Source organism: Manacus candei, unplaced genomic scaffold, assembly GCF_025592945.1.
Source record: "Manacus candei isolate 608988 ecotype Guabito, Panama unplaced genomic scaffold, ASM2559294v1 h1tg000159l, whole genome shotgun sequence".
Lineage (NCBI taxonomy): Eukaryota > Metazoa > Chordata > Aves > Passeriformes > Pipridae > Manacus > Manacus candei.
Window position 1 is genome coordinate 517,377 of NW_026138207.1, and position 72,089 is coordinate 589,465.

General features: G+C 38.5%; 1 protein-coding gene across 1 annotated transcript; it reads left to right on the forward strand.

Moving 5' to 3' along the window:
- Positions 1 to 36,223: 36,223 nt before the first annotated feature.
- Positions 36,224 to 54,666, forward strand: MXRA5 (matrix remodeling associated 5). The gene is made up of 7 exons (XM_051772795.1): positions 36,224 to 36,333; positions 37,892 to 38,107; positions 40,461 to 40,590; positions 40,914 to 41,304; positions 43,899 to 48,857; positions 49,519 to 50,419; positions 51,971 to 54,666. Exons 2-7 carry the CDS (start codon positions 37,920 to 37,922, stop codon positions 53,880 to 53,882), a joined length of 8,481 nt encoding a protein of 2,826 aa, XP_051628755.1. The 5' UTR covers positions 36,224 to 36,333; positions 37,892 to 37,919; the 3' UTR covers positions 53,883 to 54,666.
- Positions 54,667 to 72,089: the final 17,423 nt, after the last annotated feature.

Here is a 72,089-nt window from a genome sequence, read left to right on the forward strand (position 1 = left end):
AGGTAATTTTGAAAGACTCCTTCTCCTTTCCAACTAAAGGATATTGGTTATTGAAGACATTTACTTTCTTAACCTTCTGAGGTATAAAAGGAATTATGCTTTTTTACAGTTTGTTCCTTTAGCATGACAGAGATTTAAGATATAGGTGGTATATTACCTTCAGAGATTTTTGGAAGGTGGAACCTTTAAAAGCTTTTCAAAGACAGATTTTTCTCTCAATTGCAACACTGTAATGTCAAAAAGATGTCTCCCAAAGTCCACTTTTATTTAGTGCTACTTTTCTACACTATAAAAAGAACTATCCACAGGATAGGCTTCACATTTCTCATAAAATATTTTGTAACACAACTTTTTCTGATGAGCCCTGAATTTTTCTGGCAATTTACCTACGTTACTGACATATAGTTGCTTTTATTGGCTCGATACATTTTTTCATAAATAGCAACCACATACAGGATTCTAATATCAAGTCAAAATTACTATTATGAACTTTTCTGCTCTTTTTGCCTCTCTAAACTGTATTTTATAAATCTGGGATATTTTTCTTCTTTAACTGCCTGTAATCTTTCCAGAGGTCTAAGCTTCCATATGTTGGTAACCATAGAAATAATTTTTCTATGGTACTTTCTAAAATTTGTTTAAGATGGAAAAAAACTAAATGTGACAAACTTATACCCTTAAAGAATTCAATCCCTTCATCTTTCAAAACCAATTGCATTTGAAAACAAAAAGGTATGTTTTGAGGAAAATCCATAAGTGCTGAAACTAGTAACAGAACATACCCATAGCAGGGCAGAAAAGTTTGGTTGTATAATTGAAGTCCATAAACACAAGATAAATGAGTGGTAGGATTTTCTAAATTGCTATTAGGAAAAATTAGGAAATATTAGTGGCCACAGTACCCAGCCTGTCTGAGTTAAAGAAGTGTTTGGACAACGCTCTCAGGAACAGGGTGTGATTCCTGGGGCGTCCTGCACAGGGCCAGGAGTTGGATTCGATGATCCTGATGGGTCCCTTCCAACTCAGCATATTCTATGATTCTATGATAAAAACCTTTAAAAGCCTAAGGCTCTGAAAGCAGCATAATTGCTGTCACGTCTAAACTTGGCACCTTATTTCTCCAGGGATGAATTAGTTGCTGGTATGAACTGGTTCAGATTTGAATTGTCAAAGTTTGACATTTCATACTTCCAAAGGAGTCCTCTGCCTTAACAGGAGCAAAGGAACACAATGGAAGAGGGCCTTTGTGTAGAAAGTTTGCCTATGTTATTTGTTTCTTTTGTTTCTTCTGTTTATTGCAGACCCCATAATTCAAACATATTTTGCTGTCCAGGGTCCACTGCACTCACTCACCACTGATGTGGCCAAAGAAAGGTGAAGTTGGGAACAAATTAATCCTCTTTCCAGTGCCAAGGAAAACATGGAAAAATTCAATAATATGTGGGTATGTGCAATAGCCTTGCTTCCAAAACCACTGCTACTACTTTTCTTTAATCCCTTTCCTTAGGGATTCAGCCTCTTTCTAGATGTAGATTCTCTGTGCGATCTGACCAAGATATTTGTGGCCTAAAATTTACACATGAAAATTATTTCTATGTGAACAACACTACTTTAAACCATAGCACTCAAAGCAGCTTCCAGGGACAAAGTCACTGTTCAAAGTGTGGAATACAGTTTCAGGTGGAAAATAACTCTAAAATAAAACACTAATCCTTTTCTTTTTCCACATATTTCATATTTTTCTTACTTCAGATCAATGTTGTCATAAAGAAAAGGTTGTCTTTGAAAAGCATACACTGGTATGTGTAATTAGGAAAATGTTTTGACATATTTCAAAAATATGTTTCCAATGGCCAGCTCTCACATCCTGTTGCTGATTTTGTTTTGGTTTTATTGTAGCCAGCTTGCTTTCTCTGGAAATGTTTGAAAGCTGTACATCTCCAGATATCTGATCTGAAACCTGATAACTGGTTACTAACAGTTTATTGGTAAATACTACACTGAAATTGCAGATTTTAAAATTGTCAAATTGTTAATTTTTAATATGGGAAGATTAAGCAATTACAAATAAGTCACTGGGCTGTGCCTTTTCACATTATCTTGATATATTTAGAGCAAAGAGGAATGTAACTGGTGAAACCCACAAAGTCATGTTTAATAAACTTTAATAAGCAAGTGCTCTTTCATAACTTCGCAGTATATTTTTAACAAAATAGCTCTCACTTTCAATGGGAGGTAATACAAACTCATGTAAATCTTCTGCCAATGCATCACTTGTAAAAGAACTAAATCTGAGCAAGATACTTTCTAGAAAGCAGAGATGGCGAATACCACAACTGCCCCAAAAGATATTTCTTCTTAAACATATTCAGATGACAGACAGTTTAGAAGTACTAATTCAGCTCAGTATGGAAAGACTTATTGTGGTAAATCACAAATCACAGCAGTAGTGCAGAAACATTGTAAATGAGGCTATGGACAGACAGAGGAATTAGGATACCAAATTTTCCTCTTTCTTTGCTTTTTTTCTAAAACTGCAGCAGAATTTTATACATGTAAAGAGTTTTCTATGATTCACGCTGTTTCTTTCATGCAGGAAAAACTAATGGGTATCTCTGGTTGAAAAGTCTCATCAGAACAACTTCTGTATGAGCAACAACTTGTGACACATAGACACTACATATTCCCTGAGACAGTATGATGAAGGGATCAGCGACGGAAGAGAAATCTTGTCTCACCATGATAAGATGTATGTGTGAAGAATAAAATCCCATTCTTCAAGATTAATTATTATACTCCTAGAGATGTGTTTCACAAAATTCCTTCTTCCAATAGTGAATAGCATAAGTTGCCAATGAACAATTCTGCCACCCATCTGTATGAACAGTAGTATACTAAAAAGACTATTATTTTTCCTCTAAAAAAAAAATATGCCCTATGCTTGTAGTTTCAGTTGGCACTGAATACTTCCTGGAGCATGTCATATCCAGGTTATGCCTGAAAATTATTTTCTAAATCAGTAAAAAGTATTAGACTGGAAAAATTTCATTTTACTTAACTGGCTAGCACTGACTTAATTCTTACTCACTAGGAGTCCAATTTTTCTTGACGCAACATCTATTTCCAGTAAAGAGATCATCAAAATTGCTGTTGCCAGGAAATGAGGACTGAATTGCACAGTATTGCATGACTTGTTCTTCAGTTTACTTCACAAGGTTTAGTGCAGTGTATCCTGCATTTTGTCTATGTTAGCTGTATATAATTGTAAGTTCTGAATTTATTTAAGACTCACTGGACCAAATTCACTGTTTTACACTGTTTGAACTACATCAGTGAAGCAAACCTGCCATAAAGCTACTCATTCAACCAAGTACTTCAGACTTGTCTGTGACCATTTCATGCTACGCATACAGAATAATCAAAACCAGTAAAAGGATACAGGTAAATCTAGATAAGAATCTGCCTTCATTTAGGGCCAGTTGTAAGGGCAAAGCAATCTTATTATGTTTGACAAGTCATTAAGAATGGCATATGAAAAGGCAAAAGGAAGAAACTGGTTCTAACACAGTAAATTCTTCTGGATGAGAATTTTTGTAAAGCGACACCCACTAGCAAAGATTGTTCAAACAGAACCAGTACTTCTGTCCACATTGGCCTCTGTGTTTTCAGACTGGTTAAACTGATGCCTATCTGATTTGGAATAACACAAGTGGATGCAACTAGACTACTTACAATTAAGTCATTTTTCTTTCAGGCAGAACACATGAAACAGTACAGTGTATGAAGGTAGAATATTATGAAAGTGTGGATCATTCTAGCTTCCTTCACACTCCTCCTGCAAGTTAAATTTCAACAGGCCAGTAGCACTATGCAGAGAGACTAGACTATATCTTTTTTAAATGATTCTGTGATATTTTCTCATAGAAAATGTCAAAGGATTTGCATAGTGTAAAGAAAAAGACTGTTGGAGTCAAAGACAACACTTTGCTCACTGAAGAAAGGTTTTCCCTTAGCGAAGCTTGTATTTCTTCCTACAGTACAACTATTACAGATAATAGCAGAGAATATAATTCAAAATGAAACTTATTCTAACCTCGTGACGGAACCTTCAAGTTTAATGGAGGTACAAATGAAGTCTGTATTTTATAAATAAAGTTTTAACACCAAACTAATATCAGAAATCTTAAGGGAAGCCAGAACAATCATCTCTGTGTGCCATCTTTTTCTTGTACCCATATGGAAAGGAAATTCAGGGCATTGTCATCCTAGTAAAATTCATAGTGAAGTAAAAAGCACTTGTTTTGGTGATTTGCTTTTTGAAAGATTTGCTTGGAAAGTTTTTATTATTTACAGACAGAGTGAAGATTCCCGTACATGGAAAATTTTTTACTTACTTTTGAGACTTGCGACTTTTCCTCTCTATTGTCAATTTGGGTATTAATTCTCCTCAAACCAATGTTCTCCTAGTTAGTCTACAAAAGTAGCTGGATTTTTGGTAAGAAAGTCTGAAGCTACATCACACAAATTACTTTGGGTGGATACTTTGTTCAACACATCTGATCGGGCAATAACTCTAATAAATGTTGTTCAGATGCTTATTGAACTATTCATAATCAAGCTCATGTTTTCCACTCTCTGTATCTCAGCATCTGAGGCATTGTTCATATTGCCTGAAATGCTGAAATGTAGCTTCAATACTGCACCCAGCTCTTACTTAGCCCAAGAGTTTTGTTATTCACAGGAAATGTATCCTAATATTTCAACCCTGAAAGTAATGGGGAACCAAAAACGTATCCAAAGAACAGCTCTTTGAAGTAGAACAAAACAAATGGTAATATCAAACTACATTTAAGAACAAAGGCGTTAATTTTAAACAAAAGTGATCTCTTTGTCCTTTCTGTCGTCTTTACAGTACAGGTAAAATACGAGATGTGACTCTCTTGAAATTCTACTGATGTAGTCTCTCTGACTTCCCAACAGATCTATCAACAGCTAGCTCAGCCCCTTTGGGGATTTTCTGACATACTTCATACAAATGAATGTGTGGCAACAGCATGAAAGAGAGAGTGTGAATTCCGGAGATGCTGTAAAACCACTGACGTACTTGGGTAGTTTGAAAGCGCCCAGAGAGACTGATGTGTTCTAAAACTACAAGATTTAATTTAATTAATTAGGATTTCCCCCTGAAACTAGTTATCAAAATCTATTTTCTTTATAGGTAGTAAATTGATGGCATTAATGAGATAGAGTATTTAATCGGTTTTATCAACAAACCTGAGAAGAAAACCTCGCCTAGTGTCATAATTAAACCAGAGAGACTGTTCCTGAAAACAGAGCAAGGCACTTGTAGTCACTGGAGATACAGTAAATCATGAGTTGTATTTGACATTAAAGAATTATTTTTACCAAGTAAACTCCTCGTACATAAATTGTGTTCAGAAAAGTTATTTTTAATCCCAAAGATTCTTGCAAATAATCTTTAGAGTTTTCTGTTCCCTGCTGTACAAAATTCCATAGAGTTCAATTCTAAGTGGCTGCCAATATCTTTTCTACCCAGATAATTTCAAATTGATTTTAATGTACATTTTTTTAATTATTGTTTTTACAGTTACAGGACACTATTATATAGTAGACAAAAGGAGATGGGACAGTGGTGAAGGAACACAAAATAAATATGAAGCTGTTAGCAGTGATTGTATGAGTTTAATAATCATCCCTAAAGACAGCTGTAACCAACACATCTTCTTAGCAGAACTGTGCACACAAAAGTAAGTACCACTTCTTTTCCATTTGCAGAGGACCTTATTATTCCAGTTTAACTGTACCAAAAAATGTTATCTAAAACTAGACTATTTAAATTCTTAGCAGCAGAGAACATCACATCTAATTAAAATACTTGCTTTATTCTTTTCTCTTCTTAACAAGTATGACGTTAATATCACCAGTTAAATCAAAGGACAACATTAAAAATTCAGACAATCTATACATAAGGCCATACATTGAACTAATGAGAACAAATCACACTGCTCAACACTAAGTAGCTGATTAGTGTCTTTTCAGGACTAGTATTTTAAAAGTCAAATGTGATTCTTAGATCAGCTCTTCGATTTAAAACCATTCATCTTTCATCACACTGAAGATATTCTCCCTCTGACTATGAACCGTGAGCCTTATAAAGGCTAATCCCATATAGTGGTTTGACCTTAAGGGTTCGAAGTTTTTCTATTTCTGTCTCTCAGTAATTGTGCAAAATGTACTTAATTGGCAGATAATTTATATTAACCACTACTGAGACTATTGCATTTATGTTTTCATTAAACAAGAGCAAACTATTCTAGAACAAGGCATCTTGTAAGTAACGGAATAATGTCACTGTCAGAAGAATTTTGTTTTGGGAGTTGAATGATAAATAGATTCTCTTATGGGATTCTTTACAATCATATCTAAGTAACCACACAGGTGAAAACTATCAAGCAATCCAAGTAATAAATTAAACAATATTTCTGATTAGCTATTATCAGGGTATGTTGAAGTGACCTAGGATATAAAAACTTCAGTTCTGCTTGGTTTACTTCTACTTGCTTTCAACGTCAGTAGTTCTTTGAATCAACAGGGAATACTTATTTATGGTTCACTAATATGAAGGCACTACTCTTTCGTCACTCAATATTAACCAGCATATTCCAGACTTCTCAATACTATAGAAAGGAAGCATTCACAATAACATGTGAATAAAAATGCAGAATATTTAGCAGAGCATAAAAATGAGTGTCCAGGGTTAAGATGATTTTTTGAAAGCAGAATTAAGCTCCTAAATGACTTTCTGAGTTCTTACTTTCTTGGTCACATTAGAAGTAAAGAGAAGATGTTGATTTCTGATTATGAAAGGTTTATGTTATAATTTTTATTGGTAAGGGGGTCAGTTCATAACTGTCATAATGATGATGATTATAAACTTCAGATTAACAGTGTGCTAAGTATATTAAGAACTGTAGAAGTGCTGCCAGGGTACAAAAAGCAAGACAACAGGCAACTGATAGTGAACTATTAATGTAAGCACATTATTAAAATCTTCATGTCTATAAAATATATTTAAAAGACTAAATCTATAAAAAGTAATATATTGCCAACGTATGAGTTGACTGATACACATCTGTGGTGATTTGGGAATTTACTCATCTTTTTTATATTCTTCGTCTGTTATTCTTGTGTTTTTCTTATACTTAACCAGTTTGAATGTGATGGAAAGCTGCAACACAGTACAAGGCTGTGTTTCTATGTCTCCCTTTTCTTGCAATATTATTGATACTGTACTTTTGATACAGTATATTGCACAGTATATTGATACTGTGACTTTATGATACTGAGTAAAATTTAGCTCTTCTACAGATTCACATAATCATACAGGTCAGAAGGACCTAAGGAAGATCTTCTAACACCATAAATAATTGCTGCAAGTTTACACTGGGAGTTTTTCTTTTGATCCATCTAAATGACTATGTTTCATCAAGTTTACACAAGATGGAATGAGCCAGGAAGTATTTTGCTTTTGGAAAACCTCAGGCATTATGTTTTGGTTTCACAAGTACAAAAGCACCCCTTGTTTTGGTTTTGGGCTTGAATTGTCAGTACAAAGGAAGCAATGAAAGAGAAGAGTGGCAATTATTGCAGCAAAATTATAAAATAAATTTGTCTTGCTAGAGGCTGAGAATTTGTTTAAATATAAAAGTTAAACTATCATTTATTTTTAATGTTCCTTACCAAGAGAGCCTTTTTGAGTTCTCCAGTCTTTTAATAAAAGACATTTTGTGGTATTTTTATGGACAATAACTTCCATAGAAGTTTCAGAAATAATGGGTTTGACATTTGAACAAACTCTGCCCAGGTTCAAACTCAAAATACTTGTTGGGGGGTCCACCACTTCCTTGGGAAGATTATTCCAATGGTTGCTTGTTCTCTTTGAGAAAAATTTTCCTTTTCTGTCTAATCAGAATATCCCCAGGAGTAACTTCTTGTCATTACTTCTCATATTTTCCATATAAAAGAGAACCTCCACCTTCTTCATTGCTACCTATTAAATACTTATGGTAATAGGGTCTCCCCCAAGCCTTCTTTTCTCAGGGCTGAACAAACCCAGTTCCCTCAGCCTTTCCTTACATGGCAGTCTTCCCAGTCCTTTGATCATTTTGTGGCCCTTCTCCAGACCCTCATCAGCCTGTCCACAGTATTCCAGGTGTGTCCTGACAAATGCTGAGTAGAGTGGGATAATGGTTCCTTTATCTATGCTGGTGAAGCACTTCTTGATGCAACCCAGAATCCTGCTTGCTTTCTTTGCCACAGCATCACACTCTTCACTCATAAAGAGCTTATTGTCTATGAGGAAGCCCAGGTTCCTTTCCACAGATCTGTTTCCCAGTCAGTAGATCCCAGCCTGTGCTGCACTCCTGGATTATGTTTTCCCAGGTGCAAAACATTGAACTTGTCCTTGTTGAACTTCGTAAGGTTATTGTTAGACCACTCCTCCAGCCTATCCAGGTCTTCCTGAGGGGTGGCTCTCCCTTCCAAAGTGTTCACTTCCCCACTCAGTTTGGTATCATCAGCAAACTTTGTCAGGGTACATTTTGTCCCATCTTCCAGATCACTTATGAGAACAATAACCAGCACTGGACCTAGTATCAATCCCTGGGAAACCCTACTTGTGACCCATTGCCAGTTTGAAAAGCAACAGTTTGCCACCACCCTCCATGTGCTGTCCCTCAGACAGTTCCTCAATCACCGCACAGATCACTTGTCTAGATCATAAGACAAAGAAAAATATCTGGTTTGTGCTGCCTAACCCAATGAAATTATCTTTTGGTAATTTATTCTGACAGAGTTTCAATAAATTCCTTTCTGGTTGGAATTAATGACAAACACAGCTGTGTCTTCTGGTCCTCAAATACGAACTTGAGAAAAGGTAACACATTTTTTTAAGAAACAATCTAATGGCAAAAATCAAAGGGCTGAAAACACTTCCACATTGTAATTTGTAATAATTCTGGAAAAATAGTTTTTCAAATGTCAAGTATATGAAAATGGTTGTAACTAAAATCTGTCAGAGAAGAGTTTTTATGTATTTAAAGGTAGGAACATGTTCAAGGCATTTTTGAAAATGTGACTCTCAATATTTGGAAACAGAATCTTGAAAGAATCTCTTTTCCATTTTGTTGGCCTTGGTAATCACTTTCAAAAAGAAAAAAAATATTCCACCTATAAACTTGAAGTTAATCAGCCATCACCTGCTGGGCATCATAAATGAAAGCATTTTCATAATGAGAAAACAGATCAAAACATGTTTCACATCTGGCGAGTGCAAATACAAGGAAAACAGTCATTAGAGTTAACAATCTTCTGGGTAAGAAATTTGTTGATGAGGGTAAGTAAGCTTGAAAGTTCACTATTTCAAAACTGAATTGGGCAAAAGAAGTGAGAAGAGAGTGGAAAGCTGCAGTGTCTTCTTCCTCTGGGAGTGCCAGGACGTATGGAGCTGACTCCTGACCAGGGCTGAGCTGGCAACTGGCACAGCACAGAAGACAACCTCCTTTCTTCTCCTAGCCTGCTTAGCAGCCAAACTGAACTACTAAGAAGGCAGAACCAGCCTGAGGAAGGTATTCTGGCTCAGGGGCAGGAAAACACATCCCACATACCCCATTCCCATTCTTCTGTCTCTCATTCACGTCTCTTCCCCATGTCCCTTTATCAGTCTCAACATACTCCCCTTGCAGGAAGGAAGGTAAGGCCAGCTACTGTCTGAGCATTTCCTCCTTTTGGAAGAGACTTCTGTACCTACACAAAGTTACTGGCATGCCTCTTTCCAATGCCACAGTAACAGCCATGGGTCTTTGGTGACTTCTGAAGAAGCCACATTCATGAATAATGGTTTCTCCTCAGCAAAGTGACTGAACTGTAGGATTTCCTGGTTCCTCACCCAACAGACTGAATGCTAGGTTTCTTTCTTAACTTATATTTCCATATGTACATATACTAATTTACATCTGTCTGTGGGTTGAGCCTGGGTGCTTTCAGTTGCTGGTTAAAGATCTAAAGTGCACACTTCTTTCTTTGCAACCCTGCTCCATACTCTGAAGTTAATTCAGAACTGACTGAAAGGAAGTCACTGTCCTGCCAGTGCTATTTCAGTTTTAAGGGTGTTCAAGATTTAAATCCAGACCTGGATCCAAACTTCATAAATAGCTTCCATCCTTTTAATTGGCTAGATCATAACCTTGGATTCAAAAAACCTCAACACTTTCAAATTATTCCAAAGAGATTTTATTGAAACATCACAAAACTAGTTCTTGCTATAGTTTGGCAAAGACAATAAAGTGAAAATTCAGCCAGTGAATAATTTGTTGTGGGATAGAGAAAGCAGGATGCTGGCAGACAACTCCTTCAGAAATCTTGACATGTAAAATAGAATTCCTCTTGCAACAGGTGTGTAGGGTGGAAAATAGGTCAGATGAGTTTTTCTTCTCTGTGTGCAATCACTGCTGACAGGCATATGTCCCCCAGAAGACTTAGGGAGCCAGATATTGCTCCACTATTGATCTGAGTCTCAGGACTGCTCGAAATTAGCTATTGCCTCAACCACTTTTAGGTCATGGTTCACTTTTAGGTATTGTTCCAGGCTTTTATGGATATGACTGCACTGAAAACACCAATAAAAGATGGGAATTATAAACTAGTGGTTTCTGGGGAAAGTATTGCATGGAATATATGATGACCTTATCTTTTTTTCCCCCTTCTGTCTCAAGGTTTTATGTCCTTTCTTCATCATGCTGATCCCTAGGTTTGTAAAAACATCCATACAATTTTCCAACATTTTTCTTTTTGTTTTAAATTCATATGTCCACTGAAAAAACAATAGCTAACAGCTGAATATTCCAGTTAATGAATTCTTATTCGGTTTCCCATTTTCCATTTTGCACATTATTTCAAAGTATTATGGTGAAGTAACAGTTATACTTAGCTCAGTTTTACTACTCCTGTGTGTAGTTCCAATCCAACACCTGACCTGTCAGCAGAGCAATTAGGAAAATCTAAAAATAAGATGAGGATCTGAAAGGGAAAAAAAAAGTAGAAGATCCATATATAGTTATCTACTTTATTGTAGGGTTCTTACTGAACATCTTTCTTTTTACTGTAATTCTACTTTGATATCCATTATTAGTACGTAAACTAAACACATCCCAAGGAAAAAAAAAAACATAAAAACAAGGTACAAATCAAACAGCTGATAAGTGATACCATCTAGGATTATTTTGTCTTATACAAGCTTGTCACTCTTGGCTATAAGAATTAGCTGCAGACACTAGCTCATGAACATAATTTGAAATGTCTAAAGCTAGGTGAAATTTAAATTCCACTTCCAAATTTGACCGAGAGTCTAACATATCTCTTCTTCAATGCACAAGCTAAAAATGATCCATGGGGATACATTTAGAGCTACTCAATGGGGAAAATAGTTCAAGTAAGGGTCAGAAACATCCCCAGCTGCTGTGACTTCAAACAGCGAGTTTGTCTTTTGAGGTGAGGTGTCTGACAGTATAAGGACAAAGCAGGGGAAGGAAGCAGCTTCTTCTTGGTACACTGACTTGGTGCAGCTTCAGAAATTTGTGGGTGGTGCTAAACAAGAAGGAGTAGTTGAGCCCCCAAACACAGAGCTTCAGTCCAAGAATATTGATGAACTTGAGGCCTGGGCCAACTGAAAACCCAACAAGGAGAAGCAGCAAGTTCTGCACCTGGGACAGAAAGTGCCCATTTGTCAGCCCAGACCATGGGAGGAAATACATAGGGATTTTAATGAATGCAAGGTTGAAAGTGGGACAACTGTGAACTCTCACCATAAATAAGGAAAACGTAAACATTGGGAGGTCATGCCCAGAAGACCATGGAAACTTATGATTGCCTTTTACTCAGTCCAGTAAAGCTATTCTTGGCATAATCGGTGAGATTTTGGGCTCTCTGCAGTTCATCAGGGGTGTAAAGAAACTGGACAGGGTCAAGCAAAGGGTTATCAAGATGACCATGCATGGGGTACTACAAATATGAAGAAAATTTCATCCTCTGAGATCCTGGGGACTCCGACAAAGAACACCATGGTGGACTTGATTTACTGTTGGCATTTGTCCTGTTCCTTAGGAGATGGGTATTTGTCCTAGAGGGATCCCTTCCAACCAACGTGTCTCTAATGATATGATAATGACACTTTATTTGCCCATCATGCAGGTGACCTGGACCATAGATCTTTGATGACCTCAGGGCATTTCAGGACATAGCTCCTGGGTTGTTTTTAAGCAAGGGCTGTTAGCTGCTCTCCAAACATCCCACTGGATCTTGGTCAACATTCAAGGAGCACAGAGACAAAAAGAGGAGGGAAAAGAGAGAGTGACAGAGCAAGAAGACATCAAAGCCAAACCCCTGTCCTGTGTTTTCACTTCCTAGAATCATTGAATGGAAAGCAAACTGAATGTGGAAGAGGATTCTAAACCAGCTGATACTGTCCCATTGCAGCTTGGACTGTTCTTCAAAGTGAGCAGGATTAATCACTGCCTGACAATTTCATGACTAAACTCCAATGTAAGCATAATTTTAGGAGTATGAAAATATCCTGAAGTTGCTATTCAGTGAGGGATTGGGGGTGAAAAATCTTAAAGGCTGAAGATACATATATCATCAGTGGAAAGAGTGGAATACCGGTGTGAAAGAGGAAGATGTAATTTTTACATTTGTATTTGTAAAGATAGCGGAGATCAAAAAGTGGGAGAGGTTGTGACAGATGAGAAAGACAAAGAATAATGAACAAAGAGAGCTGGAGAGAAAAAAAGTAAAAATGGATTACTAAAACTGAGGAAAAAGTGAGATTATAAAAAGACTAAAACTTCAGTGTCACTGGCAGCGAAAGTAGAACAGTGTCAGAAAGAAAAACAGAAAAGCAGAGAGATTTCCCTAGATCTGGACAGAATCTTTAAATGAAAAATCAGTGTTCTTTGTAGAAAGAGAGGGGAGCACAAGATACATTCTATAATGGAGTTTAAAAGGCAGTGAGGCTTGAGGGACCTCAGATATCAACTTGTTAAGAAGCACTGATTGACTGAAGAATGGCAGAATAAAAACTGGTGAGACCTAAACTAAAGTTCTGTAATTCTACATGGTAATGAGATTTTTTTTTCCAAAGGTGTACAGCAACACAAGAACAGAAGCAAAGGCAGAAAATGTTTGAAGATGAGCCAGCAATGGAGATTAGTGAAACAGACAGTGAAAAAGAAGAGATGGACAGGCAGACCTGAAGGCATGCCAAAACAGAGGGGAAAAAAAACCCAAAAAAAACCAAAAAAAAAAACCCCAAACTGTCTTGACAACAAGATCAGTAGGAGAAAGAACAAGGAGCAGAAGACAAACAGAGGCATTTAAATCCTGGAAAGTACTCAGACACTGCCTGAACATTATTCCAGACCAGTGACCTCAAGGTGGGTTCATTCCCCTGCTGAAGACCCAGTAGGTCTTCAACTTTGCCAGGACAGAGATTCACTTTACTCTAATTGAGGTACTGTGGTGAAAATGAAGTGGTGCACAGACAGAAGATAGTCCTCCAAAACTATCTGTTTCTCTGATCTAAATTGATGAAAGAGGTACAGGATTGAAATAGCGACCTATAACCTGTCTAAAGATCAGACACTGATGCAAATACAATATACTGCAAGCATTCCCAAGACACATATTAATTATCCAGCTCTGGAACTGCAAGTCTAGTTCTAACCCCAGAACTCTCCATTACCATAAAACCTAAGTATAGGGCTAAGTATCCCAGTAATTTGCCTATGCTGCCTCTATCCATGACAACTCTTTAGAGCAACTTCAACAGTGCCTCTACTTTAAAAATATAATAACATGATAACCAATAGTTTTAGAGGGAAGATGGTCAATATTCTGTCTCTAATCCCATGACACATACTGTAAAAGTATGATATAAAAATTAATGAAAAGAGAAGAAAGTTACAGAAGTGTTGAAAGATATATTGTTTGGTATTATATTAATTATAACTTAATCACTGGCTATAAAATCAAAACTCTGGAGCTGGACAAAACTCCCAACTCTCTCTCCAAGTGCAGAGCCAGCATTCCAGTCCTAAGCCTTGCACATGCTTGGGGTTGGAATCTCACCACATTCAACCCAAAAGCAGAATCCAGTCACTTTACCGAAAATCTTAATTTTGAGTGAAATATATGTGTGTTTTTAAATAATAAGTTTTAACTGTTCACAACCACAAATTCCCAGATGGTAAGCAGTTGCAAATAGAAAAGGGAAAGCTTGCAAGGCACGGAAAAAATGCTCTTTGGCGGAGCTAAAAATTTGTAGAAACTGGCTTGCCTTTGCTATACTTCTTCCAAGTTGTAAAAAGAAGCCAATGGATGGCTGCTTGCCATTTGTCATAACTAGTTTCAAATATGTCTCCTCATTACCTTTTCTCATACACTTTCCCTATTCCTCTTTTTCTTCTCACTTTCAGTAAAAATCTCTATTTCTTCTAAAAAACTGTTATTGTAGGAAGATTTTCCAGGTTTTAGTATGTCACTGGACTAATACAAGATTGGACCTAGTTCTGTGGTCTCTCATAGCTTTGCAACACGTGCTGAAGTAAACAGGACAGAGTTTGGCCCTTCAATTCATGTGGTCTTAGTGCTCTGAATTGTGGGTGTTAAAGATACTGTGACTGTTAGATTATCGGAAACCAGCTCTCTGGCATTAGTCTTAAAAATATATTTGTTTTTGTCTTCCAAGGTTTTGACACAGCAAACTTAGAAGGCTTTGATAAATATTATATTTATACTTATAAATTAATTAACCTATTCAGGTGCCTAAGTAGGGTAGTCTAGAGGCATCCAAGATACTATAAAGTATTCTTTGCCTGGCCTCCACATGCATTTCCAAAAAGACACGGGTCTCTTATGGTTCCTATGTCATATCTGCTCGGCCCTTCTGGGTATCTGAGGTACCCTAAGGTCAGACAAATTAACTGTGCCTTGATCACATCTCCATTGACTTTTTTTGTATTGATCAGGCATCAATGATATTTACTTTCCAGTTGAAAAGCTACTGCTATAACTATAACCAGTAAGAATAAAATAATGTCTTCCACTGACATGTTTTTAATTCATATTACAATATTACGGTTAGTAGCTGTCTCTTTGAGATTTTTTTTATAATTCTAATGTGCATCCTTTTCCCCCCTCTTTATTATTCTATGAAATATGTTTTCTGAACTCTTAAATGGTACAGTTCTCTTGTTTTCATGAGAGCCAAATTGGCTAAACCTAGGCATAAATAGTGTCTGGGCTGATCACCTAGAATCCAAAAATGCAGAGCCACAAAGGTGAAAATCAAAGCTACTATATGCAAAAGACTTCACAAAATTATGTACAGGAATTTTTCAGTAAGTACATTATTTCATGGAAACACTTTAAGTTCGCTCCAGCTCGTACAGTAAATGGATTGAATTCTGTATATACCCTTGTACAAACAGGATAAAGCTCCCTTTTCTCACCCTCTAGGCAAAGGATATTGGATCTTAAGGCCATAATATCTCTGTGCATAGAAAAATTATTACAAGACCTGGTTCTGGGCCAGACATACATATATTTTAAGGAAACCATTCATTTGAAGAGAAGAGAATGAATGATATCCCTCTCAGATTGAAGTTGACGTTCTGAGGTTTTTTGTTTTTGTTATTCTTCTAATGAATAGCAACTGTTCAAATGTGTTTAGAAGGTAGAATGCTGAATAAGCTCCAGTGCATGGGATTATTGGGCAAGGATTTGGGGACAAGGTCAAAAGGGAACTATAAATAAATATTTATATAACAGCTCCCATTGTTGTCAGTAAGGGACGATGGCTCAGCAATTCTAAAAATCAGCAAAGTTTTATTTAGGTGTCTGGATATGAGTTGGGGGTCAAATATGAGAGACAGCAGACAGACCAGATATAAACTACACTATGTAGTTGGAAAAAGTAATACAACTGAGTTAATCTGAATTCTTACCTAGGTTATTGATTCCTGAAAACAATATTTCTGATTGCATGACTGCTTTTTTCAATATATCCTTCATTTTAGAAAGGAAAAAAACCCCACATTGTTGTACAGATATTAGAGGTACATGTGTTTCCAAGACTTCCTTTTTTTTTTCTGAAAATCCATTTTAAAAATATTGATGCAGCAGAATTTAGACCTTTTATCTGATATCAGTGTTGGTCTTCTAAAGAGTAGGTTACAGCAACCTAACTTTGAATCAGAATATGATCTGTTGATGCTGAAAAGACTTTACTATATCTGAGAAAATAATGCAGACTAGGTAAAGGTAGCTTATTAAATCTTATTGCATTATCATCAGTGCACTCTCTACAGGTTTAATCCAAATTTCTCATGCAGCCATCTTTGCTGCTACTGTCTTCTGTGTATGTGCACTAGTACCCTCTACTGGTCTTAAATTTACTCTGGTGCTCAGCTAGTCTGAGGAGGCAGAGACAAACCACTAATAGACATCTGAATGATGAATACTTCTTTTCTGTGTTCTATTTTGATCAAAAGATTGTGATGTCTGTTCCAGTTAAAGGCGTGACATTACTTGGTAATGTGACATGGTTTTTATCTGTCCTACAGTTCATTAAAATAGTGCACAAAAGCATGAATAGTGGAATCAACAATAAACCAGCAATGCTGGAAAAGACATAATATATTGCACAGCTAATCATAGAGAAAATATGGCACATATAACAGCTCTTTGTTCTCTACATTCTTGCTGTCATCTGTCGTGCTGTTTTCAAGAATGTCAGATGTGAAGTGATTGGCAACATCTTTCCTTGAGGGAAGCAAAATGTCTATAGTTCATAAAATTCTATAGCAGCCTATGGGAAATACTAAATGCCCTGGAAACATGTAAATTCAATTCGAGTTTAATTTCAGTTGAAGAAAAAAGTAATACTAGCAAAAGGATTCCAAAAAGAAAACAGGGGCAAAGGGAGTGCTGTGAACAAGAAAGCACTGAATTTCTCAGAAGGTAGACAAGCAATTGGCTGTATAAGGAATCTCATCTGCCACTTGGAACAATTTGGTAAACTTATAGCAAATCATGTAATCATTGGATTCCACCAAAAAAGTTCATGTCTCTATACATTAAATGAAAATTTTGATCTTAAATTCCCTATACATATATTCCCAAAAGGTTGCTAGCTAAAGTAAGTGTGAATGAACTTAATTGTAATGATTTCCTAACATTAACAAATAAATAAAGCTATTTTAAACTACAGTTTCCAGATAATGGAAAAGGGAGAGATAATTCTTATCCTGAGACTTTGAAAATTCCATGCCAATATTTCGGTTTTAGCCACAGAACAAGATGCTGGACTTCAGTAATAAATATAATATGATACTGTGCACAGATCCTACAGTTCCCCATGCCTGAGAGACTCAAAAAATAATACATTCTGCTTTAGCAATGGCACATAGTAATGAACTTTTGAAGTAAGAGCTTTTCAGTGCCAATGGCAGAGGATTCTTAGAATTTGTAAGTAGAGCTGCATCACCAGGTACTGTTGCTACCAGGTTCAGCTGAACCTAGTAAAGTTTGAGCACTAAAATGCTGCTGTAGGTGGAGGGAGAGCTAGGCTGGATATCATTTTGTTTGGAGTTGGTTTTTTTAATCTTATTTGTTTGGTGTTTATAGACTGTTACTTTGCATGAGAGAAATACATCCAGAAACTTTTCTGGTTTGGGTTATTTTTACTGAGCAAATGTTCTATATAATACTAAAGCCCTTAAAGAGATTTTTTCTATTATGCTTAAGCTTGGTTACCCATGGACTTTCTCTCTCTTTGTTTTCATACTTGGCCTTGTTACAAAGGATCATAAATTCTATGCACACCAAGGAAACCTTTGAACAGTAACAATAAATTAAAAGACCAGAAAACTTATTCTGAATGTTTTCTTTTTCAATTGTAAAATGAGAAGAATGACCTTTCAAAAAAAAAAAAAAAGACTTTAGTTTTCTCTTGAAAAATGCTAAATGATTTCTAGCATCTTTTCTTATCCAACTAAATGTAAATGATCTTAAACGATTTCTTCAACCTAGTTCTCTAAGTAAGGCCTAAATAATCCCCATCTGCATGACCATCTGACTGTGGCTTGCCTTTTCCTTTTCTTTCCCTCTCCTCCTATCCAGTAACCTATTAAATTCTTGAGTTATTTTAAGAATATGTTAGAGAGATGAATGATCCAAGATATACTTCTTTCTTTTATTTGCCATGAAAATAATATGGCAAGAAGATTAGAGTTACCTGTCCGTGCTGCCCTTCAGAGAAAAGGGGAGGAACTGTAAAGAGGTAGTGGCTGGTAGGCCTGTCAGAAACGTGCACCTCTGAACTACTGACTTGGCACACTACCTCTTGCTCAGCTAGACAGCAATAAAATATGCTTAAGGGTTATAGTACTAAGCTGAAAGTATTGTGGGGTGGGATGTTATTGTGATCACACGAGGAAGCAAAGTATTATGTTTTAAGCAATAGAAGTGGGGAGAAGGGCTGAGAAGAGGAGGTTGGTTTGCTTAGTTCTGTTTCTCAGGGAGTCATTGGAGGATGCTTTTAGTTGTTTGTTGCTTTGTTTTATTTTGTTTTAATTAGCCTGACTAGATCACATTTATTTTCAAGAATGAATTAAAGATTAGGAATAATTCTTTTTCTGTTTTATTTCCAGATTTTCCTTAGACCAGTGAGTAAAGTATGTTATAAGGAACAACCATTTCATGTAAGAGGAAGAAATACTCTTTTTCCACTTCTTTCTGAATAGAGATAACCAGATACAGAAATCATAGAATCATAGAATGGTTTTGGCTGGAAGGGGCTGTAAAGATCTTCTAGTTCCAACTTCCCCTGCCATGGGTAGGGACACCTTCCCCTACACCAGTTGCTCAGAGCCCCATCCAACCTGGCCTTGAGCATTTCCAGGCACAGGGCATCCACAGCTTTTCTGGGCAACCTGTTTCAGTGCCCAACCATCCACACAGAAAAGAATTTTTTCCTAATATCTAATTCAATCCTACCCTTTTGGTTTAAAGCCATTACCTGTCATCCTATCACTATATGACCTCGTGAAAAGTCCCTCTCCAGCCTTCTTGTAAGCCCCCTTTAGGGGCTTCTCTTCTCCAGGTTGGACAATCCCAACTCTCTCAGCCTGTCTTCATAGGAGAGGTGAACCCCTGACAATCTTCAGCCTGGAATAAAAGGGACACTCTTCCAGAAGTAAGGAACAGAGAAAATAAAGCTGGAGATCAATCCACAGCACAAATCTAAGCCAAATACATTTAAATGATTATTTAAAAAAATAGGTTTGTTGAATTAGTCTTTAAAGTTTTTGATGATAGATAGCCCATTCCACATTCTGAAGAAATCTATCATACTATATATATAACTTTATTCAGGAGAGAAGAACCGACTCTTCCTCATTGCCTTTGTATGGTTTAGAAACAAAAACTAATCTTAATTAGATCAAGAGTGCAAAATGAAAATCAAATTCCAACTGTGAATGCTGGGAAAAAACTTGAGATACAGATCATACTGGGATGATTCATTTGACAAGTTATCTAATTTAAGTAAATATTGCTAGGTTGCGAAAGTAATTTTATAGAAAATGCAGAGTTGGTAGTTACAGTCGCCCTAGGGAAAATATAAATGAGTGATATTGTCTTCATACTCCTACTTAGTCTATCCTTTGTGAAAATATTTACACTGCCTGCTTTGAAGTCTTGGTTCACATGATGTATTTTTACTACGCTTTGCTGAAAATCACAGATTTTACACAATATGTGGAATATATACGCATTTACATATGTATGTCAATATATTTTTACACAGAAAGAGGAAAAAGAAGGAATGTATGTTATGAAAGCCAAGATAATCAGTTTTTCTGGCTTATGGAATGGAAACAGTAGAACACATTTTATACTGATCTCTGAAAAAAATGTCTTCTTCCAGTTATTAATGTCTCAGCAGACTGTTTTCTGTGAATGAATGTCTAAACCAAGCAGCACCATAAGAAACTTAAACAGCTACTATAAACTGTCATGTGTAAAAATAGTTGAGATTATACATGGGTGGAAGATTTGACGACTACTATATCACAGTTCATGCCCATCTTAAAGCATCTGTTTTGCAGTGATTTTTTCTCATATCAGAAGTTTATATCTTATTTACTGCCCATCACTTTACCCTGTCTCTCATGAGAGCCATTTCAGGTTTCAGGTGCTGATCTGAATTAGTGAAAGCAAACATACAGTAGTTAAGATTTTGATACAGTAGTACAGTGTTCAATGCAACTATGGAGATTTCTTTGCCACTGGCAATATACAGGCCAAGACTTCCTGTTAATTAACTATAAAGAGGAAAATCCAGAGGATGACAGTTCTAGAACACATTTCACCTTAGAAACCATTATTTTGAAAACAACAAAACAAAAACTTCTAAAATACTGAGTCACTGTTGCTTTTAGCAGTTAAATTCCAGAAACCGCAGAAACTGCCCATATATATAAAAATGTAACAGAACTGTGAGTGACAGACAGCACTGTTGTGATCTCTGAGACAGAGACCATTTATTCATACTGATATTTAGACTTTATCCTGTCCCTTTTCAATCACTATCTGGAAATGTCACTTTTCTTTATAAATTTTAGACTGAGTCATCCAGTCTATTTCAGCAACTGTATTAGAAACAAAGACCCTTTCAACCTGGTGGTTGTAATAAAATCACAGAATCAATAAATTTGTAAGTGAACAGCATGCAACATAAATAAAACAAATAGAATGTTATTAGGCTTATTTGTTCTATGCCATTTCTGGCTAGTCAAAAATGAGCTTTATTGAGTTACCAAAATATGGCAAAAAAAGCTGTGTCACAGTTTCTATTATAGACCTTATTTTCAGGAGTTTACTGCAAATTTATAATAAAGTTATCATTCTGTTTACAAGTTACACTGCATTTATTTTTTTCTTAAATATAATAGTCCTCAGGGCAAGTGGCAGGATTACTCTAAGAAACTGTAAATAAAGTGTGAAAAAATTCCAAGTTGGTACGCATTTTGATCATTTTAATTGGCACAAAATCTCCTACAGGACATGAACATTAATTTTATTTAATTAAATAATAATATTTTTCTACAATCAGTATGCTGAAGTATCTCAAACTGCTCTGTTGTGTGGGGCTTATGGTCCATTTTCTTCTGTCTGGGTCAAAAAGCTATCTCTGCAGCATGTCCCAAAGGGAATTAAGGTCACAGCTTAGAAAGAAGCATAAATAAAAATAAAAAAAAAAAGGGGGGGAAGCAGCACTTGTAAATCTGCCTCTTATGCCCATAAAATAGATCAAAGTTGAGTGTCCCTCTCCAGCAAAGTAGTCCTGTTGGAGTAGATCCTCACAGCACAAAAGTGATTTATGTCATGAAGCCACAAGTCTGCTTCCCTGGGGGACATGTGCCCAGACCGCCCAGTCTTCAATGTGGTTGTATAAATTTGGAAAACAACTGTGTTAGCACAGTGCTGGGCATGAGCTAACGTGCACAGACTTTTAATTCCAGGTTGTTCCATCTGCCTGTCCCAGGGCATGGGCGAAACAGATGCATAACTGTCTCCAGCTGCTCATGTACACATCCCATACGTAAATTACAGTGAAGAAGGGGAAAAGGAGGAGAACACACTCTTCATGGCAAAATTTGGCTGTAACCAATTTGCTTTGATTGGCAGACCCCCATTTTAAAACAGCTACCTAGCGAGGTCATCAGTTTGGCCAACAAAAATTTGCACACCAACTAAGACTAGAAGCCTCAACGGAGCCCCTGTTGCCACAGACCCAAGTCCCAGAGAGGTGATGCCATCAAAATCTGCTTCTTATTAAAAACCACACAGTATTATTACATGTTGCCTGTTTCTAACATTCTTAGGCAAATAGAGTAATATATTTAAAACATCCCCATCTTTCTGGTCTTCTAAAAAATGATATCCTAGAATAGATAAGGTTTAATGTTTGATACAGATGCACCCATTTTGGACTTTCAGTCTTATTCCTCCTTCTAGGAGGACATTTGGCAGAAAAGTCATGACTGTGATCAAAATAATTGAGAATTAAAAAAAATGGATTCTTTCTCATTTTTATTTTATTTTCACATTTTTATTTTGACAGCATCTGGCTTTGCAGATAACCACTGTTCTGTGGTGCTTCGTGTCAACTAGAAAAGACACATCACTGGTCAAACTGAAAAGTAGGGTAAGCTTCAAAATGTACACATGAAGAAGGGATGGTTGGTGTAGGATAGGACAGGACAGAGCAGGGTAGGGTAGTGAGAGCAAGGTAAGTCATACTGTGTTCTTTAATGGTAGTTATATTAGAAGTCCATTTCCAACATTATTGTGATATACATTCCACCTTCCATTGCTTTAAAAACTAAATTGCTTGGTTATTTCCTTCGTATGAAATGCATTTTCATTGAAAAAATAATTGGCAATTTCATAGCTATGAATCTGGCATACTAAAGTGACTGATAATTGTGCCACTAACTTAAGCAGATACCAGACCAGGTCCTTATTTACATGTCCTTTCTTATGGACTCACTGCATTTAAATTATAACTGTCTGCAAGTGCCATCTATACAGTCTTTCTGAGTTCATTTTGTGATGCTGTGTCACACTATTGCTTACAAATTGGTGCAAAACTTATACTGCAAGACTAACAACATCAGGAGACAGTAGTAATGTGTACTAATAAAATCCAGACTGTATTCTAGGGAACTGCTTTTCCTTTGTGAGATTAGTCTTTCTTCATAAGAAAACTAAAAAAAAAAAAAAAAAAAAAAAAACATAAAATGGTCTAACCACAATGCAGTCCTCAAGAAAGTTATAACACATGGAGTTCATATCCTTTGGAAGAAAGCAATGTGTAATTCCACAACCCTCTGCATCCCATCTAGATAATGTAACTCTCTGTCTGATGATCAAGGAATAATACAATAAATCACTAAGACGGTTGGTTGCTTTGTAAGTAGTTAATTTCTGGTGTATTGCATCTAGATAGTTGGATGAAAAATATATTCTATTTAAATTGGATTTTAAGCCATTCCCCAAACTATTCCATTATATTCCTTTATTCCTTTCCTTTATATCCTGAGACAACTGGGTTTTTCTTTATTTTCCATGCAGTTCTGTGTAGCTTTTAAGGCCAGCTAAGATCTAAAACATGTCATAAAGAAAGGTAAGTAATTTGTTTAAAACAAAATGGAATATCTAATGCATATAATGTAAATTCTTACCACGACTAGTATTTAAATGCAACAGAACACCAGAGCTTTGTCTACAGGGTTAAATGAAAAGAAGTTTTAAGATTAAGGACAACTATGCCAAGACCTGGCACCCATCCATTTCAAAACACGTTTAGGTGATGCTCCACTGGAGCAGGGGCTCAGAGCACCCAGACCGTGCACGGGAAAAGGAGACTTTGGAAATCTGCTGATGCAATGCATTACTGTGTGGCCCACTGTTCCCAGACCCAGTGTACTTGCAACACAAGAAAAAAACTTTGATCCACTGCTTTAAGGTGCCAAGCGTGCATGGGACACAGAAGAGGTTGTTCACACTTCTGGTCATCACTATATTGGAGAGCAATCTAAGCTAGGTGCTTGCATGTAAATATCACAGGGAAGGTGAGTCTAGATTGGAAAAGAAATTACAAATTTCTTTTGTTTTACATCATAGACCAAGTGCTGTCAAAAGTGGGTACCGTGGAAGAGAGAACACAAACTTCCAGTGTGATATATGTCATTCAACAGAAAACCACGGGAAAGTAACTACTTGATGTATTCCAAGATGATTCAGTTCTTCCATAAGTTTCAGCAATGTTCAATAAATACACAGTGACATCCTTCAAGTTCACAATTCATGATACTCAGCTTATATTTGGCTTCCATTAAATTTATGGTCTCTTCATCTTTCCCATGCTGCCATTCACTGGAAAAAGAGCATTAAATGTTTTTAAAAAATCACGTCTGCACCCCTGTCATTTGTCTGTTCCTGTGTATGTGTTCGAAAGCAGCTTCCTCCCTTCCCCTAGACTTCTCCATTGCCTAGTTTCCTCTCAGACAACATACATTTCCTAAAAACATGAATCTCTACCTAACTAGAGAGAAAAAGAGACTGGATCCATCTGATCACTCATATTATATACATCTGTACTAAATGCTAAATTTAATCCCTCAGTGCATTACACATATGAGCACACTGCAGCATTAAGCAATAGAAAAGATCCACAGAGAGATCATTGAACAGATATTTCACAAATCTGGGTTTGTTGACAAGCTTAGTCTTGCCAATTAAATCTGAACCATATTCCTTTTATTTTTTTTTTTTTTTTAAAAAAGATGAAAAACAAGACAAAACCAGAAGGGAGTTATTCTGTCATAACAACCACAAATCCCTATTAAAGTGAGGTGATTCTGGCTGTATTGAAGCCATAATTAATTTTTTGTTGACTTTAATGGGGACAAGATTTCACCAGCAAATGTTCAGAAATCTGTAAAAGTTAAAAAAAAAGTCGTGACACTCAAGCTTCTTACATTTTGAGTAATAAGTAAGACCAAGGCATGATGCTAATCAGGTTTGACTTCTACAATGCAGTGGTAATGGAAAGAAGTTTTAAGATTAAGGAATCCACAGTGGAGATTATTCAAACTAAAATATTTTATGATGCTCTTAATTACTTAGGGTTAGGTTTTGATTTTTACTCTTTTCTCAGGACTGTCAGTTGCACAGGATGAGGACCTGGAAGTAGGGAATGAGTGATCTTTTCCATATCCCAAAAATATTTTAAGTGTTCTAAACATGGCAATCTGACTTTTCAGTTCTGTTTTATAATTCACTGAATAGCATTAAACTTGTTCTCCTAAACTGAAAGTTTTAGTCTTATTTCTGAATAAAGAGTCAAGCAACAGGGACCCTACAGAGAAGTTTCACCTAGCGCTGCTACAATATGAAAACACTGGTTTTATAACTGCTGAACCATATCTGTTGATATGCCAAAGAAATGGACTTATAAGTCCAAGAAAAAATACTGATTTTTTTCATAGCTTTTCCAGTACCAAACTAGAGTAGCCAAAAGCTTTATATTACAGGTGGACTTCCATAGGCCTGGGGAGCTTTGGAGCCTTAACAGCTCTGAGAATCCCCAGAATCAAAAAACCTGACATACTGTAAAGTGAGCTGCAAGAAGCCAAGAAGGTTGGGGAGATCAGGCCTCTCAAGGCTTCCAGGTTCTTGGCTCAGAAATATTCCTCCAGGCAATCTGCTGATGATCTTGTAGCTTGGAGGAGAGGCTCTGCTAAGGAGCCAGGGAGGAAGATTTTAATCCGTCAGACATGTCTACATTCCTGCAAACAGTTTCAGCAAATCAACATTTTCCAGAGAAGCAATATTCCCCTAAAAATTTCCAGGCAGTCTGAATGCTGTTTTCATGCTACAGTGCGAAACCATATGGACACTCAGTGTCCTGCCCCTGTACAAATCTTTGTCCTGTTCTCCTGTCCTCTTTTCCCAATTTGGTGAGTTTAAAATCAGAATGTACTCAGGTTTTATACTCTGTTCATTCTGTGTTTGACTCTTCACTGTCTCTTTTACCAATCTTTTTAGATTAGAATTTGCCTGAACAAATTCTATAGACTTGGATATCTGCAGCGAAGGACACTCCACAACCTTTCTGAAAAACCTCTTCCAGCGCTTCATCATACTGTCCAGGTTCTTTTAGAAATTCCATACACAGAGGCTGTAATGTTTAATATCAAATTTACTTACTTGAAAACAGTTGGTGTTACATGAGATTTCTGATTCAGCAGAGTGATACAAAAATGTACTGAAGACCATACAGTTCAAGCACAACACTGGTGTGATTTCCCTTACCAGTCTCATGCTTACTGCCATGACACCAGGCATCCCCAGCTGCTGTGAAGGAATAAGTGGGTTGAAGCCAGCTCAAATCCATTTCTCTCTTCAGAGTTCTTTTGTTTGTCTAGTTTTATATGTTTGGCTGAGCTATGGATTCACTGCCCCCATGCTGGCCTGCCTAACTCAGGAAGTCATTCACGCTCTTTTAAGGAACTCAGGGAGCTTGATCCACTCCACTGTTGATAGCTGCTTATCTAAACCAAAGGTCACCCTCCAGTCCTCTTTTGTCATGAGATAAAATCAGCTTCTTTGCAACAGCTGAGGTCAATCTCAGCCTGCATTATTCACTGAGCTTCACAGTCACATCATCCTTCCCATCTTCTCTGAGCCTTCTCTCATTTTAAGAGTTTATTGGTCAGCCACACTCAGTAAGATGACTTAAAAGCATTTTTCTATTATTGTTTCAGTAGCTAGAGGTTATAAAATACCAGAAAGCTCCTTCTTTGCTCCAGGTGCAACTTAGTATGTGCCAGGAGGAAGCAATTCAGCAGGCCAAGTGGGCTTTACCATCTTACTTAACTACCCCTATAAAGAGGAAAGATTGTGATTAAAACAGGCCTGTCCTCATTCTCTGTAGGGCTAATTTTGCACCCTTGGCAAACGGCCAGTTCGGTGCCCCTGGGTTGTTTAGACACTGGAATACATAAAAGAACTTGGGCAGAGTTTTTGACAAAATTTTCACATTTCTCAAGTGTTGGGAAGTTATTCTTCATGCGGTCTTCAAACAAGCTGACACAAGAGAAGCCTGCTGGGGTTAGCTCAGTTTATGTGTAATGAGCCCAAAACAACAGAAGCCAATATTTCACTCTATAACAGGAATCAGCAGCTTATCTTGTTAACTGTTCACAGTGTAGCTGCTATGCCTGAGGAAGCTGGATACTCCTCCCTTTCTTTGCATGAAAACATGTTCACTTGAGCATTGTGAGGCTGCAATTTATCCTTAGTGTAAGCCTACTATGAACTACTCTCTTACTATCTAGGAAAAAACTCAAGTGACCACTTACAGGTTTTATGGTATTTTTAGCTCAAGATGATTCTATCATTTCACAACACCGTGTGATGATTTCCATTTGCTAGTCAAAGGTATTATAAGTCTTAACAATATCTGAAAGCAGGGATAAAACTCTCAAGACATATCTGTAAGTTCAAAAAGCCACATTGAAATTAAACTAGTAAAAAGTGTTCCTTGACTGATATCTTAAACGACAAATTGTATTCCGGAAGCATTTTCTATAACAAGATTCTGAACTCTGAAATCGGGGTTTAGGTTTATAAAGGAAACAATTACAAAAGCAAGGCCAAGTCCCTGCATCTGGATTCAATGGAAGCACCATAAAGCTCAGATGTTCTAAATGTAAGTCTGTACCAATCAATGTTGAAAACTTCTGTAGTGTAAATATAGTGAAGGTATATTTTCTTTTTCCTTGAGGAAAATATAAGAAAGTGGTAGTTATAAGCAAGAAATATTTCTAAATGTACCTACCTTTTCAGTAGGAAAAAATGCATTTATCTTCTATTTTTCAGAACATATTTCCAAATAGAGCAATGTAGTACTTTCAATTCAACTCTACATCTGTGCTGATAGATTTACTTCCCTCCTAGATATGGCCTCTAAGTGTCATTTGGGCTATATTATAGGAGAAAGCCTAGATCTTGCTGTCTACTTATCAGAGCAAAAGCTCTGATTTCTAATACTTTTGTCCACTGGATTTTGTTTAGCCATTCATATCACGCAGATCTGTCTAATGCTGCACTACTACAAACATCACAAAACTGAATAAGATATGGTAAAACATAATCTAAACCTGCACTTATCTGCCCTGACATGCTGAGCATTAGGAAAACATCTTTTCTCTTTGATCACATGTTCTTATGCTACTTACACAGCTCACATACAAAACAATTACAACTGTTCATTTTGTAAAACTATACACGAGTAAAGAAAAAAAGCTGTTCATTGATAAAATCATTTAAATTCTAAAACAGAAAATTGCTTTTGGTGCCTCCAGTTCAGTTCCTACAGAGGGCATTAAATAGACAACTTGATATAGGAATATGGCCTATAGGAATCTTTAAAAGATGGAGCAGGACACATCTCATGATTTCTCAGTCATTTCTCCAGGGTTTCTGCTCATTAGAGTGTTGTTAATTACTTAGCACCAACCATACAAAGCCTACTTCTTAGTCCTAAAATACATTGTGTCAATTCACCTGGGCATCCAGTTCAGGATTTAAGGCTTGCCTTTCAACTAAGTAAAATCCAACAACTCTGAAGTGTTTCTCTGTTAGTTTTTGACACAGATATACTCAGTGTGAGAATACTAAAAGGGGTAGGAGAAACACTTGTTTAAATCAAGGGAGTGTTTCCAAAAGTAGGGATGGATAAAAAATGGGAGCTGGAAAATGGTTTCTAACTTTATATGCTGGAATAGCTGTCCGATGAAAGAGGGGAATATCTCTGATTATTGTTCCGAAGGACCTCATTAAGTTTCTGGAAAAGATTGTACATCATGATAGCCTGTGTTATTAGGAGGCTAAGTTCATTGACCAAAGAGTCATATGTGCTTCTAAGCGAGGTAACAAGAAGTGACTGCAGATTGCAGTGTGTTTCAAGTGTGCATCAAGAAAATTGTCAGCAAGTGTTGGTGTTTAAAGGGAAGCCCACTGTAGAGCCAAGTACTTGGGTCTAAGTTGCAGCAGTAGAAGGGACTTGCACAGCTGAACACAGTTTCGCAGCATTATTAGAAGGGCAGAATTTGTTCTTCAACTTGAAATGTTGTTCTTCTATATAAACTGAACAATGCTGGCTGAAAAGGTTAAAACTGAGGAAGTGGAGGAACTTTTCATAATTTTCAATGTCAAATAATATAGTGCAAACCACAGTCACCCCAGCAAAGTGAAGGACACTTATGTGGAGAATGTTTAGTGCCCACTGCTACAGATGCTTCTTGCATTCTTTCTTCTTTTTTTTTTTAATACTTCAATAAAGTTGACCTCTTGGCTAAGGAAGGAAAGCAAATGAAGTAAAGTTCTTATCACTTCTTTTATTTCAGCTAGGTTTTTTTTTTTTAAGAAAGAAAAAATTTTCTTTCCTTGTTTAATTCTTTAGCTGACAACATAAAGAAGATAATCTGGCTCTGTTATACTTCATTTCATAGATTTGGAAGTGGCATAGAAAACGCCTGTCAACTGTTTCCATGTTATTACTCCCAGGTTTTTAACAGTCTGATAGAAGTATGCTATGCAGTTGAAAGAAAAACTTCCTCTTCACAACATTTCACTGGGAGACTAGAAATAAAATGAGAGGAAAAAAGATATAACAATGTACAGTCAGAGGAAACTAAACATACTTCTTCTAGTGGTATCTGTCATTATAGATTGCAGCAGATTCCTTCATTCATCCTTTTAATCACAGTACCTCTTTATACCTTCATCTATTGATACTTTAAGAGGCTACACCATTTACTGTCCTTTTGCTTTGTCATTTACAACACAAAGGTAAAGCAACACTGCATCTCTCAAGGTAACAAGAGAAATGAACTTGCCCCACAGGTTTTCATCCAAGTCACTCCTCAGTTAAACCAGGTACAAATGGGCTACACTGGTTTGAGGGAAATCAAAGAGCCCTGTGTAGCTGCGGCAGTGTATACAACACTTGTCTGTCCTGTGCTCAAAAGTCTCCGGATACAAGTCAATCCGGAGGTACGTGATGGGCAGAAGTGTTAGCGCAGCGCTGTGCTCAAGCAAACAAACTCTGCAAAAGGCAGACATGGGATCAAGCTAACACAGCTACACAATCCCCGTCTGGAGCTGCCATGCAGACACAGCTAGTGGGCTCCAGCCACCCACCAGACATGCCCAAAGGCACTGGAAGCATGGACAGTCATGTGACATCTTTGTTTGCACTGGCACAAGAAACACTTGTGTTTTGCTGATGGCAGCTGAGGGCCCACCAAGGCTGTGGAAGACCCCTTACACCATCTAACTCCCTGCCTTCTCTGTTGCCTGTTTTCTGCATACCTCATTGAGCCTTGGCCTATCATTGCTTTCCCTCACACACTGCTGACCATCATTTTTTCTCCATTTCTTGTTAATTATCATTTACTCTAATTAGTTTGTGATATAACTTGTCAGGCATCATAGTTCAAACACGCAAAATATCAAAAGTAAATAAAGGAAACACTGGCACTGGCAGTAGAGTTAGCATACTCTCCCAATATAAACACTCAGTGCCTGAAGACAAGTAGTGAACAAGTCACAACAGCACATTGGTATTATTTCTGTAAGTTAACAGTTTGTTTTTCTGCATCATAAAGTTGAATGCAGTCCATCAACTTTTTCTAGAACTCCTCATTTTTCTGCTGGAAGTTAAACAAGGTCCTAATTCATCTGGAGAAATTTATTCCCAATTTGCTACCCAGTGGTAAAAGTGCGAGTTAATTTATTACCAGCTCCAACAGAAGGAATGTAAAAACTGCTGCTTTTTCACATGTGTACCACTTATGGGATTTCAGTCTTCTGGGCTCCATGTTTCCACTCATTAGGAGATAACTGTCAGGAAGGTCAACCTGACCATCAGGTATACTCATCAGCAGGACTGTGATGGTCTATTCCTCTCTTTGTTGCTGCATAGCAAATTTTAAAAAAATCAGTTTTAACTTTAAAAAATCTGCCTTGTTTAATAAACAGAATCTCAGTCCTCTCCCTCCTTCCTGCATGAGGCTGCTGGACAAAAGAGAAACTGAGAGAGAAACTCAACTCATTGATGTGAGTTGGATGGCACTGGATAGAATTAATAGGGGAGGAGAGAAGGCTGGAAGTTTAATTCCACATGCAGCTATTCTTTCAGCAAGGACCATGGGATTAAACAGCACACTTTGACAAACCAGGAAACAGAAGCTTGGGCAAGAAGAATCATAGAATAACAGAATGAGTTGGGTTGGAAGGGACCTTAAAGATCATCTAGTTCCAACCCCCCTACCATGGGCAGGAACACCTTTCACTAGACCACTTTACTCAGAGTCCCATACAAGTTGTCCTTAGAATCATAGAATTCATTAAGGTTGAAGACCTCTAAGATCATAGAGATCATCCAACCTTTGACCAAACACCACCATGCCAACTAAACCATAGCACTAAGTGCCACATCCAATAATTTCTTGAATACTTCCACCACTTTGATGGGGAGCCTATTCCAATGCTTAACCACCCTTTCAGCAGAGAAATTCCTTGTGATGTCCAACCTGAACCTCCCCGGTCACAGCTTGAGGCCATTTCATCTTGTCCTCTCACTAGTTGCCTTGGAGAAGCAGCCAACCTCCACCTTGCTACAACCTCCTTTCAGGTAAATGTACAGAGTGATAAAGTCTCCCCTGAGCCTCCTTTTCTCTGACTTAAACAACACCAGCTTTCTCATACGACTTACTCTCTAGACCCTTCATCAGCTTTATGCCCTTTGACACACTCCAGTACCTCAGTGTCTTTCTTGAAGTGAGAGATCCAGAACTGGACACAGCACTTGAGATGTGGCCTCAGCAGTGCTAAGTACAGAGGGAAAATCATTACTCCAGTCCTGTTGGCCACGTTATTTTTGATACAGTGCCATTGGCCACCTTGGCACACTGCTGGCTCATGTTTAGCCGGCTGACAACCAACACCCCCAGGCCCTTTTCCACTGGATAGCTTTCCAGCCCCTCTTCCCCATGTCTGTAGTGCTGTATAGGGTTGTTGTGCCTTGAACACTTTCAGTGATGGAACATCAACAACTTCTCTGGGCTACCTGTTCCAGTGCATCATCACACTTGCAGTAAAGAATTTCTTCCTAATACCCAATCTAAATCTACCCTCTTTCAGCTTAAAGACATTAAGAATATCTAATTGAGGAAAAACAACCCCAAACAGGAAAACCTAAAGGCAAGGAGGAGATAAGTTGCCTGAAGGAGGGTATAGAGAAGAGCCCTTGCAAAGGGCAGCAATATACTGGCGCTGCAGCTGCAGTGAACAGATAACTGGTTCCCAGAAAAACCAAAACTTAATTTCTGAGAGAGCAGTCATGCTAAAACAGGTTGCCAAAACTCTGCTTTGATGTTGGCTTTTACTGAAGGCAGAAGGTAACTTAAGCTGTGAGCTAATTAACTGCAAGGACAGGACGGTTATAGTGATGGCAGTTTCCCTCAAACAGTGCCAATCCAGAGTCAAGGCATTTCACAGTTAGTGAAGGACAGTGAAAATAAGAAAGACAGCTCTCTCTAATAATAACCTTTCTCAAACTGTCATGCTTGACTTACACTTAACTGCCTCCTAGTCCTGTCAAAATGCATGTAATTATTTTGCCGCCATCACCTTCCTATAACAAACAGATTCTTGTTCATGTGATCAGCCTTTTAACTTCAGGGTAACTTTCAGAAATGGCTGCATCAGAAACTTACTTGGTGCTCTCTACAGTTCAAGTATTTCTACCTGGTCTGCTTTGTTCCTTTGAAATATTTTTCTTCTACTTTGTAAACACTATGTAAGCAGCAGGTACCACAGCTGAAATGGCAAATATCAGTGACATGGATGATTGTCTTTACCATTTATTTGCTCTACCTGTCCCTATCCACTGTGTAAAAACTTTAACCAATTTGTAAAGACATTTTCCAACAATATGCTTCAACATCTACCAGACGACCTAGCATCCCTTGATTGCCATCAGAGAAATTATACTGATGTACAGCAGCTGTCAATCTAGACACCAGTAAATGTCTCTTGAAATATAACTGAAACCTCAAACTACAAAAAATACTGTGACCACAGGGTTGCCCAAGCCTACATAGCATCTATAAGTTCCATATCATGGACCATCTAAGTCCCTAATTATATCTGCTACACATCAATTTAAAAAATCCTGTCCTTAATACTTTTCGTTCCCGTAATTTTCTAACCGCACCCAAATGGATTCCATAAAAAAAAAAACAAACAAAAAAATCCTTTGCAATAGGATAAACATATATATTAGAGCTGGATATGTTTTGTTGTCAATGTATTGTGATTTTAACTTGTGAACTGTTGATGTATTTACTGTTAATATATGATGGATACAACAATATGGGTTGGTATTGGCATTTGCTTGTCTGAAAAAAATATGTACGTTGAAGATAGTGAACATCATGTTAGTGATGTTATTTTTAAATGCCACTGAAATATTTCTCGCATTTATTTAAACACAGCTTATATGGTGCTGTGTTTTGAATTTGTGACCAAAATAGTGTGGATAAAACAAGGATGTTTCATCTAATGCTGAGCAAGGCTTGTGCAATGTTAGGGTGTTTTGTGCTTCTCACACTGTCCCACCCAGAGAGCAGGCTAAGGGTGCACAACAAGTTGGAAGGGGACACAGCTGGGACAGCTGATTCCAAATGATCCAAGGGATATCCCACACCACATGGTGTCATGCTTAGCATATAAAGCTGGGAGAAGAAGGAGGAAGGCAAGGACGTTTTGAGTGATAACCTTTGCCTTCACAAGTCACAGTTACAAATCATGGAGCCTGGCTTTGCTGGAGGTGGCAGAACACCTACCTGCCCATGGAAAGCAGCAATAAATTCCTTGTTTTTCTTTGCATGTGCATGCGGCTTTTGCTTCACCTATCAAACTGTCTTTATCTCAACACATGAGTTTTCTAACTTTTACCCTTCCAATTCTCTCCCCATCTCAATTTGGGGGAGTGAAGGAGTGGCTGTGTGGGGCTGGGCTGCTCATCATTACACAAAAAAAGTTCTGCAGCCGGAAGCATGGATAATGAGCTTTTTTTTCTGAAAGTGAATCTTTATTAATGCATTTGGAAGATATGACTTGTCCAGATTCTGATGCTCACTGTTAGCTTCTTGATAACAGTTGTAGATATTTCCTCCTGCAACCTTTTTGATCACACTTCTTACAGATTTCAAAGCCAAAAATGGTCCGCTCATTAAGATTCTCCTTATTTCTGTTAATTTGGTGATGATTTACTTGCCACAGCTTTAAAGTCTAGAACATAATGCTGTTTGTCATATTTACTTACTGTGGGATGGAATTTAAAAGCTCCACACCAAAACTCAGAGGCATTCTTACAACTTAAGATGCATCTACGCTGATTTCTGCAACTCTTCTGAAATAGTTGTCTTGAAATGTGTCTTGAAAGACTGAGTTCTTTGTTTTTCTAGAATAGATGAGGGTAACTGCCACGTTGGCTATCTAGAGAACAGAAAACTGTGCATATCCAAAAACCACACAGTGGAACTAACTAGATAATAGAGCATGGTCTTCTGAATGATGAATTTCTCACTGGTCCAGAAGTAGGCTTACTTTTGTGTACTGAAAAAATTGCTAATACAGGAAGGAAACTGAGGACAGGGATGTTAATGATTTAATACTAGAGTTTGCTTCTCTTGTGGCTTTTAAAAGCAAAAGGCAATTCATGACAGTCTACATTCAGTTTGGTTCAGTATTAATGGTTGCTGCCTTTTCCTGTATCGTAGTTTCCTCTCCATTCCAGTTCCAAGATTTTCTGTTCACATGCATTTATTGGAATGTCTCTCCTCGAGTGTGATGTAGATCAAATGCCCACATACAGACAGGATACAGGTCTCTGCAGCAGAAGTGTGCCAGTATGATGTATAAGGATTGATGTGAGGTTGGTTCTTTGTGTTGTGATGGGACACCAGCATCAAAGACCTCTATGATCATCGAGTCCAACCATTAACCCAGCACTGCCAAGTCCACCACTAAACTATGTCTTTAAACACTATATCACTATCAGGATAGGAAGAAACCCGGACTAGTTGGTCAAGTTTTGGGATTGTGTACTGGACTCTGTGTGTGTCTGTGTGAGCAGACCAGGTGCGTATGTACATCTGAGCGTTTCGAGAGTGCTGGATCTGCCAGGTCCCAGAGACAAACTTTCCGTCAGCTTCAGGGCCCGGACTCACGCGTGGCCTCGGCTTCCCGCGGCCCCCCACTCCGCCGGCTCCGGAGCCTCCTTCACCCACCGCCCTCCGCCCCCCGGCGCGGGCCCGCCCGCAGCCGCCCCCCCTCCCCGGAGGGGCCGCCCACCCTGCAAGAGGAGCCGCTGCGCCGCGCCCTCCCTTGCACAGCGCCCGGCGCGGGGAGGCGGGCGGAGCGGCGGAGTCCGGGCGGAGCGGCGGAGTCCCGGCGCCCCGCGCTCCTCGTCCCCATGCCCGCTCCGGGCGGCTGCCGTCGCGGGAGGACCTGCGCGCCCAGGCAGCCCGTCCGGCGGCGGGGACCCGCCGGCATCGCCCGCCTGCCCGCAGCCCTGCGGAGGTCCCGGAGCGACGCGCTGGGCTCCCGCCGGGGCTGAGGGATTGCGGCGCCCCGACTTGCGGCGGCGGCGGGGGACACCCAGAGAAGGCGAGGCTCGAACCCAAGAGCAGCCAGTAAAAAACAGCCCCCGGCGGTGCCTGCCCGGCTGCCGCGCATCGCTTATGCTTGTTCGGGGGACTCAGTCACGGCGGCGGATCCCGCAGGATGACGGGCTATGAGGAGTCCTAAAGCGGCGTCGGGGCGGGCCGCCGCGGGCAGCGATGAGCCTCGGCGGGCCGGTGCCGGAGGGGAGGCCGGGGACCAGGTGAGCGCCGGCCCCGCGCCACCGGACGCCCGCAGCCCACTGGAGCATCGGGCGGCGCCTGCCCGGACCGCCGCGCCCGGCCGCAGGTAAGGGGCAGCGCACGGCCGGTCGGGGTGCCCTGGGGTGGGTTTCGGGGTTCCCCCGCAGGACTGCGGAGGAGCGGCGGAGCGGGTGGGCTGCGGGGCCGCCCGGCTGGCGGCGGTCGGGCGTCCCGCGGGCCGTGCCGCCGTGTGTCGGCGCCCGCCCTCAGCCCGTCCGCTCCCGTCGCCCGGCCCGGCAGGGACATTCTTCCCTAATGGGAAGCATCTGTCCTCCGGTACGGCAGAAAGGAACACGGAGGCAGGGGGGAGTGCGGCTCCCCCGTATCCCCCTCCCCACAGCCCGGCTGGCGCACGACTGGCCAGCGCCTCCACGCCCCCAGGAGCCCGGGGGCCCCGCCCCGTGGCTAGCTACGCCCCCGATGGGCGGGGCCGCAGCCTATTGGCTGGAACGCGGCGCCTGGAGGTGGAGGCAGCCAATGGCGGGGGCGCGGGCGGGGCGCTCGAGAGCGCCCCCTGGTGTCGGGGCGGGTGGGGCAGCCGGTCCGCGCTCACTGCCGGACCCCGGAGCGGCGGCGCTGAGGGGCTGCTCTCGGCAGCCCTGGTGTGTTACGCGGACAAAGCATGGTGAGTCCCTCTGGTCAGCCTTCCTCCAGCCCCTCACAAGTCAGTGCAGCTTCCTTTTCACCTAAGTGCACACGTCCTGTAAGGGACCCCTCTGAAAAGGAATTGAAACGGGTAGGCTGCTTTTTGAGGGACTTTCCATTAAGGACAACATAAGGAAAACAGCACCTGAAAATTCTTGAACAAATTAAAAGCTATTTGTCTTGTAAAGAATGCTAAACGTCTCATTAACTTGACCACAGATATCTGGAAAACCTCTTCATCCCAGTGAGCCTCTCCTTTGAACTGTAATGATTTGCACATGATGGTCTTAAGATAAATATGTGCATCTCGTTGCTCACAGATCTGAGAAATTCTGACTTTTATGCTAAAAGCAAATAACTAATGGAGCTATTAATAGCTGGTAGAAGTGAGTACCTTTCTGTCGTTGTCACAGTGTTGTAAAAAGGCAGGAATATTAAATTTTTGTTGCTTGTAGCAGCCTGTATTCTTGTATGGCTGTAATCTGAAAAACTTTAAAATTCTTCTGGTGGTAGAAATAAGAATAGGGATGTTTCAGACTCCTTTCTGCAAAATTATGGTGCTTAACCTGTAATAAGACATTACATAAGTTATTTTCAAAAATTACTAGTGCTCGAGGTTTGTAACAGTTAGGTTTTCTTGTCTGTTATTTGCACACTGCCTCTTTAAATGACTCCATGGGATTTCAACACACAGTTCCAAAAACCTGAACCTGAGTTCAAGATACATAGTCAAGATACAGTTATAAATATAAACTTTTCCTGAGGTCTGTGCTTTCACTTTTAGATAAATTGTCCAATTTTATCAGTTCTGATCATTCATAATTCCTGTTTGGTTAAGATTGCAATCTAAGAGTACATCCAACATCACACAGTAATGCACGACAAAGGATGACAGAGTCTCGATCTACGACCAACGAATTCTTTCTTTCATTTTCTTTCTCAATGATACCATTTCCCACATATATATTATGAATGAAATTCATTCAGCCACATTTTATCCTGCCGAAAGTTAGTAGCCTGCCTAAAGATTAGGCAGCTAGGCTAGGTGAGTTTGCCACGTAGGGACTTCATGAAGCTCAGTTGTACTATTTCTAGTTATCTGATCAGGTAGATAACTGATATTATTCATCTTCAAGTGAATATGTGTTTGTTTTTTTTTTCTTTCAATGACTGTAGAGGGAGCCACAGCAGTTTGCTTGGGCTAGATACTTCCCTTAAATTTTTCTAGTTTTTAGGTGAGATGGGTACTATCATTGGTGTACAGAATAAGCCTACGAAATTTATTACCATAGGAAGACAGCTTAACTTTGCTAGAATAGGTATTTAGTGGAAGTGATTTATGGAGGAAGAGTTATCGCTGAAGTAGAAAGGGACATGGAAGAAAGAAAACCCGTTTCTAACTGATCTTGGCCTTGATTGTCTACAGACCTTCTGGACAAGGCAGGTCATTGCTAGGTATATAAAACTTTTTAAAGAGATTTTAAAAAAAATCATTGTTTCTTCTCTCTTGTCTTCTCCCCGACCCCGGAACAACCCAGGAGGAGCCAGGCAAGGGGAGGCGACAAGATGGGGTATCGGGTGGCAGCTGGAGCTCTGTCCATGGTGCTGCTGCTGGGGCTGGGGCTGCCACCGGGCACCCTGGGCTGCCCCCAACCCTGCGCCTGCTACCTGCCCACCGAGGTCCACTGCACCTTCCGCTCCCTGGCAGCTGTGCCGGCACGGATCGCTAAACATGTGGAAAGAATCAACTTCGGGTTTGTATGGCAGCTTGGAGCAAACAGTTTTATGTTCTTGGTGTGGAAGCCCGGAGTGCTTTGCACACATGTGGCGAATCGGGATCTCTGCGTGTATTTTTTATGTAGAGTTGCAGAGATGGGTAGGGACTTGCTGGCATGCTGAATTTCAGATGCTACAGTTGCCGGCATGGAGAGAGTTTTAACTTAGCCTTTATGTTTCAAACAAAAGTTACTATTCATTTCAAATAAATATTTATACCATGGTGTGAATTCTTTTTTTGGCAAATAGGACTTTTAGTCTTTTACAGTGTATAAAATATATTGAATTAAACCTACTATGGGATTTCTGCTAAATGCTGAATTTTATACTCGATGTAAAAAAACACAGTAGGAGTAAAATTCTATAATGTAGCCAGGTTGCATATATACTACAATGAGATATATAGCATATCTTATATGAATACAGTAAAAACAAAGCTATTCCGTTGCCTTTGGATTTGTGGGTTTGTTGCTGTGGTTTTTTTTTTCAAGGAACTAAATGAGATATAAGCAGACACTAATGTTTTGGGGAGAGATTCATTTTCCTCTGCCAGGGTATTGCCAACTCACATCTGTCAGATTTTGAGACAAGAAGGCAGGGACAGGTGGTAGGTGTCATACATCAAAAGTACTGTGTAGGGTCATTTTGTGACATGAAATGGTGCAGAAGTCACAGTCCTCTTCTGCTTGTTACCAGGGCTACCCTACAGCAGTGTGAACTCACCCTGACAACCTCAAGTCCTATAAGCTGCAACTGATCATGCAGTGACTGACAGTAGGGACCTTGAGGTTTTTTTGCTTCTCCATAGTTAAAATTTCTATCTACCAACATTTTATCCACCTAAAGCCTAATTTTAGTTTCAAAATGCTCTTGTGCTCAGTAAGTCTATATTAGAGCAATATGTAGTTTAATGCCATTTTTGAGTAAAATATGCTTCCCTCTTCCCCCATATTAAACCCCACACATATCTACAGGCAACTCTCCTCCATACATCAACATTCTATGGTAAATTTTAACCCTAAATTACTTTTGAAAATGGGATGTAGGCTTGTAAGTTACGAAGGTGTTTGGTGGGCTGTAAGTGCATTATTTGATACTGGTAGCATCAAAGCCCTTTCCTGTCCTTGTATTTCATCACTACAAATGAAACTTTCTGAGTTGTGTCCTTTCCCAGGAAGAAACAGTCTTAACTGACTGTTGTAGCACTTGTTCCATTCTGAAAGAGAGCTTTTACCATATTTCTGTTTTCAGTGCTATATATTTAGGCGGTGAAGATTATTTTTCTAATAATTTAGAAATAATTTAGAAAAAAAATTTTATTTAGATGAGTTCATACTTTTTAGAAGTTCTGATTTTGAAATAAGGAATTTTAATAGGATGCTTGCTATATGCCTAGTTAATCTGCAGAAGGACTAAAAATATCAGAACGGTAGTCTAAATTTTTAGCAGATTAGGAATCTTTAGATAGATAACATGATGAGGAACCAAAAGTATTTCCTCCATATTTCCTCCAATTTGTCACTGTCTCTTACCTTACCTTCTAGAAAATATTAAAAAATTGAAGAAATCTTTAAAATTCTGTCCTTAGTTTAGAGACTTCATGCCCAGATTAGATAATATGTTACATATATACATAAGAAAAACACAAATGTAGAGCTGGGCCACCAAACCTAACGCTTCCACATTGGCAAATCCTGATTTGCTTGTCCAAAGTGAAATTAAATTATTTTCAAAAAGTAGATTTTCTGTATTCCTTATCTAAGAGGAGTCTCTAGACTCAAATTATATAATTGGAAGGTCAGTTCCTAGATCTTATGTGATAATTGGTGTAACCAATGACATGTTGTAACAGTAAGTGAAGCAGGATGTGACTTGCTGCTTCTTCTGCTATTTGGGAGATATCCGTTTTTAATGTTCACTCTCCAAATCCTTATTCATTTATTGTTAGATGCTGCTTTGGCAACACTGCAGCCTGTCTAGTTTACCAGGCTCCATAGCATCATGTTTTGGCTACAGGCCACTAACCTATTACCATTCCATAAACTGAGCTGCATGGAAAAACATACAACTATTAGAACTAAAATGCCTATTTATTACTTTCACTCCTAAATTATGGCTAAAGTGCCACAAATTGAGTTAAAAGATATCTTAATGTAAACATGAACTAAGTATACTTGGCCTTGTAAAAATCTTGCAATAACTTCTGCCCCCTTGAAAATGCATTAAGGTGCCTCCAACTTTTCCTGAAAGTTAGGTTATTCTAATTTTACATTTGCAGTCTGTGACAGTCAGTGTATAAAATGTAACTGCACATGTGATTTTTTTTTCCAGGTTTAACAGTATCCAGTCTATATACGAAAACTCCTTTGCAGGACTTACAAAATTGGAATTGCTCATGATACATGGAAATGACATTCAAAATATACCTAATGGTGCTTTGAAAGATCTCGTATCTCTACAGGTAATGCTTAGGTCTTCCTAAATTTAAAAAAATCTACCTTCTGTGAATAACAGAAAACAAAAATAAATGTATTTTATAGTGCCTTTTTAGGATTAAGATACCATTTTCCCCCAAAACACATGAGAGATCTATAACTATACCTATGTAATACTTGATAATGCCAACTAACGCTCAGTTTTATTCTACCTCTTTGACCAGCATATCATTTTTCAGTGGTGCAAAAGATTCAAATGTGGGAGTAAAATTTGTGCTTGATTACTTGCTATCTTGTTTGGATTTAGATTAAAAAAAAATTAATCTCTGGTTCCTTTTTTTTCTTTTAGGTTTTCAAAATTAGTTACAATAAATTGAAAGCCATAACTGGCCAAACTCTCCAAGGACTTTCAAGCTTAATGAGACTGCACATGGACCACAACAGAATTGAGTTTATTCATCCAAATGCTTTTAATGGATTAACTTCTCTGAGACTGGTCCATTTAGAAGGAAATTTGCTCCAGCAGCTTCACCCCAACACCTTTTCAACTTTTATGGTCCTTGATTATTTCAAACTGTCAACAGTAAGACATCTCTACCTATCTGAAAATGCTCTTAGGACCTTGCCTGCAGGGATGTTTCAAGGCATGCCGCTGCTGGAAAATCTTTACCTTCATGGGAATCCATGGGCCTGTGACTGCAGTTTAAAGTGGCTTCTTGAATGGAATGAAGTTTCTGGAGGTAGGACCAAAAGCTACTGATGTTTATTGAACTCATATTGTTGGATTTTATTTTTCCTGTTCTGCGTGTGGATGGTTTTGTTATTTCCTGAGTATTACTAACACCATCATGTCTATCTGCAGTATTACTTTCTGTTAATGTTCAGTAAATGCATATATTTAAAAAACAGCGTAAAAAGAAGGCAGCTGTGTGTCACTAGCTAAAAATATGTATTCAACACCAAAGAAGTTAGCCATTACATTTGGAATGGCAAAAGTGGTAATGAAGTTTATAATTAGAAGGAGGAAATAGATATAACCTTTTACTGTGGTCGTTTGCACAGCAGTGCACTTTAGACCAAGGGCTGGCAATTGTCCTCAACTAACAAAACTCTAATGGAAGGTGGTAACATTGGATTTGAATGTGTTTATCTAAGGAAGGAATGGAATTCAGTTAACAAATTCCTGGTTAAGTCTTCTAACCTGGATGCTATTAGCATTAAGGTTGTTATGTAGTATGCATCCTTCACACCTATCTGTGTTTCTTCATTGACTACAAATTCCTTTTATGATGGAGCAAATCTATTTTAAGTATTTTCAAGTATTTACAATCTATTTAAGTATTTTAAATCCTGCAATTTTTTTTCATAAAAGAACTAGTCTATCTTCATTCAGACTTCAATAGGAGACAAATATCACACTGCTTAGGCTGGAACACTTCTGGTCATGTGCAGAAGCAAACAAAGACAGTTTTGTAATGCCTCTTTATCATGAATACACTAAATGAGGGGGACTTTGAGCATCAGTTTTCACTTTGGGCATCTCAGTTCAGCAGTGTCCCATAGCTAAGTGCTTACTGTAGTAGGCCAGAGGGAGTGGTGTTACACCGGAGCTGCTGCTAAAATAATGAGGGAATTGGCATTTAATTGTAACTGAAGATGTCTCAAATAAGTGATGGAGTCACAATGTTTACATAATGATTTGTAGCATGTATGGTGAATTATGCTGGGTCTTGTCATCTTAGAATATGTAACTCATTGCAATTTTGCACTTAGCTGTAGGACAGTACTTTTAAGGGTGTTTTGGACAATACTTTTAAGTCTGTGTGTGATACTTGAATGAGTAATACAAATGTTCCTGCCTGAACTGATACTTGAGGCATCTAACTTTGATATTTTATTTCACTAGCTTACATACTCTCCTTGATCCAAATCATGTATGTGTAATAAGTGTGCTTAAGTTGCTCTGCAAGTTATAACAATGAAATATTAGATGAACTTTCCTTCCTTGTGCAGTGTTGGCTTGTTAGCATTTTTATTACACTAAAACAGTAGTGATTACTGGAAGGATGAAGGATTTATCCATTCCGTTTTCATGTATGACAGATTTTGTATCTTTATATAACCATAACATTAACTGCTTTGGGAATAATAATACAGAAAGAATTATTAAAGTTCTTCAGACCAATGTGGCCACTGCCAAGTTGATTGTGGGCCAGTTTTTCCTTATCGTTGAAACATCCTATTTAAATCTACATGCAATAAACTTGTTCATTTAAATACTCCATTTGTAAGAACTTTTCAAGAAAATTGATTTGTCAGACTAGCAAAGCATATACTTTTCAATTAAAAAACTATATGAAAATTTGCCATGCGTTTCCCTTTCTCCTGGCATTTTGCCTTATAACAACCAGTATATTGTTCATTCATTCAAAGATCCCTCATTCCTCAGAATGATACTTATTCCTAGAATAACTGGAATACATTTAATTTGCAATATGTTTCCAAACTAAATACGTAAGGTGGCATTTGACTTTCTAGTGAGCAGAACAATGTAATAAAAATATGACTTTTACTTTGCAGACAAGAGTCTCTCTGGCATTGACAGAAGAGAGGAGTCAAGGCTATAATTTCCTAGTTTAGCTTTCCTTCTCTGATTAGGCTTTTTGTATCATTACAGAGTTTAGAGTTATTTCAGAAGTCAGGGAATAAGTGGCACTTGGTTTGGTTTTTCTTGCTGCTGATAAATAGCTTGTACATTCAAGAACTAGTCAGCCCATTTCAGTAGCTACAGTAGAATGTTTTGTGTATTACCAATACTGTTGTTAATTAATAGAGAAAAATAAAAAGCTTCCTGGGTTATTTAGTGAGAACTCCAGCACTTCTCAAGTAAATGCTGCATTTTTGAAAGCTGAAAGGACCCACTCCTCTTCACATTAGATCCACAAGTTAGGTGGTTAGGCTGTCATTGTACAGGTGCAGACTTTTTGACGCAGAGTAGTTTTTTACAGACTTATAAAATGTTGCTATGCACACCTCAGTTTCTAGGCATTTCATTCGGAGGGAGTGAATCTGAGTTTCAGAAGGATGGAGTACTCAATCCTCTCATTAAAGTCAGAAGAAATCATGGTCAGATTGAGAATCAGGTGCCCAATCACCTGTAAAACTAAGACTTACCATTCTAAAAGTTTTGCTTTATGTGTCATATGACATAATGCATTCCTCATGAAGTTCATTTCACACTTTTGAGAGTTCTCTAATTTTAGAACAGAGTTTTTCAGCTTATTTATCTTTTATTTCCTGTTTTATTTTCTTTCTTCCTTTTTTTTTCTTGCAGGTGTTTTAAAATGCAAAAAGGACAAAGCCTATGAAGGAGGACAGCTCTGTCCTAAGTGCAGCAGCCCAAAACAACTGCAGAAAGAAGATATTCAAAACTTGAAGGATATTTCCTGTAGGAAGCCTGTCATTCAGTCCTCACTGAGGCAAAATAGCAGCACTCAACCTGAAGAAGATGGTGACAGTTACGAGCTCCCTCTGGAAGAACTTCAGTCCTCTCCGTGGAACATTGCGCTAAATATGACTGATGAGCATGGCAATATAGTCCACCTGAACTGTGAAATCAAAAAACCAACAGGTTCTACCAAAATTCAGTGGAATCAAATCCAGACTCAGGAGATAGATATAAATGCTACAATATCACTGGATTTTGAATGTCCCATGAATCGAGAAAACTATGAAAAACTATGGAAGCTTATAGCTTATTACAGTGAAGTACCTGTCAAGTTAGAGAGGGAAATTATGCTCAGAAAGGAGCCTAAAATAAGCTATCAGTACAAGCAAGGCTCAGATTATGATGCTCTTTACTACACAGGTGTAAAAGCTCAAATAATGGCTGAGCCTTCCTGGGTTATGCAACCTCTTATAAATATCCAATTAAATCGGCGCCAGAGTACAGGGAAAAAAGTGGTGCTATCTTTTTTTACTGTGTTTTCTCAGACAATTCATACCAAAAACACCAGGCAACAGAGAAACTGGGTGATGATAGAGCAAAACCAGAGCACAAGGGCAGCACAGAGTGCGGTAGAAGGGTCAGAGTGTCAGATGAGCTGCAATGTGAAAGCTTCTGAGAGCCCCTCCATTCAGTGGCTCTTTCCAGATGGAACTAAACTACAGGCACCATTTAATCAGAAAGACAGTAGGTTTTCCATTCTCAGTAGCGGCCAACTAATCATGAAAGCAGTGAGTTACACTGATGGAGGTGTGTACCACTGCATCGCCCAAGTGAGAGATGATGTGGACATAATGGCTTACAGACTTCTAGTGCAGCCTCCAGCTATTCAGGCAGCTGATTCAGATGTAGTGAGAGTTGAAAAAAATGTTGGAGAGCCAATAGTTTTACCATGCAATGCAGTTGCCAGCCCAGACCCACAGTTGAGTTGGATTCTTCCAAACAGTCAGGTACTCAATGATTTATCAAACTCCTCAAAAGGCTATATGCTGCATAATGGTACTTTATTTATTCCAAGAAGCCATGTCAGTGATAGTGGCCATTACAGATGTGTGGCTGTCAATGTGCAGGGGTCAGATCAATTTGTTGTAAGGGTCACAGTAAATAAAATGGTGTCTGACAGGTCATTTAAACGAATAAAACTAAAAAAGCGCCCAGGCTCAAAGCGTTTGTCAAAAACAAGAGGGCAGGTCGTAGAGGATGGAGAGGGATCAGGGGCAGGGGGGGTGGAGAACTTCCTACGAAGAAAGAACCACCTAAAAGACTGGGAAATACCTTTTAAACAAAAAAGTGACCAGGTACCAGAGGGTCAAATTAAAAAGGGGAAGAAAGGCAGAAGGAAAATGAAAATCTGGAAAAGTACGGACAGAACCCAAAACAGTAACATTGCAGAAGGTCGGAGAGTATTTGAATCTCGAAGGAGAATTAATGTGGCAAGCAAGCAGATTAATCCACAGCATTGGGCTGACATTTTGGCAAAGGTCCGTGGGAAGAATCTTCCTAGAACAACAACAGCTACAACCATTTCTGTAACAACTGCACTGCCGTCAATCATGCAGAACACTACTCCAGTCCCTCATCCGGCAGCCAGCCCTCCACCTTCAGAGACAGCAGCGGATGTGGTAGACTCTTCTGCTGATGCATCACCTGTGGGTGAAGATGAGCCATTTTCAGTCACTGTTTCACACAACACAGAAGCATTTTCAGTCCAGTCCATATTAATGAGGTCAGAAACTGAACCATTCTCCAACCACAGGGCTTTAGAAACATCTACAAGTATAGACACTGTAGGAATTGCTGTATCAGGTCCATATTTGACTCCTGTCTCTGCAACTTTGCAACCCCATGGCAAGCAGCATCTTGATGTCAGGACTGATGATTCAGCTGTATTCAAAGAAAATATCCATGCTTTCACTGAAGAACCTCTAACCAGACAAATTGTGACAAACATTCCCAATATTCAGAGCAGTTCATTCACAGTGGAAAATGCCGATAGAACTTCTGTATCTGAAGAAAATTCTGCTTTTGCTGAGCTACCACTTGATGCTACTCTCCTAGCTGAATCTCAGACTGTGGATCTTCACAGAGTCTTGGAGACAAGCATGAAGTTAAATGAAGTGGACCCAATGAGTGTTGACACCATAATTTTAACACCACCTCAGTTGGACAAGATCAGCCTAACAGATTCTCTGGGTACTACTACCATTTCTTCATCTGCTTCACCATTTGTTACAGAGGAGAGCAATGACTCAAGATACCAGCACAAAGAAACATCCACAGCTCAGATGAAAATGGTGGACTTGAGTACAAGTTTTCCTGCTTTCACATCCATCAGGGTCCAGAGCAAGGAAGAACCCGAGACCCACAGGAATACAGTGACTCAAGAAAGCATGTCCAGCAGTTATGCAGACAATTCTCAGGCACAAGAACATAGAAGCCTGGCTACTTCAAAACCAGATCTGGGGGTCATTTTGCATAGTGCTAATGTTCTTCATAAAACAGCAGAGAGGATAAAAACTTCTGCTTCCATCAGTAGACTGACCACTGTGGCCACCACAACAGTTCCATATAGAAAGACCACGCCTTCACTTATTACTCAGCATGGTAGAAAACGGCCTTATGGGAGAAGGAGGCTGAGGCTAAACAGAATCCGGCAAAGACCAAGGCCTTTGCCCCCTGTTGTTTTAACCACTGAGGCAATGCCTGTCATTCCAAGGACACCTGAAGTTGAAGCTGTGACTAGAACTTCTTCCACAACTCTTGAAAGTCCTGATCTTAAAAACAACGAGGAGCATATGGAATCCACTCCTTCATTAGTTCTTGATCTGGCTGAGAAAATGCCCAAAATCAGAGACATGGTTACAACTTCCTCCTTTAGGGCTACTGCTTCTCCACCTGAAGCTAAAAATGTGACACACCCTACTACTCCTGAAACCTTGGCACTTCCAGTGACTGCACCCATCACAATTTTAACATCATATATTGTACATGATGCACTTCCCACAAAAGAGTCAAGTGTACCTCTTGTACCAGAGCAAAGTGAAGTGCCAGCATACCACTCATTAGACAATGTATCTGAGGAGAAGGACATGAAAGCAGATTCTGAAACTATGGATAGTAAGGCAGAACAATCAAGCACAACTTCTGCACATAGGAACAGCTTGATACTATCTACAAAATCTAAATCTCAGGAAGAACCTATACTGTTTGACTCAGAAGTTGTGGTTGATGAAACGACTGCTGGAACGTTCCAGCTGATACATCCCACTATGACTGACTTAAATATTCCTGTTGGCACAGTCAAAGTTTTTAAGGACCTCTCAGTTTCAAAGGAGCCATGGAAGCCCACAGAAACACCAGCAAAAACTGAGCCATCTCAGCAACATGAGATAATTACTTTGTCTTCCTCCTACAGCACTGCAGAAACTCAGACTTTTCCAGTTATAGAGACAAAGAAATCCATTACTTTTAAGGCTGGGACAAAGCCATCTACCTTGGATAAAAAGGAAGCTGTGTCACATATGTTTCATCATTTGCAGACAACTGAAAAGCCTCCAATTACATCCACTGCCTTTATTCCGTTTATAAAACTTGCTACTCTTCCTCCTTCCATTTCAAGCACTTCACATCCTTCTCTTCATTACACCACCAAGGATACTAATGCCTTCAATCAAGAAAGGTTCCCAGAAAAAAACCAAGTTGGAGCAGGTGGTGACAAAATGGTGATAAACTCAAGACAGAGTGTTCACCCTACTCCTTCCTCTAACCAAAACAGGATTAGCATACAGTCAAAAGAGGATCAGTTCAAAGAGTTATATAGTAGCAAGTCAAACAACAGTTTACTGCTAAATCCAAATCTTCCCTATCCACCTGCTGGAATGATACCAAGCTTAAACCAAAGACTGCCTGTTGTGCCTCCAAAGCACATTCCAGTAAGAGGCACAGTGAAGCTTCCTGTAACACAGGGTCCGTTTCGCTATTTTATAACACATCAGCCTCTTCACTACACAAACAAACCAGAGATAACAGCATACGCAGCACATACTATCCAAGACAAGAAAACTTTTGCCTCTCAGAGAGAAACAACTACCCCAACACAAGCCTCTCCATTTCACAAAACAAATCCATTCACTGAAAGCACATTCATCAGTCAGGGTCAGAACAGATACAATATTAATTCAAGATTTTTTGGAAATAACTATGTTCCAGATAACAGAGGCACAGCAGGGAGACTACCAAGTCAAGGGACCCCCTATTATCCCAATTCCAGAATACCATTCCTTTTCAACAGAACAAGGATATTCCCTCACTTAAGTATGCACCCTAAACCAGAGGTCCCTAGTGAACTTGTCCCAAAAGACACAAATGAGAAGAAGATCACTCAGGTCTTCCCTACTGGGATTACAGTGCAGAAAGCTAGAGCTATGCCATTGCCTCCAATGCCACATGCAACAAGGACCACATTACCACCAGTGATCTTAAAGATTACCCCTCCAGTCTTTCCCCCTCAGCGCACAAAACCACAGATATCCACTACAGATCATCCTTTAAAAAATGTCCATCATCGTCATCAAAAATTTCCATCTGTGCCTTATGTGGGAGGCATTTTACCACAGAATTCGACTGTAATTCAGTCTTCCACTAATTTCAGGATACATGGAGAAAGACCTAAGATTATCACAAAAGGCTCTCAGAGCATATCCATCCTTGCTGAAACAGATACTTTTATCCCTTGTGATGCAGTTGGTGAACCCAAGCCTTTTATTACTTGGACAAAAGTATCTACAGGTAAGACAGAGAGAAATGTGTTTTTCCACATGGTTTGTAAGGCTACAAATACTTGGTTATTGCATAGAAATTCAGCGTGATCATAGGAGTAGTTCAAAACACTGAAGAATACCTTCTGTCACTTTTAGTCATTATAGATAAAATGTGACTAATTGCAATTAATCATTACAGGTAATAATAACTTTGCAGTATTTCTTGTAGTAAAAGAAAACTACTACCATTTAATGAGTTCATTTTTTGAAGAGTAATTTTTGGCTATGAATAGCAGCCAACTTTGATTAGTCACAGCAGTTGGAATTTATGATGGCAACACTTGTGAGTATGAGTTTGTTAACACTGCTCCCTTAAGTAATGTTGTGTGTGTCATCTTCATGTGCAAAAGGAAAAGTTACATAAAGATTTAAGAGGAATCCTAAAGCATAAAGCCTTAAAATTCTCATGCTGTCAGTGTTTGCAAGTTAGTATGGTTAGTTCTATAACAGAAACAAAGACTAGTTTGAGCTATGGAGAGTGTCTGAAGATGTCATGTCCCTCTCTAAAGTTGTAATTGGTGTTGAGTAAACCTAAAGTATCCCTGGGAAACATAAGACTTTTTCATTGCAAGAGTGTACATCTTAAACAATTTGACTTTCTATTTCTTTCCTTCTTCTCACCTTTCCAGGAGCTGCAATGACAGCCAACACCAGGTTACAAAGGTTTGAAGTCTGGAAAAATGGTACCCTCCTTATCCGAAACGCTCAACTTCAGGATCGTGGGCAGTATTTGTGCACAGCTCAGAACCTGCATGGCATAGATAAAATGATTGTTGTGCTCACAGTTGTAGCCCACCAGCCCAAAATTTTACTCTCCCGCTATCGAGATGTCACGGTCTACTTTGGAGAGACCATAGCAATGGAATGTCAGGCTAGTGGGACTCCAAGCCCACATATTTCATGGGTTTTCCCAGATAGGAAGATTTTGCAGACAGTCACCACCACAGAGAGCAGGATAATGCTTAATGAAAATCGAACCTTGACTATCAAGCAAGCAACTTTTTCGGATCGAGGAGTTTACAAATGCATAGCAAGCAATGCTGCAGGAGCTGACAGCATTGCAGTGAGGCTGCACATTGCAGCCTTACCCCCCATCATCCAGCAGGAAAAGCAAGAGAACATTTCCTTGCCCCTTGGTAGCAGTATCAACATCCACTGCACTGCCAAAGCAGCACCTTCTCCCAACATCCGCTGGGTGGTCTTTGATGGCACACAAATCCGGCCTTCTCAGTTTGTCAATGGGAATTTATTTGTTTTTCCCAATGGAACTCTGTATGTTCGCAATGTGTCCCCCAAGGACAGTGGGATCTACGAGTGCATTGCTGCTAACATGGTGGGAGCTGCCAGGAGAACAGTACAGCTTCATGTGAAGAAGCATGCATCTAATGCTAAGATCACTGGGACCTCTCCTCAGAGAACAGATGTAACGTATGGCAGCATCCTGCATCTGGACTGTAGTGCTTCTGGTGACCCGTGGCCACGGATATTATGGAGGTTGCCTTCCAAAAGGATGATTGATTCCCTACACAGGTAAATTACTATTTGAGGTGTCGCAGCTTAATCACACTGTAGATGAACTTAGACAAAATCCCACTCATATATGTGCAAGTTTCATTCTTTACTTCTGTGGGTTTTGAATGAGGCACCCAATCCTTAAGAAAGAATTTGAAATTTTATCAGAAAATAGTCATGTCATGTCTTAGCATAATTTTCTTGAAAGCAGTATTACCCTTAAAAAGTTAGCTTCAAGTGTTTAGGATAAGCTACCACTATCTTTTACAGCCACTTGTAAATGCAGTAAAAAGTCCAATGGCAAAAGATATAGAACTTGTGTACTGCTTGTTCCAATGCTCTTAGTCTGTATAGAGTTGCACAGGTGCCTGATTTTTCCTGGGAGAAATAGGATCAATGAAATTTATTTCTTGTGCAAATCATTATACATAGTAAATACAGGGCAAATAAATCAACTTATAATTATTTAAATAGGCAGAATCATTTTAACATCATTGTATAAACAATTGTTACCTCGCAGTAAGGTCTGTGCAAGCCTGGTTGTATATAAATGCCTAAAACAATACCTTCTCCAATGTTTGCAATATCAAGTAAAATATCATTGCTACAAGCTTACGATAACCATTCTAAGACTTGGCTGAAAACACAGTTTCTGCTCTATAAATTATTCATAACTCATTCCTTGAGCACTATAAACAGATGAGAAATGCACTGCATTTTAAATGCATAATTGTGAACAACTTTCTTCACAGCTGAATGTAGTCATAATTTTTTCACATTGACAGAAAATATATTTTGGTAGCCTGTAGATAGCACAAAACCTGGATTTCATTTTATGCCTCATAGTGGTAGCAACAAAATAATGTGGTTTTATTTCATTTTCCCTCATGATCTTTATGTGGGCTGTTTTTCAAATACAGGAGATCTTCTTTAGGGGGAGAAAACTGTGGCTACTGAGGAAATTGGTTTTAACCACAATACACAGATTCCATAGTGAAGTGGAAAGGAATAATAGCTTTTTTAGCATCTTGGAAATTTTTTTTCTTTGTTTCAAGTCTTAGCAACATTTTGCTTCTTTGCCACTCCTCTATAAAGGTTTAATATGTTACACCCGATGCCAGAGGAAGTTCCTCATCTTGATTTGTTTTTAGCATAGGACCCAAGTGCCAGACTGCATAGTTATGCTTCATATAGCTTTGTGTGGATCATGTCATTCAGAGATCCCATATTTGAATGTTATAGAATACCTTACATGCAGTCAGAACAGTCAAAACTATCATAATTTGGTATCTACTGTTTGTTTAATGATCAAAAACACTATTAAAGTTATTAAATGCAACAGAATTATTTGTTTTCTACAAATGGGTAGAATTATTTTTTTCATTTTCTTTTTAGTGGTGAATGTCTTGGACATTTTGGATCATCTAATTATCTAAAAATAGCAATGCTCCTATCCTTTTATTTCAATATGTTTGAGTTGTTGATTTTTCCCTTCTGATTTCACTCAATAATTAATGCCCAAAATGTGATTTTGCAGCTCATGTTCCATTCTTTTTTCTTGCCTTACAGTACCTTGGAGACTAGAATCAAGGTATTCAGCAATGGGACTTTGGTTGTTAATTCAGTTACAGACAAAGATGCAGGAGACTATTTGTGTGTGGCCCGCAATAAGATAGGGGATGACTACGTGGTCCTCAAAGTGAATGTGATGATGAAACCAGCAAAAATAGAACATAAGAATGAGAATAACCACAAGGTCAAGTACGGAGGGGACTTGAAAGTTGACTGTGTAGCCACAGGTCTGCCAAATCCAGAGATCTCCTGGGGTCTCCCAGATGGCAGCATGATCAACACCTTCATGCAGTCAGACGACAGCGGCAGCCGGACAAAGCGATATGTGGTCTTTGATAATGGAACTCTGTATTTCAATGACGTCGGATTGAGAGAGGAAGGCGACTACACCTGCTATGCTGAGAACCAGATTGGGAGGGATGAAATGAAAGTGCGGGTCAAAGTAGTGGCTGAGCCTGCAACCATCAGGAACAAAACATACGTCACTGTTAATGTACCCTATGGCGATGTTGTCACAGTAGCATGTGAAGCCAAAGGAGAACCCACTCCCAAAGTGACCTGGCTCTCCCCAACCAACAGGCCTATTCCTGCCCTATCTGACAAATACCAGATCTATAGGGATGGCACCCTCCTCATCCAAAAGGCCCAAAGATCTGACAGTGGTAACTATACCTGTGTAGCACGAAACAGTGCTGGAGAAGATCGGAAAATCGTTTGGATCCATGTTGACGTTCAGCCTCCCAGAATCAATGGTCATCTCAGTGCAATAACGTCTGTGAGAGAGACAGCCATCAGGGACAGCCGGAAACTTATTGACTGCAAAGCTGAAGGCATCCCTGCTCCACGGGTCTTATGGGCTTTCCCAGAAGGAGTAATCTTACCAGCTCCCTACTATGGGAACAGGATCACTGTGCATCACAATGGTACATTGGACATCAGAGGGGTGAGACAGACAGACGCGGTGCAGCTCGTATGCATTGGGCGGAATGAAGGAGGGGAAGCGAGACTGCTTGTGCAGCTCCTCGTCACAGACCATTTGGAGAAACCCTCCTTCAGAGACCCTGTCAGTGAAAGGATCACTGCCATTGCTGGGCACACTATCAACCTGAACTGCTCAGTCCAGGGGAACCCCAAACCCAGCACGAGCTGGATACTTCCCAACGGCTCTGAAGTGCTGAGTGGCAGTCGCCTGAACAGATTTTACCACAAGAGGGATGGAATCTTACACATCAGCAGCCTGTCTGCTGGGGATGCTGGGACTTACCGCTGTACAGCCAGAAACCCAGGAGGTTATGTGGAACGAGTAGTCTTCCTGAAGGTGGGACTCAGGCCAGAAATTAGCAACCAGTATAACAACCTGGTGAGCATCATCAATGGAGAAACTCTGCAGCTTCATTGCATCACCCAGCCAAACCAGCGGGCGCAGATCTCCTGGACGCTCCCCAATGGGATGGTTATGGATGCCCCCCAGGCTGTGGGTCGCTTTTCCCTGATGGAGAATGGCTCATTGACGGTGCGTGAGGCTTCTGTATTTGACAGGGGCACTTACCTGTGCAAGGTGTCATCAGAGTATGGCACTTCTGTTATGACTGTGCCTGTCATTGTGATAGCCTATCCTCCCCGGATCACCAGTGAGCCAGCACCTATCATTTATGCCAGACCTGGAAATTCAGTCAAACTGAACTGCATGGCCATTGGGATTCCTAAAGCAGAAATAACATGGGAGCTTCCAGATAAATCACATCTGACAACAGGAGCTCAATCCCGTCTGTATGGAAACAAATTCCTCCATCCTCAGGGGTCATTAGTCATCCAGCAGTCCACTCAAAGAGATTCAGGCTTCTATAAATGCATTGCTAAAAATATACTGGGCAGTGATTCGAAAACAACCTACATACACATATTCTAACACTAAAACAAATGCCTTTGGCTGGATACCAGTGTTCAAGTCACTGCCAAATGAGTGCAATGAGGAAAGTACTGCTTGCAGCAAGGCCAGGAAGGCTGAGGGCAGAAAAAAAAGGAATTAATCTGCATTTCTTTTGTACTCAATATGGTAGTAAGTCCCTGCAATAAAAGGAGGCATTAGACATACTGGAACTGAGGAGACTAACAAGTTGAAAAAGGTCTTAAAATTGTTAAGACAGAGTAATGTGGTTTTTCATGCTATCCAATAGCATCTGAGGCCTAAAGTACTCTATTCCTGTCAATAGTCCAAAACTATTTCTTGTTCTAACAAGCACCTTAAAAGTACCAAAGAAGTATTAACTGTTAATAAATGAGCTGCAGTGATAGAAGTGCTTTAGTAAAACATAATTTTCTTTGAACCCTGCAGCACCTTTACATAATCTAGCCTTATAGAATATGATTACTAACCTTTCTGTTCATGCTTCTATCAGCTCTTCAAAATCAAAGACTAACTTAGCAAATGAGAGTGATCTATTTTATAAAAATACATGCAGAGGTTAGCTACCTTAACATATGAACAAACATTTGCCAGCTACTAAGGATGCTATGGTCAAATAATTCATTATATATTTTATATATATTTTTTAATCTGACTATGAGACTAGAAAGAGTAGCAATGAATTTGGTCTCATTTTATAAATTATTGGTCTTTACAAGACTCTGATACATTACTATGTTTTATAATATTAAGGTCAATATACTGTACATTTTATAATAAAAAATATTTTCCAAAGAATGTATTCACTGTGATTTTGTTTTTTGGGGTTTTTTTTTGACTAAACAGGGAACTCCAAACAGTAAGAGTATGAAGTTAGATCAAAAAAGCAGTAGTAATGTAGTGTTATACATATTTGTATTTGAACCAATTTATATTGGGTTCATTTATAAATGTTTTAGGGAAGACAAGTTAGTATAATTGTTTATCTTTCTAAAAGTGATTTATTAATAGAAACTTATGTATATTTCAGCCTATATTTATACTTTTTCTTCAGTCAAGGATGGTTTATTGGAGAATGTGCATAATTTTATGAACGTTTATCAATTGTGCTATAGAAATAGTTGCTACAAGATGCTGAATATGCCCATGTGTCGACAAACTATTCCAGTCAGAATTTTGCAAATGTTAATTTACTTTTAAACATATGGAGACTCTCAGATATTCCTGAATTCTCACGGTTTTGATTGATCATAAAACTTACACTTACGTTTTAGAATATGATGAGAATAAAAGCTTTATTTTCTCTATTGACCAAAACATGTCAGAAAATAGTAGAAAGTGTTATGCTAATATTTACATTTTGCAAAAACTGTAAGCAAAGATTTCCTTGCCCCACAAATTTATCCAGTTTAGGAAAATTGTAAGCTATTGCAAAATGTGAACTTATCATAATGGTAAACAGAACTGAGCTACTTAAAGTAAAAAGTATTTTATTAGAACATGGATGTAGAATTAAATGACAAGGACCTTGCTGAAGATACAAGGAGTATAATTTACGTGATAGAATATTTTATAAAATATTTTAGAAGTCAGGGCAGGCTAAAAATCTGTAGCTTGTGCACAAGCATTTATTAAAATTGTGGTTATGTTACTGGCCTAACTAAACAGCACTTAATTATGTCTTAGTTTCTTTTTTATGGTTTAAACTCTTGGGCTCTAAATCACCAAATCAGTGCTCAAGGGGAAGCATGTGCCTACCTTGCAGGGAGGTAGCTGCTTGTGAGAGTAGTTAATGAAGAAAGAAAAAGGAATGTAAGATTTTTAACTAGATTGCTCATGTGGTGTTTTCTAAGCTGGCTATGTTTCCTTGAATATATCAGAGATTAGATATGTCTTTAGATCCTTTTCTTAATTTTAGCACTTTTTAAAAATTTTATATTAGTTCTTGGAAAACAGTCATACAATTTTTAATAATAATACATCTTGTAGAAGAGTCTGAAGTCAGCATTTGGCAATGAAGTAGGAGTCAAGCACTTTTATTCATTTGTCTGTCCAACCTTTGCCTAGCAGTTATGTGATTTTAGAGGTATTCTTCTGTGCTGAATAACTTCTATATATTTCCATTAAGTAAATTTTTATTTTTTATGTTAAAGGAAGAAAATGGAATCCAAAATCAAACATTTGATCTTTTGAGATTAGAGAAAGCATCTGATCATGTTTCCTCAGTCCAGAATTTCCCCAGCTGTCAGCGGAAGTTTTGGAGGCTAAGAAATTGCAATCTTTGGCTCAAGAAATCTTTCAGCTCAAGAAATTTTCTTAAGTCAAGACTTGCATGCTTGCAAAATTTCATCAAAATTGGACTTAACATTTTTTTAACGTGTTATAATTTCCATTATACTTTTATGAAAACATACTTCCTTTGAGAGGCCTATAAAATATAATTTTCTTCCAAAATACAGCTTAAAAAATGTCATATGAACACTTTTTACACTCAAGCAGTGTTTGGCCATGTGTCATGTCTGTCATACTCTTTCTCTGCTGATATACCATATGAGAAGATTAAAAAAACACTAAAGCTGTAGTTGAGGAAACATAAAATAGTGAAACTCTGGTATTAAGAGAAGTACTTTGTTTAACTCATTACAAAACAAGCAGTATAAGAGCATCTGTAGAGTAACACAGTGATAAGAAGCAGCTGCTCGGAGTGTTTCTGCAACAAATCATGTAACACCAATCTAGTTACCTTCTCACAAAAGTAATTAATCCAGAATATGGAAAGAGAGAATTGGTATGGTATATCTTACTTTAGCAGGTTTCTTTTTAGATAGTCATATGGGATATTGTCATGTCCAAACAAAAGAAATGTGATTTATCTATTGTGAAGTGGGAAGATAAATGTTACAGAGAAGTCATAAGTAACTTGTTGTCAATTAGGAGAACCTGTGAACTGAGTCCAGTTTAGGTCTGGTACCTTTCCACAATTATTAGTGTCTATCAGGTATAAAGCACACACTTTGAAAATATGTGAATAATATGAGACCAGAAGATATTAAAGTACACAGGACTGAATTGCAGTTCCAAGTGATCTTTCTGAATTGGTGAAATACTTGGAAATAAAAAAATAAATTAAAAAAAAAAAAAGAAAAAAAAACCACACAACCCCCCCCCACCAATGAATACAAATGTGAATACACATAAACGGCAAACAGTAGAGAAAAAGTAGGAGTTGTACAAGTTAACATGATATTTCAAGCAAAACATTTTCACTTTGAAATCTATTCATGATGACTGTGTGAATGAACATAATGGAGATACTCTTTTTGCAGTCAGGCTCAAATACAAATAAATTGGAAAGAATCCAAGGACACGATTTAGAAAAGATAATGTGTAAGGATAAGTTGAAATAAGATGAGCTTGTTCTGCCTAAGAAAAGAAGGCTAAGTATTAAATACAACAGTTAAGAAAATGTGTGGTCCTTATAGAAACAGTGATGAGTTGTTTTTCAGGTTCACTGAGGTCAGTATGAGAAACTTACTCCAAGCAAGCTCTAGGCTAGGTACCAAGAAAACTTTGTAACTGTAAGAACAGGTGAACCATGTATCACTTTTCTTGAGAACATTTTGAAATTTCTGTCTTTGGAAGGAGTTAAAAAGAGTTTAGTCTGACAACTGTAACAGGTAGTCAACATCAATGTCCAAGAAACTGAGAAATGTTATGGTTTCTTTACAATTACATTTCTGTATTTCCTAGATTTTCCTAGGACTATGGTAGACATTGATTGTATACACTGATAAAAGACAGATTTGTGTGATAACTTTAGTCTGTGCTTGTGATTTTTATCTGTGTAATCTTCATGATAACCTATGAGAGGTTATTAACTGTTCAGTACATGACAGAAATGGACACCTGACAAATACGGGAACATGACAAATATGTGACCACAGTTTTAGGGTGGAAATCTTGTGGAGAGATTTCTAGAAGCAGCCGTGTCATAGGATCTCTTTCTCCTTCCAAGGGTCTGGTTTACTAAGGCACCTCACACCACATCATTCACAGAGTTGCACAGAACAGAAATAAAGAACTGCAAGGACTTTAGGTATTTGTTTTATGCAACCTGGCTTTTATTTATACATAGTTTTCAAGAAAGCATTCAAGAAGGCTAACACGAAAATATCCTAAAAGCTGGACAAGCATATGTATAGCTTGTGCTATCATGTCCTCTCTTTCATTGTTTGCAACCTGACCACAGTGTGTTTTGAATCATGAAATGCTGTGTGAATCCTCACAGTGAACAATTAACGCTCCATTTATCACTCCTCAAACATGTTTCCTGAAAAAGATAAGACAGAAGCCATTGCACACAGCAGAGAAGCACATGAAGTAGATCAAGGAGATTTATCATCTTGTGGTGTTAGAGATGTTACAATTTCTTGATGTATAAAGTTAAAAATTGGTTTGTTTGCCCTGAAGGTGTGTGTAATTGTTGGCCTAACAGAGGATATTTTTTTTCCCTGAAAACCTTTTCTTGCTGGTTCAGTCCAGTAACACCGCCACATAACAGTTAGTTAGCATAAACGCTAGTAACTTTGGTAATTATCTGAGTTAGAATCTCACTTACCATAAATTGTCTGAACCTGGCTGAAGAGCCACCCAAAATATTCACCCATTCTGTGAGCATCCCCACATTTTTCTTTGGAAGAAGGAAATTGGGTTTCATAGGTCATGTAATAGAATCTTCAGCACATGGGGAGTTTGAGCCTCTGCTTACTCTTTTGAATAAGCAAACTTTTCTCTGGGAGGTAGACCCCTCATGTTTCTTTCCTTCCCATATGCAAGACCCACTGTTATTCTTTATATATGATGAGAGCGATGCACCTGGGGTAATGTGACAGGGAAGATGCTATTACATTGAAACTGTGGGTGCTGTGACATTGAACTGCAGCTGTGTACCACCTACTAAGCACTTCTTAGAATGTGGGACCTCCATTAAGGGAAATGCATGTTGGCAGTAGTACTGTTGCTTCTTCCCTGCTCCATGACCCCATTCATCAAGCACAGCTGGCCCTAATATCAAAGAATTCGTAGACTGGCCACGTCTGATGTTGCCAAATCACTGAGTAGGAAAGAGGCATAAATATGGGATTTCTCCAGCTGCTGGGGAATGGAGATGGCAGCCAGTAGTGTGAGTCTTGACAGGTGGGGGGGTAAAGTGACATGAGATGGATAGTCAGATTATAAAATTAAAAGAATAAGTGATGCTGTCACACCTAATTACCTCCTGTGGTGCTCTGTATCACTCAAGGTACACCTGATATCATATGCACGTTCTGTGACCCCTGAATTAACAACACATGTGTGGGTTTCACTGTTACCTTTACTCCCAATGTAAGTTAAAAAAATCATTTAGGCTCTGACTCAAAGCTAGATTTTTTTTTTCCTGGCTTTTACCACAAACGGTCAATGGATTAAGCTGCTGTACTGACCTGCTAAGAACTGTTCTGTGCTTTTATGAGCTTCTCTGGAATATTATGATAGCAGACCAAAGGAGCAACATTTTCATAAACTCCTATTTAGTAAGCCAAGGAAAGAGGACTGGTAATCACAGACGAAAAATGCATGCAGCTCCTGTAAAGCTAGCAAACAAAATATCCCACTGAAATCAGTGGGAAAGTTTTTGGACTCCAAATTGTCTTAACAAAGAAATTCTTAATGGTTTCTTAACCGAATCATCTGTTTTCAGTAAAGTGAGCCTGGGAGCTGATAAGGAAATTAATAATCTGAGTATTTTAGAAACAAAGGAAAAATATGGCAATTGGGACTTGGATAGTTGATACAAGGGACCTTTCTTATATAGAAATGGAGGTTAATATGTAATTGTATACTTTTAAAAAGCTAAAATCTTGTCAAAGTTTCTTCAAAATGTGCAGAAAAGGTACTGCTACCCTGTTCAGTTTTTTTTAAAAACCTGCTAGTATCTTGCTTAAAATCTGAATAAAAAGTGTTACTAGGTAGTCCTGGTGGCAATATTACTGTGCCATTACTACAGCATTCATGCAAGTGTGCATAAATAAATGTTCCTAGTTATAAAACAGCATATATAACAGGTATCTTATACTACATTCTTAATATTGTAAACTGCAACATTGAGATAATGAAAATGTGTTTCTATTCATCTTTAGGTCTCACGTCAGTTACATAATATGGGAGGGGGGGTGGATATGAAGATTGCTTACAGTGCAGTCAGGCAAGGTGGGGTTAGTTGATCTATTAGGGTGCTGCTTAAAAAAAAAGAAACCCACACTCTGCTTTCTCAGTGTCAGCAGTGAATTTCCACTTAATATATTACACCAGCTCTTTCATTAATGGGGACTCTCTCTTCAGCCAATTCAACTCATTAATTTGCTAAAAAGCTACTTGGGAGGAGTGGGAGGTGCATGGAGTGTATAGTTTTCTGCCTGGTTAATAAACTGAACTGGCTTATCAGGTAACTAGTGAAAGGCCCATGAGTGAGAGAGCAAATATGCAGTGATCTGGAATGAAACAAGGAGAAGTAGGACTACCTCTTCCAACAGCAGTAAACTGGTAAGCTTGCCCTAATATTTTGTCTGGCTTTGACCTGTGAGTAACTGGGGGGAAAAAAACCCTCTCCAAGTATAGCAAGATTTTTCTTTCACACCCAAACTGCTCAATATGCATGATTTTGTATAGCCTTGTGAATGCTTTCCTGAAGCATAAGCAAGTGTACCTTTATAACTGGGTGTAGTGATGCTGAACAGAAGACCACTGTAGCTGGAGGAGTCAGTGACCCACATCACAGCTAACCTGAGCAGGTGCAGGCCTGTGCAGTGCTTGCAGCACTGTGGCCTCCAGACCCATCCTGTGATGCTCACATCCCTTGACCTTACAATAAACTCAGACAGTTACCATAACAGAGAAGCTTGGAGGCAGCTGCCACTCAGTGCCAGTGATTACACCGCCTACATCTCCTTGCCTTTAGCTCACAGTGCAAGTTCACATAGTATATCTTCTTTGTTTGACAGTAGAAATGATGAATTGAGTTGTTTACTTTAGGGTAACTCTACCATGAATGGACTCTGCACAGCATGCCTCATCCTGATTAGAGGCCTGCTTGGCACTGCATGACTCACGGTTTCCAGCACTTGAAGGGAAGTGAGGTTATCTATACCACCCTCTCTTTCTTTATGGTGCTAGCTGTAATAAATGCTGATTTAAAATACACTTTACAGAGTGCCTTTCTTACTGCCATCATAATGAACCAGTACCTCCTGGTGCAAAGCACAGTATATTCATTCCTCTTGATTGCATGAAAGCTAATAGTAGTCTAGAAGTGTTATCTTTATAAGCGGCGGTGTTGGTAAGAGAGAGAATACTCGGGCAAATTCTCTTTTCCAGAAGTTTTTGTTGTTTTTCACAAACTGTGACTTAATTACACATTCTCCAATCTATAAAGGAGGAACTTTTTGAGCTGAATTTTTAGCTGCTTTCTAAGGCCACAGGAACTTAGCAGATTTTTCTCTGTATGCTGGATGACTTGAAGACTTGCCTTCAAACAGACCATATCCCAACATTTCTCATAACCTTGCACAACAAAAGAAACATTAATCTATACCCTAGTCACCTCAGCACATTGACAGACAATTATGCTTAATAACAGCCACGAAGCTAACAATAATGAGAAATGCAAGTGTCTCATTCCTTTCCCCCTCATTAATGAACATTTTTTGTACCCTGGGAAGCACTGTAAGACACACACTTACAACAAAGGTCTGCTTGGCCCCATGAACTTATGCTGTATGTCATGCTGTTCCATTAATCATAGTGTTTTGACTCATATAAATGGATTCTTGCTGTGTCGAGAGAAAGACATGTAAGGGGTTAAAAGTAGAGAAGACATGAGGTGAACCCCTGGGTACATGACCCCACAGCAACAAAATTATCTGCAAGAAAAAGTTTGAGGGACTGAGTTTTGAGTTTTCTTCATTGTGGCCTTTTTTGGTATTTCAGACTTCATTTTGAATGTATTTGGGATATGTTGTGCCAAGCCTTTAAAAGAAAATGTATCCTGTTACAGTTTCTTCTTACAGCCTTTAGCTCCATTGTTAAATTGCTGGACAGTGTTTAAGAGTACTCAGCTTATCCAGTTCAACTTTTAGAAAAGAACTATTACTAGCATAAAAATAGTCCTGGTGATTCATGCAGCATGCCAGTGAATCTGAGGGAGATTCCCAACTCATAAAAAATAAAATAAGAAACAGACTCTTTTTTCTTAATCACACACAGCAAATGCTGACAGGTTTAATATTTATGAGTAAAGGAGATCAGACAAGTTGTGGTTTTTCTCTGATTAACCTCACATAAAACAGGGTAACACATGGATACATAACATTCAAAAATATAGGAAACAAAACTACCTGATCATGGGAGATACTCAGCAAAGACTGTCTTGAGCCTTTCCTCATTAGAGATTTCTTCATATTGGCTGATGTAACCAATCAGCCAAATTCAATTACTGAAGAGTGGAATTGTGCTTCCTTACACTGTATAGGTTTTCACCGAATGGAGGAAAACAAAAATTTGCAGTAATTAGAGACGTCACACTGTTCCTGAGAGCAAAATGTAGCTCAGAGTGATTTCTTATACTGAATTATACAGACAGTGTCCTAGGTTTTGCCACCCTTGCTACAACATCTCTCTAAAATTCAACAGCAGTTGATAAACATACATATGCAGCAAGCTATGAATATTTATAGGCTGAAATGTGAAAATTTGGTCCAGGTATGGGAAAACAAAATGGCCAGGGCCTGTATCCCATTCAACAATGTCCAATGGGCTTGTGTCAGCCCCATTGTTGCAGCTATTCTGTGAGTCTAAGTGCCCTTTGAAAAAAAATAAAGGGGGGAGTTGAGAAGCTCTTATTTATGACCAGTTTCTAATAGCCTGGGTCATAGTGACTTACTCCCAAAGTAATCCTATGTCAGGCTTTTTTCATTGTGGCTGTTTATATCATCATTTACTTTCAATCTTGACTTAGACCAAATACCCAGATAGAAACCTCAGGATTATACCACTATATCCAGCTAATTATAAATTGAGTGAAATATCCTGCACTTATATCTGTTTTCTCCAAAGGTGCAGATCCTCAAATATGTGTGTGTTTGCATGTCTTTCTCTCTTTCTTTAGGCACATATGTGTGCATATTTGTTCATGGGTATATTTTTTGTGTTTTCATACATATGTTCTGTTTATATATACTTGAATATATGGATATGCATACATAAATTTTTGTTTAGGTACACTCTGCCCTTTTTGTGTGAATAGAGGAAGATAAAATGTAGAGACATGCTGAAAAAAAAATTAAAATAAAGCGTGTCCAAATTTATTTGGCCTGATAAGAAAAAACATCCTTATCCTTGACTGCAAAACATGAAGTACTGTACCGTCCTGTGGAATGAAATCTTAGATTTGAGAAAGACCAGTCAGTGCTCCAACATGCTGAAATATCACACTTGCCTCAGGTTAGTTGAGGAAATGTTTTTTACAGTTTTGGAAGTATCCAGATATTCCACCTCACTCAGGGGCTCAGTTATTGCTTTTTCTGGCAAAGGAGTATCTTCCAGCTCATCTTTGAATGGCCTCTTTTTATTCCTCTCAGCCAGCATGAGATGCTTTGGAAATTGATGACCCAGCTGCAGATGCTACAGTGAAACAGCAAATTTTGCAGTGCTTTGATCATCTCAGGAAAACTCTCAGCTCTGGAAGTCTTTTATCTTATATTCTGCCAGCATGATCCAGAGAAGACACTAGCAGTAGCTAACGGTAACTATTATCTGCTAATGGCACATGAATGAGATTTACAATCTAAATAAAGACAATAGATTTTTTAAAAATCTATCATGATTTTCCTTGGCTTAGTAATAATACAAATGAGCTGGGAATGATTAAACTGCATATTTGAAAATACATTTATTAAAATGGTGTTGATGAAGTTTTTAATTTATTGTTTTCTTGCTACATTTCTCTTAGAAATTTTCAAGGCTGCCAAAATCTGTATCTAGCACAGCAAGGGAGAAACAGTGTCTGCTGAACTCAGGCATGCTTGGATGGTGGTGGATATTTATACAGCACTTCCTATTTAACCTTTCTCTCTACTTTTGTACTAATCTGCAAGACATGCTGAGAAAGATAATACAAGATACAACATGCAAGACACGCAGAAGTCATCAAAAGAACTATTGCTGTTCTAACAGGCTGATAGAGAACAGGGGCAAGTGAATAAATACTGCTTTGTTTCATGTTGGTATAATCCCATTGATTTTGGTAAGATTAGATGGTGAAAATTAGGAAAGATTTTAGCCTGTGTTTTCCTCTGATACATAAACATAGCTCACTCAGGCCTTGACAATGACTTCTTCATAGAAGAAAAGTTAAGAAGACACAGACACCTAGGAATCTCAGATATCAGGTAGCAAGATATGCTTTGGGGAGAGTGGTGGGTTACTTTTTGTTATGGTTATTATAACATTGAGACTATCCTCCTAATTTTTAGTTCATTAAATATATGAAATAGTCATAATGTTTGGCACCCATTTTCAAATCACAGGACAGTATCTGGCAAGTTTTGTGTAAGAACAGTACATTAAAAACAAGTACTGAAAATGTTGGAAAGAATTTTAAGAAAAAGAGAACTGAACATAGAGGGTCAAAAAGAATAGCGATAGAAACCCTGGATTGTTTAAGTCAAGTTAAACTTTGAAAGATTTATTTGCACAGTAGTTCGAAAGTGAACTGTCTAAACTGCCTGAACTTGCCAGTGTCTGATTATTTCACTTCATATGTTCATTAGATTAGAACAATACTCAGACAGATTAGAACAATACTCAGACACTGAGTCGTATTTCTACATTAGCTGCACGAAGAATCTGAAAGAGTTTAAGTAGAAAACATCAGCTGAGTAATCCAGTAACTGTGTCCTTTGCATTTTTGAGAGGGCAGGAGTGGAATATTGTGTTAGAGGCATAGCAAGCAGTAATGTCTAAATTAAGATTGTCTAACTCAATGGAAACAGTAAAAGCCTCAGCTTACTGATATTTATAACTTTGTTAAACTAATTGCTTGGATTCAAATTTTCCATGCTTATCCTTTGCTTCTGATTCAGGATTTATGGTGTGTTTGGGCTTTTTTGTATTTTTATTCAGCAATTCTTAAAGGGTATTGCTGAAAATAGCTCAGTTGTTTCCAAAAATGAAGTTAAGGAGAAAAAATTCTGCCAATATTTCAAACATTTTCCAACTATTTCATTGATGTGTTTGGTGGAGACTAAAATGTTTAGAAGGACATAATTCTAGGATCAAAGGAAGGGAGTGTGTGTGTATGTGTGTGCGTGTGTGGTTCGGTTTCACATCTCGGTCTCAGATGGCTCCTTCTGACCTCAAGTGGTGTGTAAAAGGGTAGAACATCATATTGGTTAATATGGCTCCAAGCAAGGAAATGCTGTGAACTAAAGTCTCAGTGGTGCCCCCAGATCCTGTAAGGATTACAGATTCCAGGTTGGGGAACAAGAACCTAAAGTTAAGTTGCCACATGTACAGATGTTCAGCATCTTTCAGAATAGGCTAGGTCTCTTCAGTGTGCCGGAATAAATCTCAAGTCAAGTCAAGTTGAATAAGGATTTTTTCTGCTTATGAAGTATGCAAACTTTGATAAAGCAGAACTAGATTATAAGAAAAAAAAAAGAAAAAAATCCACATGGGAAATCAAGATGAATCCCTAATACCACAGAAAAGTAGTTTTTAAATTACATGACTTTGATGAATGTAGTTATATTAAAATCAACTTCTAGTCATTGCTGATTAAGAGGTTATCACATTAAAAAAATCAAATCAATATCTAAGTAAAACATAGATATAGGCAAGTATGAGAAGACCATAACCTTTGGAAAAATATCCCACATCTACGTGGAAATGAAGATACATGAGACTCAAGAATTTTACTTGCAGGAGTTCTGGGAACTTCAAGCTGGGAAAACAAGATGAAATGGGGGCCTCAGGTCCCCAGTAGTGTGCTAATTAATTGTAAACACATATTACCATGTTGTAAAATTCTGAGTAAGCGTGATATTCCTAGACAGCTTATTCATTTTTTTCAGACATTTGAGAAATAATTACTTTGGCAGAATAGTTAATTTTTGATGATTTTATGTCTCATCTCAGGAAAATGCAGCCAAATATATGGCAACTGAGATCTTCTCCCTCTGCCCCAGTTTGATTTCCTGTGAGAATGAGGTCTCTGAAATGAAGCAGAACTAATAGAGTGATCAAATCTCTCCTGTTTTACAAAACTATGTGCAATTGGGAAAAAAAAAAAGTGCATTGTCTAGACTTATCAACTGGGATTCACTGCAGTGAAAACCCTGGTTCTCTCTTCTGGTCCTCTAGTTCAGATATCTGCCAGGGATCCCTGTGAGCTCACATGTCCAGGACTCCTTTCTATAAAAAAAGACTTGAATATGGAGCAGACAGGTGGGTGACATGCCAATATCTTGCCTCAATATGAATACAGGATACTTGGAATTTGGAGTGCTTCCTAGGTTCAGTAATATAAATAAATGTGTTCATTGTCAAACAGACTAAGAAGAAAATATTGTTGCTTTAGAAGCTTTCTGGGTTCTTTTTTTTTCTTTCTTGACCTAAGAAGGGTCATACTGTCAAAAGATTCTTTGGAACAAGAGATGTATTACATGTCACCCCAATCAGTCAAATTAAACTTATTCTGGGATTCCTGAAGACATATTTCTAATGCAGACCCTCAGTCTGATGTCTTTACCACACAACAATAATCTTCTGAATGGGACCAGGAATTACTGAATCTGGGCTTGCATTCTCAACCATTGGTTTAAGAAGTCAGGAAATATTGCTGACCAGAGTTTTAATGCAGACCTCTTGCATTTTTTTCGAGGTGTTAGTGTCTTTGGGACTTGACTATAATCAACCAGTTTACCACCACTGAGATGATACTAGAGACAGGCAGCCAGAGGTTGAAATGGCATGACGTTATTCTCAAAGTATGGTCTCTCTTGGATACTTAAAACATGCATTTGTTTTAGTTGTGTAGCTTCCTGAGCATTCATCACCTTAGCAGTCCAGCCCTGCTGTCAGCAGTTTTGAAGTATTTGTTGTTTTATACACTGTGGACTCCTCTGTGCTTGTCCTCCATTTATTTTCAGTTGAAAGAATCCTTGGAGCTTTCATTTAAACTTGTTTTGATTTCTCCTACTGTATCTGATGAAAGTGGTGTCACATTTGGTAGCCAGTGACTTTGCTTACAGCTATAAAAATGCTTCTGACGTTAGATGTCAAGGCCGTTGATGTGGGGTTTTTTACAAAACTTTTGTCTCCTTTCACAAACTAAGAAAGTTTTTTAATAATGCGTATTGTCATTGATATGTTCTCCTCTGCTATGAGCAAGAATGGATTATATAAAAACACAGCAATAAGAAAAGATCCTTCTTCAGTTTTCTGGGCTTTTGTCTTCAGGCTAGTTCTGGAAAAAAAAATTCAGTTTATTGTCCCTGAGAAAAACAATTGAGTTATTAACTCATAATTTGAAGTGTCTAGTCAGCCATTGTCAAAGAAGGTATCTACACATTTAAGTCCCTTGATAAATTCGGACCTTAGACATTTTTCCAGTTGTCTGTCAGGACTATTTAGTACACTGTGGTGCGATAGCTTTCCTAGCCTAAGCTATCCTCTCCCAACTTGGAAAAAATCCCTTCCTTTCCAGTTTTTCTTGGCAGAGTTAAACTTTTTGGTTCTTACCTCTGTGAGTGTCTCACAAGAAAACTAATGCACTCCCCAGAACTTTTTTGCTTGTTTTGTATCAGGATTTGTTATCATTTCACCAATCAATCAGTCCAATAGTTTTAACAAACTTGCAGTCTTCTTTGGACTTTCTTTCCTATCACTCCAAAATCAAAAGCAGATTTGGTAAAGGAAATCAGACACTTTTTATTTAAAAGAGAAAAAATATCTAAATGCAGGTAAAATCAGAGGCAACTTAATTATCAATGAGCAGATACAGCTTTACCTGTAACAGCAAACTTCCTCAAACTGCAGATATATAGATATACTGAAGGATTTAGCACATTGTCCCGACTCATGTTTTGCATTACTTTATGGCTAGCCTGCAACTGGGAGGACGAAAAATTGGATACCAAAATACATATCTGATCTATGTTTGAGAAACAGATTTTTCCTAGCTGATGGAAATTCTGTCCAGAGGAAACTCAACATGAGAAATGCTGTGCAGTTATAGTCTGTCTCAGTCCTAGCACCAAATCAAAGCCTAATGTCCTTACTCTGAGGACAAATACTAATTGATGTCTACACAAAGACTAAGAAAATCAGAGAGAAAACATGTAATTCTTGTATCCATCTTCCCTGCTTTCCCTCTCCTCTTTTAACTCTCCAGTGAAAATATCTGTGATTAATACTTTTATGGTGGGGCTTCTCTGTTTCACAAATATGATGCTTAGTTGTCTTCTCTTCCAAAATAGGATTACAACTATATCTTACAGAAGTGGTCTGATTCAGTTTTTCTGGGCAAAGATGACTTTAGGTCCCACTTAGAGCTATTCCACTTCATATTAAGAAAGTCAGATATTTAGGAATCACAATTAGAGCAGGTCCAAGTGCAATATCCTATAGCTTGTACTGTCCAATTTTTAACTCGATTTTTCTCCTGTGGGGAGGATGTTTAAATATGAATGTTTAATAAACGTTTTATAAATATCCCTTCCTCCTAATACAGGGAGGATGTTTCAACATGTCAATCCTCTGATAGTTAGATGGCTGCTAACATCTACCCTAATACATGTTCTTCATCAGTTTATACATAATTTTCTCTTTCCAAGATTATTCTTTATAAAACTCACGTTGCAGATTATTAAAAAATGCAAAATTGTTCATCTCCAAATCTTTCCTCTAAAGGTTGCTGGGCTTTCAAAGGGCCATTTCAATTTGATTCTTCAAAATTTTCTTTCTTGAAATTCTATTGCCCCAAAAATAAGCTTTCTTTCATGAACAGTTTGCACCTTTTTGTGTTATATAAGAGGATTCTCTCTTATTCCTATATTCTATTCTTTATTAGCTTTTAACTCAGTTTCATCAAAACCCCCTCCTTACCAAAGTTTTCCTATGATTTAACTACAACTTCAAATAGAACAGTTTGGTGGTTTTTTAAAGTCACAAACTGTGACTTACCCCATACAACTCCCTGATTTTTTATATTCTAGTTGATTTCATTAACTACTCTCAAGTTTAGTGAGCCTTAATTTTTTTAAAAAAATTGTTTGTTAAATTATTTATGCTAAATTGTTTTAAATATTGAATGTTAAGTATTTAAATATTTATTATTGAATCTTAGATAATTTTGTAATTTGATTTTTGTGGCTTTATTTTCTTTCTTTCTTTTTTTTTTTTGTTTAGTTACTTCTGGTTTTTTGTTCTATATAAACTCAATTGGCTTACTAGGGCCCAATCCAAAATTACCTTGTACGTACTGTTTCTGTACAGTGTCTTCACTACTTTCCAACAAATCTCAAATAGCTTCATTTCTTCCCTGACGTATAACTGATTAATATATTTATTAATTCCTTCTGAAACATTACTAACATAATTTGCTTCTGAGAAAGTAGTGTTTGCTGTAATTGCATAATTCTCAGTGGTATTTCTCTATTAATAGTTGATAAACATGCTGACTTTCAACCAAGGGGAGGTAGTGCAAATTCCCATATCAAGCTTTGTTTTTCACACAGCCTTGGGCCAATTAGTTTAGTTCTCCATGTTATCTGTTAATATCCCCAGCTGAGGCTGTCATGACGTAAATGTTATTTTTTACATTTTTTGTATTTTTGAAAAAATTTCTTGTGACTTACATTCCTTAAAGTCTGAACCTACACTGATTGTTAATTTTGTTGGATTTACTTTTATATCCTGAAGCATCTAGGACATTATCTACTCTTTAGTTTCTTTATAAACATCCCTTCTTCAGAAGCAACTTTGACAATCTTTATTTAAAAGGGCATAGCTCCCATAAAGTGACTAAACGTCCAGGACTTGGCATAAATTTCATGTCCTTTCTATCTTCCACTTCTTTCTTCTAGATGTAGATTATGCTTTCTCTTGTTCTTTCTCAAGATATCCTAAAGATCAGTCTCTCTGCCCTTGGGGCCCAGTCTTTATTATCTTCATATCACAGCTGCACCTTCTTTCTCATGGCAGTAGACGCCCTCTTTTTCTGCTTTACTTCTGCCTCTTCCGTTTCCTCTCTCTGTCCTTCAGTATTACCAGGTCCTTTCTGCCACTCAATTCCCCATCGTGACTTCTGTGCCCTGATTGTTCCATGCTTAAGTATGTCAGTGTGCTTGTTCAGAAAATATCCGCTTATCCTGCTCATCTCACTCATGAGATGTCTGCAAATCCTTCTGACCATCTCATTCATCAGACTTCTTTCAATCCTGTTTCGTTTTTCAGATCTCTTTATTCCATATGCTCTGTCAGTGAGGTAAAACATGCAAATGTTGCTTACAAGGCTTTCACATGTGCTCAGCACCAGCATCTAGTCCCTTTTTGCTGTCTCTTTATTCTTCAGAATCTCTCATTGCAGCTCATGGCTATCACCTTTGAAAGAGTAGGAACCACAGTGTGTTTCCTGCTCTCAGGATGCTAGCATTTTTGTTATTTGAGTCTTTATCTTTGGGTAGTCCTGCTGTCAGAATAGTTTTGGAATTAATGCAGTAGTGATGCCAGAGGGCTTCATTCACATGCTGAGCTTCATGATGATAACAGAGTCCCCAAGCAGACAACAAAGTAATAAACTGGTCACAAACTGCATCCTGTGTAAACTGCGTTATATAAAACATCTTTGGATGGACAAGTCATTTATTGCCAAGATAACAACAAACACTGTCAACTTTCCCGTTCAAAAGCAGATATTACATAAATTTTACTATTTTGTCTGTGTGCAGGAGGGAAATATCTGTGAATGTTGCCTATGCAAATATTTTACAGGTTGATACTTGAACTGGATAACAATACTTCCATCTTGCCTTGCCTTCCCTATCCCCTGAAGTCAATGTCCTAACTTATATTGCTGACATAGTTATGAACATACTTTCTCTGGGACCTGGTGACTATGTGACCAGTCTTTGATTAGATGAATAAGCTTGTGTCACGCATCGTGGTCACAGGGCACAGACACTGATGCCAGGGGAGGGTGTCTGGGAGATTTGGATTTGTTCAGGTTAACGTTGCACTCAGAGGCTTTAGGCTGTATAAGGGACCATCTGGTCATGCGCATACAGAGCCAATCTGAGACAAAGGCACACAACCAGCCTCAGCTCTTTATCATGTACTGTAGCTAATTTGACAGGACATAAATGTTGGTATGTACTTACAGCTGACCTGGACCACTTTTTTGTCCCTGGGTGAGAGTGGCACAGAAGGAGAAGCCCCAGCCTGTTCGTGCACGGAGGAACAACTTCAATGGGAGGGAAGGAGAATATTCTCCCTACCTTTAAAACATACCGGCTCAATCCAACAGTCTTCCCAGAGTGGTTTGATACATCACATTTTTCTTTCTCAATGCTTGTGGGAACCAGAAAATGCTGTTTCCCAAAAAACAAGACAGCAGCTGGAAACAGCTGGCTCTCATAAACATTTCTGAATGATCAACCAGCTGCTGGTTCTACTGAATGTCATTCAAAACCACTCTGTCTTTGGTCCCAGTGCCTTGGTTGATGACCCCGCTCTGTTTCAGAGTTAGTGCTTTTTCTCGGATCAAGGTGTATCTAGGTAGAGATGCACTGGAGAAGTGGACCAAGTATTTCATACCTTCTTCCATGCATTTTGTGAGGGACAGAAGGTTATGCCTCTCAGTGCTAAAGTTTTTAACCGCGAATGATTGTCCAAGATGAATCCCAGGGTAAGAAATTATAGAGGGAAACAATCAAATTTCACATTTAGAGTGCGACTCAGAAAGACCAGCTGTCTGGATCATATGGTTACTTTAGGAAAATTGTATTACTGACTTTGGCAGTTCTTTAAATTTATACAGAGTCTCTAGTTACCTCATACAGGGCTTTAACTCTGCTGTTCAGCATAAGTCCATTTGTGCACAGAGGCCTGCTTCCC

Coding starts and splice junctions, on each gene's coding strand:
- MXRA5 (XM_051772795.1), top strand. CDS start 37,920: ATGGGGTATCGGGTGGCAGCTGGAGCTCTGTCCATGGTGCTGCTGCTG. Junction 48,858..49,518: donor TTGGACAAAAGTATCTACAG/GTAAGACAGAGA, acceptor TCACCTTTCCAG/GAGCTGCAATGACAGCCAAC. Junction 50,420..51,970: donor ATGATTGATTCCCTACACAG/GTAAATTACTAT, acceptor CTTGCCTTACAG/TACCTTGGAGACTAGAATCA.